The sequence below is a fragment of the Bubalus kerabau genome, chromosome 8 (genome assembly GCF_029407905.1).
Source record: "Bubalus kerabau isolate K-KA32 ecotype Philippines breed swamp buffalo chromosome 8, PCC_UOA_SB_1v2, whole genome shotgun sequence".
In the NCBI taxonomy this organism is placed as follows: domain Eukaryota; kingdom Metazoa; phylum Chordata; class Mammalia; order Artiodactyla; family Bovidae; genus Bubalus; species Bubalus kerabau.
Genome location: NC_073631.1, coordinates 38,727,241 through 38,799,329, shown reverse-complemented (window position 1 = coordinate 38,799,329; position 72,089 = coordinate 38,727,241). Strand labels below are relative to the sequence as shown.

The 72,089-nt window shown below is 35.5% G+C and overlaps 1 long non-coding RNA gene across 1 annotated transcript; it reads left to right on the top strand.

The window, feature by feature from the left end:
- The first annotated feature begins 14,099 nt into the window (after positions 1-14,099).
- On the top strand, positions 14,100-51,494 carry LOC129658528 (uncharacterized). The gene is made up of 4 exons (XR_008717390.1): positions 14,100-14,275; positions 47,543-47,578; positions 49,298-49,389; positions 50,747-51,494. It is a non-coding gene; the product is annotated as an uncharacterized LOC129658528 (long non-coding RNA).
- Positions 51,495-72,089: the final 20,595 nt, after the last annotated feature.

Below are 72,089 nucleotides of genomic sequence, written 5' to 3'. Positions count from 1 at the left end.
ATTTTATTTTCTTAATCAAATTTCACTGGACAAACTCATTGCTTTTTGGTACTAATTGTCAATGATTATGTCTTCCAAGAAAGAGTAAGAAGGTATAAACAATCCATTTGTATTACTTAGCATGATAATATGTTTAAATTGTCAGATTTCATAACATCTTAGCACTTGGGAAATTGTTGAGATATTACTGCACTTAATTGAAAAATGTGACATTATTAATTGTTAAGTTTATTATTTTAGATGTACTACTAAGAAAAAATATATTGCCAATTAAACCATATTAAAAATCTGTAATATTTTAAATGTTAAGATGCATCTTGATTCCTGGACTTGAAATACAGTAATAATAAAATACTATGGCAGAGACTGCTTCTTCCTGGGTTACATTTTCTTGTCTTCCTTGTAATTAGTTATATCATGTGACTAAGTCTAAAAGCAAGCAGCAGTGACATTGTATTTCAGGTCCTAGCTTCAAAAAAGTTGCTGTGAAATCATTCATAGTCTCCCCTCACCTGCCTATAGGATGTGGATACCCAGGCAAGTTGGAAGTCCTGTGTGGAAGACTGGTAAACTGGGACTCAGCATGTTAGTACAAAACACATCGTTTCTCCAGCCAAACAGGAAGACCAGTACAAAGTGATGCTTGAGAACACAATGTTTATTGGATTAAGTCACTGGATTTGAAGGTCTCTCTGTTAAACACCTATCAGACAAAAATATTACAATTATTCCATATATTTATACTGCAAAGCCTTAAAGTACCTTAATCCCATATCACTTGATCTAAAAATGCAAGATTCAATTTAAGAGTCTGAAAAGCAGGAACCATTTAACTTCTCTCAAAGTGCTCATTAACAAATAATAGAATTGGAAAAGTTTCAACAAATATATATTAATGCCTATGGCATGCAAAATATAGAATTGGGTGTTGCAAGAGTACACAACAACATCTATGAAAATGGAAAGCTCAGTCGCAATCATCATGTAGCCTACTTATGAGTGTTAATGAAATGATTAAAATAATAACAATAAACAGACTCTCAAGTATTACAGCCAGAGAGAATAGCTGATAGTGTTACATGAAGATATGGAATAATTTTTATTAAAGTCTATAGATTTGAGGAGAGAAGGGAGGAGAGAAGAGAGAAGAAGTTAAGTTGGGGATTGGGGAGAGGAGGAGAAGAGATATAGTTTTCCACTTGACCCTTTTGGAGATACAGATTTCACACTGAGTCCGTGATGCCATCCAACCATCTCATTCTCTGTCATCCCCTTCTCCTCCTGCCTTCAATCTTTCCCAGCCTCAGGGTCTTTTCAAATTAGTCAGTTCTTTGCATCAGGAGGCCAAAGTAGTGGTGTATCAGCTTCAGCATCAGTCCTTCCAATGAATACTCAAGACTGATTTTCTTTAGGATGGACTGGTTGGATCTCCTTGTTATCCAAGAGACTCTCAAGAGTCTTCTCCAAACCATAGTTCAAAAGCATCAATTATTCAGTGCTCAGCTGTCTTTATGGTCCAAATCTCACATCCATACATGACTACTGGAAAAACCGTAACTTTGACTAGATGGACCTTTGTTGGCAAAGTAATGTCTCTGCTTTTTAATATGCTGTCTAGGTTGGTCATAACTTTTCTTCCAAGGAGCAAGTGTCTTTTAATTTCATGGCTTCAGTCAGCATCTGCAGTGATTTTGGAGTCCAAAAAAATGAAGTCTGTATCAAATGTTTAGCTTTACATATTAAAAACATGTTCCAATTTGCTTATCCAAATTTATATGTTCATGAAACTCTTCAGTGTGGGATATACTATTAATATAAAACATCTATGCTGTACTGACCAGTTTACTGCCATAGAAAAAAATATTAAAATCTTTTTAAACAATAGGGGTAGCATTTGAAATCCATTTTAGCTTTCTCATACTACAAAAGACAGGAGTGGCTTTCCCAAATAATTTGCTAATCAGTTTTGTACAGTTTGATGCGAGAGTGAGTGCCCTTAGCTTATTTTACCATAAGGACTTGTGAACTAATGAACAGGAAGAAAGACATCATTAACAAAGTACTTTAACTTTGAAACTATGAACACTGCAGAAAGAAACTGAGAAGCCCTATAATTAGTCCTTCAAACAATAATCTGAAGTGATCTAGGATATACCTATATAATAAATATATCATACCAGTCAGAATATTCCTAGTTATGCTACAGTAACAAATAACTCTTACATTTCAAAGGTTTAAAACAACAAACATAGATTTCTGGCACACAGTATGTCTCCCTTCTGCTACCCCACTATCACCATCACCCTCAGCAAGAAAAAGTCACTCTTGGAAATAATGGCAGAAAGAGAGTGTAGTAAAATAGAGTGTGGCAAAACAAGTTCTTAAAGGTTCACCTGAAAATGATATATATAATTTTTATTCATATTTCATCAGCTAGGACCACTTACAGCTTTTAAATTCTATTACTTATTAGCTATCTGATCTAGGAAAAGATGCTTAAACCTCCTTGTGGTTAAAGATTATAACAGTACCGGTACCCTCCTTACAGAGCTGTGATGAGGATTAAATAAACTAAGCCACATAAAGTGTTTAGTACAGTATATGGCATAATATAAAATTGTAACGATAACAATGAGAGCAACAAGAATAACTGAATTTTGGAATATGATGTTACCTCTTCAGACCATATATCTTCTTACTTGCAGTTACACCTTGTTGAATATTTCAGTTAGTCTCCAAAAACAATCAAAGTAGGAAGTGTTCAAGGTTGGTGAAAAGCTAGAGAAAACAAGATCTTATGTGCAGATTAGCTTGAAAAGCCCCCTTAGCAATCTAAGTCTTCTTGATCCTAAATGGCATGGCTTTCCTCGACAGCCCTTTTCCTTTTTAAATAAAGAAAGTTTCCCCAGTCTCACTTGCAAATTCAGCACAAAATCACCTTAGAATTGAGCCACTTGGACTTTTTTTTTTTTTTCCATTGTAGACCCTATATCTTCCCAGAATGTATCTATCCCATTCTGCTTATTGTCTAGACTGACTAGTTAATAGTTTGAGTTTCATAAGCTACCCCAGCTCTTCTCAAATTTGTCTTCTTTGCTTCCATTATTACCAGTCTAACGGCACATCCAGAAAATAAGTTATCACAAAGAAAAGTTTGCGGACAAAAGATCAGAAAGAGAAATCAAGGAAACCATCCTATTTGCCATGGCATCAAGAAGATTAAAATACCTAGGAATAAATGCATCTAAGGAGACAAAAGAGCTCTACTCTGAAAACTTAAAGACAATTATGAAAGAAATAAAGATGATTAAAAACTAGAAAGTTAGAATACCATATGATCCTACAATCCCACTCCTGGGCATATAACTGGACAAAGCTAAAATTTGAGAAGATACATGCATCCCTATGTTCACAGCAGCAGCACTATTTACAATAGCCAAGACATAGAAGTAACCTAAATGTCCATCAACAGGTGAATGGATAAAGAAGATGTGGTACATACATACAATGAAATTATCATACTAAGTGAAGTCAGACACTGTCTGACTTCACTTAGTATGATAATTTCATACTAAACCATATGATATCACTTATGTGTGGAGTCTAAAAGAAATGATACAAATGAACTTATGTACAAAAGAGAAACAGACTCACAGATATAGAAAACAAACTAATGGTTACCGGGTTGGGCAGGGTGGCAGAAATGGAGGTAGGGATGAACTGGGAGGTTGGGATTGACATATACACACTACTATATATAAAACAGATGACTAATAAGGATCTACTGTATAGCACAGGGCACTCTATTCAGTATCTATATGGGAAAATAATCTTTAAAAAAGTGGATATATGTGTATGTATAACTGAATCATTTTGCTCTATAGCAGAAATTAACACAGCGTTGTAAATCAACTATACTCCAATAATTTTTTTTTAAAGTCTTGTGGTGTGGTAGTAGAGTATAAACTGGGTGCAAAAGGATATCTGAAATCTCATGTTTTAGCACATAAATTCATTCTTGAGAAGCAAAAACAACAGTGATTCACTTTGGAAGTACCACAGTTTGAGAAAAATAAGGTATTTCTCCACCCCCTTCAGTTACTCATATCCTAAATTCCACTGGTTTCTGCACTCCAAGGAAAGCAAGAGATAAATGCATACTTTGGGTAATATGAAACTCCCTCCTTCCCCCTGCTTCCTGTCATGTCCTCATAATCTCCAACACTTGTTGGCTCACCACAAATTTGAACTTTACTCTGAATAGAGCAATACTTCTGCTCATCAGTCTTTTAATATAACCTTTATTGATTCACTCCCCCACCTCAAGCCACTTTGGAACTTCCTTTTTAAAATGCCGGTTTTCTATGCCCTTATTCTCATCGTCACAGCAGACAACCCTGTCCTGTATTTTTCTGAGACTGTTTCAACTTGTCCATGTAGATCTTACCTAGATGAGAAATGTGTTTTTCAAGCTACAATGTGGTTTACACACATACTTGTTTTTATGAACATTCTCCCTTAATTATGATGACACTTTCATACATTTCAGTTTTATTTTCATTCTTTAAAGAAAACCAGAAATTTAGATATTTCTGTGTCAGAAAACAAAGTATGATCACATGTTCTTTAGAACACAAGGAAAAATATTAAGTAGTCTGCCTATAAACTATGTTTTTTTTAAAAAACATCTTATTAAAGCATCATAGATGTATAGAACAGTCTTATGGACTCTGTGGGAGAGGGAGAGGGTGGGAAGATTTGGGAGAATGGCATTGAAACATGTAAAATATCATGTATGAAATGAGTTGCCAGTCCAGGTCCGATGCATGATACTGGATGCTTGGGGCTGGTGCACTGGGACGACCCAGAGGGATGGAATGGGGAGGGAGGAGGGAGGAGGGTTCAGGATGGGGAACACATGTAAACCTGTGGCGGATTCATTTTGATATTTGGCAAATCTAATACAGTTATGTAAAGTTTAAAAATAAAATAAAATTTAAAAAAAAAAAAAAAAAAAAAAATAAAGATAATTTAAGAATAAAGACAATTTGCATAAAAACTGTTTTGTGTTGTACTTTACACCTTTAAATAGAAACCCCATTTGAATGGCATATCTGTAGAGGAAATATTTTGATTTAACTTCGTATATTTTCTATATTCTCTACATTTGAGCAGTTATACTTAAGAAGGAAAGAATGCAGTTGCATGAGTGTGTCATAGTAGCAATTTGGGATCTTGCAAATTAGACTTGCTCTTACTACTTGTGATAGAGGTGCCTCAATATTTCTTTTAGTAAAACTTTTTTAAAAAGATACTTTCTTATCCTCTGTTTCATGTCTAAATTAAATTAATTAGCAGCTGTCAACCCCCAAGGAAAAATGTCAACACTAATCAAGACAACATCTGAAGGTGTCGGCTTTCCTTCATTTATCTCCTGTCCCCAGAAGGTACAGAGCCATCAAGTGAAAAATTCCAGGTAATGACTGCTTTTGTCATCTGTTAAATGTGATTAGAATGCAGTTGCACAGACATGAATGTTGTTTCAAGCTGCCAAAGACACCTGTCTTTATTTTTTTAAGAATTAAATAATAAATATTACAAGCCTTATGTTCACTGTAGATCTGTACATGACAGTTCACGGAGTTTACCTCTACATACAGCACAGTGATATTTTAAATATTTGATTCATTGAATCTGTCATATTGGGCATGTTCCATTGTTACAGATATCTCTTCTGCAGCCTTTCCAATTCACAAACTAGGGCCTTTAAATAATCAATAATTTTTATTTCTCTTTCTTCATCTTACAATATAAGGAAAGAATGTGTGAAGGCAATAAATACCTTTCTATACAAATGTATTCATCTGTGTAGAATGAGAATTTTGCTCAGCCTTGAAGTTTTATTAGAGAAATGTCTTACTGTTGTAACTGAAGTAACATCTTTAAGAATAGAGAATTCAGGAATTTTTCTAACTGAATTAATCATGTTACTAAAACACCAAGGTGACATTATTATATAGTTATAAGGAGGTTATTAATTTATTCTTCCAAGAAAATTTCAATAGAAAGGAAAATTAATCTAAATCAAAGGAATGGCTTTAAGTATAATTCCCTAGATTAATCTTTTATTTTGAAGCAGAGAATAATACTGTATATATTATATGTAAATGAAATTGGCAATGATATAAAGGCTGAGAGAGGGTTAATACATAATACTTATTAAGATGCACTTAACATTCATTTACTAAGTACCTATAATGTTAACATATTGTCTGAATTTCAGAGCAAGGACAGTATTTGAGATCACATTGTTTATTACCCTCATTTTAGGATTATGCTCAGTCCTAGAAAGGTTAAACCATTTGCTTCAAATTCGTCAACTAATTTTAAGAGACTTACATAATATTCAGCCTTTCTTGCATGTAGGCCAGTATTATTCCCAATTATTTTATTATACTTTTTATTTCTATTATCATTATTTTTAGTAGAAGTAGCTAATGTTTACTGAGTGTAAGCAATATTCCAGACTCCCAATATGCTCAGTTCTTTATGTGGATTAAACTACGAAAAATACCTACTGTTACTCTCATGATCAGATTAGTTAGCAGAGGCATGAATTTATTCAGTAACTTGTACAAAGTCATTTGAATAAGTGGCAGAGTGTTCTTACAAGTTTTGAAATTGATTTCCCATGGTATCTGATTTTATTCTTATAGCAATTTTATTGCAAAAATGGAGCTGGAATGACAATATCAAACTTTACAAATGAGGAAGTCAAGTTTCCAAGAAGCTAACTTACTTATCTAAGGGCACACATCTAGTAAGTGGCAAATATATGAGTTGAACCAAAGTCTCCAGCACTTGATCTCTTGCTCTTTACATTATATAGCATAATAGTGTTTTAGGCATGTAGATATTATAAGAATTACTGTCACGTTCTTATTATTAGAGTGTTAATGCTATGGCATGTCACTAAATTAGGTTTTAGATTTCAATTAATTATTTGTCAAACTAATGTAAGGAGCAATTAAAAGTAAATGTCTATTCAAAATAAAAACGAAGTATAAACAAAAGTTTATATTCCCGAGTATGCTCTAGGTCTGTTTAATACCTATTTATATATCAAAATCCCAGCAGACTTTTCTTCTGGGTATATACTGATCCTAAAATTTATATAGAAATTCACAGGGCCTAGAAAAACCAAAGTCACATTAAAAATGGAAAAAAAAAAGTTGGAGGACTTATACTATCTGATTTCAAAACTTAGTATAAAACTACAAAAATCAAGACAACATGGTAAAGAGATCTTAGTGCTTTGTACATAATAGATACCCATAGATTTTTGTCAAATATGTACATAAAAAAAAAAAAATGAATGTCATTGATTAAATGCTATGTGACTAAATCCAAACATGATCTGCTTGTTCTTGATTACTAAATTGTAAATGAAATTCTCTACAGGAAATCTATGTAATTGGCTAATATTTCTCTTAAATTGTAATAAGAGAATATACAATCCTTTTCTCTCTAAAATCCAGAACACATCTTGCTTTCTTTAAAATAGTTTGTACTTAAAAAAATAAAAAAGGTAATGGGGGTATTGGCCACGGGGTATTTGAATCAATGAAACAGAATTGGGAGTTTAAAAATAAATCCTTACATGTTTGGTTATTTATTTCTGACAAAGGTGCCAAGGCTACACAGTGGGGGAAAAGGTTGTCTCTTATACCAAATGGTGTTTGGACAGTTGGATATCTGCATACAAAAAATGAACTTAGATCTTTGAACAGCACTTGAACAACGCAATGAACAACACTTTTCAAAATGAAGTTAAAATGGATCCTAGACCTAAATTTAAGAGCTAAACTATAAAACTTCTAGAAGAAAAATATATGAAACATTTTCATGACTGTCTGGGTTAGGCAAATAATTCTTAGATACAACAATAAAGGCACAACCTATAGGAGAAAATAACAAGATTTCAACAAAAATTAAAACTTAATGTGTAAAAGACTCCATTAAAAATAGACTAATCACAAATAGAAAATGTTTTCAAATTATGTATTTGATTAAATACTTGCAAACAGGATGTATTCAAAACAAAACAAAATGAAAAGCCTCTTACAGCTAATTGATAAGAAGACAAATAACTAAATCTTTAAAAATTAGTAAAGGACTTGAACAGACATTCCACCAAAGAAGATATATGAATGGCTAATAAGCACATGAAAAGATGTATAAAATCATTAATCATTAGTAAAACGAAAGTTAAAACCACTACATACCAATTTGTGTGGCTATAATTAAAGGCCAAAAATGGCAAGTGTGACGATGTGGTGAAATGGTAGAGCTAACATGGAAGAACGGTTTGGTAGTTTCTTTAAGAGTTAAATATAAATTTATATATGATCCACCAGCTCCACTCCTAGGAATGTACCAAGAAAAATGTGATGTTCCTGGAGGTTGGATATAGGGAAAAGGATTAATAGCAAAAAGGCTTAAAGGAATCTTTGGAGTGATAAAATGTTTTATAATTGCTTATTGTGATTCACAATTCTATATATTATTTGAAAATTACTGAATTGTAAAGTTGTAATGGATAGATTTTATAATACACAAATTATACCTCAAAGAAGTTGTAAAAGAGTCACATAATTTTTAATTACAATAACCTAAAAAAGAACATTATGTAAATAAGAATTTTATTTATTCCAAAGTAGATAATTTATGGCTTTGGGAAGGAGGGGCAGGGACATGATGTATCTATGGGGGACAGCAGAAAGGAATATTTTCAGAAGATACCACTGAGATTGTGGTGAATTACAGAATACTTTTTCATCCTTTCCTTCTTCCAGCTGACCTCCTTTTTCTGTTGCTATCTTTCACACATTCATGTTATACAAGAAGCCAAGAGCAGGTCAAAGGATGTCATTTTATATTTTTAAACAGAGAGGCCCAACAGGTTAACCTTTTCATTGGCATATGAACTTATTCCTGACAAATACATCAATCAAGATGAGAAAGTTATGGGAGCAGATGTGTATCAGCATTAAAAAAAAAAAACTTGTTATGGCATACTGATCAATATTTTTTCAAATGTTACTGACATATAAAGGTTTATGCTTGTTTAACATTTCTGTAACTCTGTAATGACTTACAGAATATTTGAGATAAATGTTATTAACTTCATAAATTAAATAAAAGATGATTTGAAATATCTTAGACACAAGGCTTAAACCTTTAAATATTAGATATCATATTCCATATTAAAAGATAGAAAATAATAGTTGCTTTGTCTCTTAACAGTAATAAAATACTTTCAAGTTTCATTATTAGAAACTAGGAAAGGGAATTTAAAAAGTTGAACATAAAAATTAATGAAATCAAAATAGAATATTAAAGTTTAAAAGCTTATTCTTTAAAAATACCAGTAAGACAAATGCAGGTAATTCTTTTAAAATTCTAATAAAGATAAAGGAGAGAGAAAATATATACAATTAAAAAAATACCTAAACATAAAGAAGTGACTTTTTAAAAAATTGAGATCATTACATGTTACTAGGTAATGAATATGATATACAGGGAAAACACAGGACTTGTACAAAGTAGAAATAGTTCAAAATTTGCCCTAGAAGAAATAAAAAACTTCAATATAGCAAGTATGAAAGAAGAAATGAAGTATAATTAAAAGCACTATCATCAAAGAGAGTCACTTAATCTTCAAAAAACAGATAATTTCCATGTTACTGAAGTTTTCCCAGGTGTACAAAAAGTTCCTCATTTTATTTTATAACATGGGCATGACTTTTATAACAAAAAGCCAAAAGGCATTTACAGAACAATCTTCCTAATGATTATGTATATAAAATTCTGTGACATTTGTTAACCAAGTTTAAGGTTGTGAAGCAACAAAACTCCACATCAAAAGAAGCCTTATGTAAAGACAGAAAGACATAATTTAATCCGTCCTGGGATAAACCCTTCAAAAGACAGGGTATGTATCAGTTCAGTTCAGTTCATTTCAGTCGCTCAATCACGTCTGACTCTGCGACTGCAAGGACCTCAACACATCAGGCCTCCCTGTCCATCACCAGCTCCTGGACTTTACCCAAACCCATGTCCATCGAGTTGGTGGTGCCATCCAACCATCGCATCCTCTGTTGTCCCCTTCTCCTCCTGCCCTCAATCTTTCCCAGCATCAGGGTCTTTTCAAATCAACAGCTCCTTTAATCATGTGGCCAAAGTATTGGAGTTTCAGCTTCAACATCAGTCCTTCCAATGAACATTCAGGACTGATTTCCTTTAGGATGGATTGGTTGGATCTCCTTGCAGTCCAACGGACTCACAAGAGTCTTCTCCAACACCACAGTTCAAAAGCATCAAATTTTGGTGCTCAGCTTTCTTTATATCCAACTCTCACATCCATATATGACTACTGGAAAGACCATAGCCTTGACTAGATGGGCCTTTGTTGGCAAAGTAATGTCTCTTCTTTTTAATATACTGTCTAGTTTGGTCATAACTTTTCTTCCAAGGAATTAGCACCTTTTTATTTCATGGCTGCAGTAGCCATCTACAGTGATTTTGGAGCCCAAATAAATAAAGTCTACCTCTGTTTCCACTGTTTCTCCACCTATTTGCAAGGAAGTGATGGGGCCAGATGACATGATCTTTGTTTTCTGAATGTGGAGCTTAAAGCCAACTTTTTCACTCTCCTCTTTCACTTTCATCAAGAGGCTCTTTAGTTCTTCTTCACTTGTTGCCATGAGGGTGGTGTCATCTGCATATCTGAGGTTATTGATATTTCTCCTGGTAATCTTGATTCCAGCTTGTGCTTCATCCAGCCCACTGTATCTTGTGATGTACTCTGCATATAAGTTAAATAAGCAGGGTGACAATATAAAGCCTTGATGTATTACATTTCCTATTTGGAATCAGTCTGTTGTTCCATACCCAGTTCCAACTGCTGTTTGCTGACCTGCATACAGATTTCTCAAGAGGCAGGTTAGGTGGTCTGCTATTCCCATCTTTTTCAGAATTTTTCACAGTTTATTGCGATCCACACAGTAAAAGGCTTTGGCATAGTCAATAAAGCAGAAATAGATGTTTTTCTGGAACTCTCTTGCTTTTTCCATGATCCAGTGGATGTTGGCAATTTGATCTCTGGTTCCTCTGCCTTTTCTAAAACCAGCTTGAACATCTGGAAGTTCACAGTTCACTTATTGCTGAAGCCTGGCTTGGAGAATTTTGAGCATTACTTTACCAGCGTGTGAGATGAATGCAATTGTGCGGTAGTTTGAGCATTCTTTGGCATTGCCTTTCTTTGGGATCAGAATGAAAATTGACCTTTGCCAGTCCTGTGGCCACTGCTGAGTTTTCCAGATTTGCTGGCATATTGAGTGCAGCACTTTCACAGCATCATCTTTCAGGATTTGAAATAGCTCAACTGGAATTTCATCACCTCCACTAGATTTGCTCATAGTGATGCTTCCTAAGGCCCACTTGACTTCACATTCAAGGAAGTCTGGCTCTAGGTGAATGATCACAGCATCGTGATTATATGGATTGTGAAGATCTTTCTCGTACAGTTCTTCTGTGTATTCTTGCCACCTCTTCTTAATATCTTCTGCTTCTGTTAAGTCCATACCAGGTCTGTCCTTAATTGAGCCCATCTTTGCATGAAATGTTCCCTTGGTATATCTAATTTTCTTGAAGAGATCTCTAGTCTTTCCCATTCAATTGTTTTCCTCTATTTCTTTGCATTGATCACTGAGGAAGGCTTTCTTTTTTTTTTTTTGTCAAATAATTTACTCTCTTTTTTAATTGAAATATAGTTGATTTACAATGTTGTATTAGTTTCAGGTGTACAGCAAAGTGGTTGAGTTTATTTATACACATATGTATATATATAAAACTTTTCAGAGTCTTTTTCATTATAGGTTATTGTATGATATTGAATATATTTCCCTGTGCTGTACAGCAGGTCCGTGTTGGTTATCTACTTTACATACAGTGGTGTGTTCTTTTAATCTCAAACTCCTAATTTATTCCCCTGTCCCCTTTCCCCTTTGGCAACCATAAATTAATTTTCTATGTCTGTGAATCTATGTCTGTTTTGTAAATAACTTCATTTGTATCATCTTTTTTAGATTCCACATATAAGTAATATCAAATGATATTTGTCTTTGCCTGATTTACTTCACTCAGTATGATAGTCTCTTGGTCCATCCATGTTGCTGCAAATGGCATTATTTTATTCTCTTCATAGCTGAGTAATATTCCGTTGTATGTATACACTACATCTTCTTTTTTTTTTTTTTTTTTTTGGGGGGTTTTATTTATTTATTTATTTTTTAATTTTATTTTATTTTTAAACTTTACATAACTGTATTAGATTTGCCAAATATCAAAATGGCTTTCTTATCTCTTCTTGCTATTCTTTGGAACTCTGCATTCAGATGCTTATATCTTTCCTTTTCTCCTTTGCTTTTTGCTTCTCTTCTTTTTACAGCTATTTGTAAGGCCTCCTCAGACAGCCATTTTGCTTTTTTGCATTTCTTTTTCTTGGGGATGGTCTTGCTCACTGTCTCCTGTCCAGTGTCACAAACCTTCATCCATAGTTCATCAGGCACTATCTATCATATCTAGTCCTTTAAATCTATTTGTCACTTCCACTATATAATAGTTAGGAATTTGATTTAGGTCATATGTGAATGGTCTAGTGGTTTTCCCTACTTTCTTCAATTTAAGTCTGAATTTGCCAATAAGGAGTTCATGATCTGAGCCACAGTCAGCTCCTGGTTTTGTTTTTGCTGACTACATAGAGCTTCTCCTTCTTTGGCTGAAAGGAATATAATCAATCTGATTTCAGTGTTGACCATCTGGTGATGCCCATGTGTAGAGTCTTCTCTTGTGTTGTTGGAAGAGGGTGTTTGCTATAACCAGTCCATTCTCTTGGCAGAACTCTATTAGCCTTTGCTCTGCTTCATTCTGTACTCCAAGGCCAAATTTGCCTGTTACTCCAGGTGTTTCTTGACTTTTTACTTTTGCATTCCTGTCCCCTATAATAAAAAGGACATCTTTTTTGGATGTTAATTCTAGGTCTTGTAGGTCTTCATAGAACCTTTCAACTTCACCTTCTTCAGCCTTACTGTTCAGGGCATAGACTTGGATTACTGGGATATTGAATGGTTTGCCTTGGAAACGGACAGAGATCATTCTGTCGTTTTTGAGACTGCATCCAAGTACTGCACTTCGGACTCTTTTGTTGACTATGATGGCTACTCAATTTCTTCTAAGAGATTCTTGCCAGCAGTAGTAGATATAATGGTCATCTAGGTTAAATTCATTCATTCCAGTCCATTTTAGTTTGTTGATTCCTAAAATGTCGACGTTCACTTTTGCTAGCTCCTGTTTGATCACTTCCAATTTGCCTTGGTTCATAGACCTAATATTCCAGGTTCCTATGCAGTATTGCTCTTTACAGCATCGGACCTTCCTTCCATCACCAGTCACATCCGCAACTGAGTGTTGTTTTTGCTTTGACTCTGTCTCTTCATTCTTTTTGGAGTTATTTCTCCACTGATATCCAGTAGCATATTGAGTACCTACCAACCTAGGGAGTTCATCTTTCAGTGTCCTATCTTTTTTCCTTTTCATACTGTTCATGGAGTTCTCACGGCAAGAGTACTGAAGTGGTTTACCATTCCCTTCTCCAGTGGACCACGTTTTGTCAGAGCTCTCCACCATGTCCTGTCTGTCTTGGGTGGCCCTAAATGGCATGGCTCATAGCTTCATTGAGTTAGACAAGGCTGTGGTCCATGTGATTATTTTGGTTAGTTTTCTGTGATTGTGTATTTCAGTCTCTCTGCCATCTGACAGAGAAGGATAAGAGGCTTACGAACATTCCCTGATGGGCTAGACTGAATGAGGGGGAAAATGGGTCTTGTTCTGATAGGTGGGTTCATGCTCAGTAAATCATTAATCCAATTTTCTGTTGATGGGTGGAGCTGTGTTCCCTCCCTGTTATTTACCTGGGCCCAAACTATGGTGGAGGTAATGAAGATAATGGTTACCTCCCTCAAAAGATCCCATGCATGGACTGCTGCAGCCCATGCCTCCAACCCTGTAGCAGGCCATCACCAACCCACATCTTTTTGGAGACTCCCGGACACCCACAGGCAAGTCCGGGACAGTCTCCTGTATGGTCACTGTTCCTTTCTCCTGGGTCCTGGTGCACAAAGTTCTCTTGTGCACTCTTGGAGGGGACAACAGGGTATGTATAAATGTGCATTAATTTGTACTTTAGGGTTTCCAATTAAAGGAAATGAACTGTAACTATGGGATAAATAAGATTACAGAAAATGAGAAAAATATCAGTGGCATTTTAAAATGTAATCCATCTTAGATATCTTTCTCTAGATCTCAGGAACTGTGGTACTAAAAACTACTAAAACATAAGAGGTATCTCTCACCATAGTGAGATTTGTCCTTACTCAGCTAAGAACAAACATGTTAGGCAAAGAATCCCTGAACCACCCTGACTGCTTCTATGTGGAAACACGTTCTTCATTTGAACACTTACAATCTTCTTTAACCTAATCTTTCCTGTCAACCTTTGAACATATAACACTACCAATTTGTTATTCACTGACTATATGTGTAGTAACTAGTACCTGGCATTTAAACAAAGATATTTGCATTTTCATCTTTGTATCTTGAACATCTCTTTAATGGGGTAAAATGAACAACTATATTTATTGTTATAGAAACATGTTCAAATACCAGGAAATGAGTAGGGAGAGATTGTCTGTGGGAAGCTTCTCATTTTTTTTCTTAAAAATCCTCCAAATTACGTGGCATAATTAAGATCAAACTTGTAGTTACAAGTTCTTTAGCTCTTTTTATGTGGTTTAGTGTTTTGTGTATAGGAGAATGGGGGGAAGACAATGAAAATGAAAATTGATTTTAATCTCCCCCTACTTCTCTAAAGAGAAAAAAACTAGCTAAACCTGTTTTGGAATGCAGAGGCTCTTTCTCAATAAAGACTAAGAAAAACTACAGCCTTAACACTGATCTTCAGTGTAACCATTTTCCATGTGAAACAGGCACCGGGAAGACAGGCAACATACTGGCTCTGCAGTGCTGGAATTCACAGTTTAGTGAAGGAAGTATACAGAAGTGGTCGGGGTTTCCAAAGAAGTGTATACTCAAAAATGCAATTAGAACGACCCAGAGGGATGGAATGGGGAGGGAGGAGGGAGGAGGGTTCAGGATGGGGAACACATGTATACCTGTGGCGGATTCATTTTGATATTTGGCAAAACTAATACAGTTATGTAAAGTTTAAAAATAAAATAAAATTAAAAAAAAAAATAAAATATATATTTAAAAAAAAATGCAATTAGAAGACAAAAGAAAGGTGCCACCTTGGGAGGTGTTTCTGGAAAGGAAAGTTTTCCTAGAGGAGAAGATGGTTGAGTTGAACCTTGATGGAAGGAGAGGACTGGAGCCGCTGGAAAGCATGCATTGCAACATGTACAAAGGCCAAGCAGAAGTAAAAAAACATCTAACTATTTACAGACAGACTCTGCCTTTTTCTTCTTTGCCTTGTGTAGCCTACTGTTAAATACATAGAAACCTTCCTTTAGAAGAATGTGGTCCCACATCGTGTGGTTTTAATTCATTAGAATAAAATTCAGGCCAGGATGGGGATAGTGTGTACATGGAGGTGTCTGTTCACGTAAAGATGCCTTCTGCTTTAAAGAGTATGTGCTTTTAAAAGCACTTGGAAATAGTCCAATCTTTTTTTGCTGACTCTGTTGTCTGCATAGCGAATTAGGAAAGACAGTGTTGGTCCTGCTAGATTTTATCTTAATCTTCACATGGATTCTTTTATTACTTAATGTTCTTTAGGAATGGGCCAGAAAGGGATACCAGAGTGTGTTTTTTCCTCTCTTTTCTTTTATTGGACTACGCATATATACAATACACTTACAAACAGCAGGTTTCAATCTATCTCTTTGAAAGAGTGACTGTGCTTTTAAATTAGACGCTCTGCTTGTAAGAGGGACCTAGTATTTATACACATGTGTGTGTGTATGTGTGTGTAATCTCCAAGCTCCTGCAGGTGAAATGCTGCAGGAGAGTTCTATAGGACTAAAGGTTAGGTTTTAAATATTAGTCAAATATGAAGCTGTATTTTAGGGATTTTTTTTTTTTTTAAACTGTGCAGTTGCAAATAACGGTCAATAAATTGTTGCCAGAAACTGAACCACCAAATTTAAATTCATATAGATTTCTGATGATTTCACAAGCAACTTAACTACGTAGAGTAATAATAATATGCTAGCTAACATTTTCCAAAAATGACAGGTAAATGTTTGCACCTGGTTGTCTTTTTCCCCCCAAAGGATCATGTATTCTTACAAAATGTTTCCTGATTTGAAAATGCCTGCACAAATCTAAAGGATAGATTGTGGTCCTTTAGTAACAGAATGAATTCTTTAGGATTTGCTTCATATAATCTCATCTTTTCCCTTTTGTACTCTGCATACTTAACACTCACATGCTAATATTAGCACTAATGCCTTAGGCCTAAATAGCAATAATTACTGGATGACATACTGGCTTCTATTTAAGTTGACAACTCAATAACTTGACATATGCATTACATCTCTATTACACTGGAATCTAAATGGCACTTTATAAAGCATTCCTTTTATATTTAGTTCACTGACTGATCAGACTGGAGCTTATGCTCATCATGTGTCTGTTAAATACTAGTGGCTGTCTCATTGTTTCTAAGACCTTGCCAGTGGTGGATAATGGAATCATGGAAAGCTGTGTTTACAGAGAAATGCTGGGATTTTGATAATATGTGTTTCTTGTAAAGAAAAGTCAAAGACATTTTTACAATTTTTTTAACATTTGTAGAAAATGCCATACCTAAGAAATTCAGTCCGGAATATAAGACATATAATTTTTTTTCCCCCTCACAGTTGTTCAACAAATAAATCTACTTTAGAAAATTATTTTTATGTTTTAGAAAGTTTTGTTTTAGCAACATTTCAATTATCAATATGAAGAGCATAATAATTATAAAATATGTATATCTGTTTTTGTTATCTAAACCTCACACAGCTTGGAATATTTCAATCTATTCTACAATATAAGCGAAGTTTAGCATACGAACATTCTTTCCCTGCTTCACTCTTCTGCCTTTAATCCTCTCTGTACCTTAACCCTTCTCCTTTCTCCTCTTTTGCTTCCAAAAGACATGAGGCTGGGGTAGCAGTGACGGCAGGCACAGGGTTCATGTGGAATGAGTTCGTTAGTGTGGGCAGCTGTGGTCAGGACAGCCCATGCAGGGATTGTGTGTCAGAGGGAAGTAGTAAGGGCAGCCTTCAAGTTTTGGGAGATTAGTCACACACAGGGAAATTATCAAAAAACTAAATACATTGAGGATATTGGAAACTAAGTTTCTCAATGATAGAGAAGGAAGGCACACATATTAGAAGATTTTTGACATTGGAGCACCACATTAATAATGAGCTTATCAACTTCTAAGTACCACCTCTCCACTAAAAAGCACCATAGACTACTAGAGAAACAGGTGATTTTAGTACTGCCAGAAATATCTTGTTGGGACAGTAAGGAACAACTCAAAGAAAAATGGGAGTATAATAAAAGGATTCATAAGTCAGTTTTAAGGGGCTCATATTGGCCAAAGAAAGGTCAGTCTAACCATTTATTTCTATAATGATACTAACAGACAATAAAAAAGAAATCAATGAATACACACTGATATAAATAAGCAAATCTATAAATAAATGGGAAAAAGTACAAGTAGAAGTTAATGACAACTATCATGTTTTGACACTATCCTAGCCACAATTTATTCAAGCAAGAAACATCAATGACTGCTAAAAATAGATGACAGTGGGATGAGGAAATGGATATTTATATAGTTTCAAATTACCTCTACACAGAATTCTTAATTAGAAAGCAAAAAGAGTGGAGAAAGCTAATACAGCTTAATTATGTGAACAAAGTTAACACAACACAAAAATTAAGACAGAAACAATCATGTGCTACATGATAAGATGCATAAAAACGAAAGCATAGTATTGTTTGCCTGATACGTCTCTCAGTTCAGTTCATTTCAGTCACTCAGTCATGTCCGACTCTTTGCGACCCCATGAATTGCAGCACACCAGGCCTCCCTGTCCATCACCAACTCCCGGAGTTCACTCAAACTCGCGTCCATCGAATCAGTGAAGCCATCCAGCCATCTCATCCTCTGTCGTCCCCTTCTCCTCCTGCCCCCAATCCCTCCCAGCATCAGAGTCTTTTCCAATGAGTCAACTCTTCGCATGAGGTGGCCAAAGTACTGGAGTTTCAGCCTTAGCATCAGTCCTTCCAAAGAAATCCCAGGGCTGATCTCCTTCAGAATGGACTGGTTGGATCTCCTTGCAGTCCAAGGGACTCTCAAGAGTCTTCTCCAACACCACACTTCAAAAGCATCAATTCTTTGGGCTCAGCTTTCTTCACAGTCCAACTCTCACATCCATACATGACCACTGGAAAAGCCATAGCCTTGATTTGACGGACCTTTGTTGGCAAAGTAATGTCTCTAAAAAATGTATAATCTGACTCTCTTTATGAGAAAACATCAAGCCAACCTAAATTAAGAATATTTCACAAAATGATAGCCTGAAATCTTGAAAAACATGAAGGCTATGAAATCAAAGGACCATTGAGGAAGGTTCCTGGATGAAGCAGATTAGAAAGATATGACAACTGGGTATATGTATGATCCTGGATTGGATGCTTTCAATATAAAGGGCACAAGTGAAATTTTAAAAGGTTCTGTGAGTAAATGGTATGCAGTTGTTTGCATTCTTCTTGCTACTTTTCAGAAAGTATGCAGTTATTTGAAAATAAAATCAATATTTTGAATATGAAAAAAATATTTTATATTTCTTTCTAAATGCTTTTTTAAAATTAACTTTATAGAAGTAGAACTGATATACAAAAATGCTGCACATATTTATTGTATTCCATTTGGTGAATATGGACATATTACATATACCCCTGAAACTACTATCACAATCAAGGTAGTAAATATATCATCACCTCCAAAAGTTTACTCTTGCCCAATTTTGTGTATATGTGTGTGTAAAAAGAATACTTAATATGAAATACATCCACTTAACAAATATTTAAATGAACATTATAATATTGTTAAGTATAAATGAATTTTTAAGAGACATTTTTCGCTTGCTTCATTTATGCGACATGCAATTTAAGTTTTGCCTAATTTCCAGCAATACACTCACATAGAAACTCCCCATGACATACCAATAGAGATATAAAATCAGCAACTATGGGAGGAGTGCTTTTGAACTTCCCTTTTATTTCCTTTGACCTGGACACCTGCATCCTGGATGGTATCTTTCTAAGTTCGTCATGACAGTGCAATAGGAAATGGCCATCTTATCAAACTTCCTGGAAATCCTTCTTTCCCAAAGAAAACAAGGACAAAACTCACATAAGCAAATGTTCCCTTCACAGTGCTTCTCTCAGCGTCCTCCAATATTGAATTCGTTAACAGATACCCTGAAGGGATGGTAGGTTTGTGGGGAAAGACGACACTATATCCATATTTATTAACAGCCCTTCAAACAGAATAGCCATTTCCCTTGAGATTGTGCCCTTACAAACAACATAATATAGTGTCCAATGCTTCACATAAGACATGTCATTAACTGCAGAACCATCTATCATGTGGTCTGTCTCATGTTTCTTTCTTTCTTTTTTTTTTTTTTTTTTTTTTGCTGATGCCAAATGATCACAAAATTTCCCAGAAGCAAATGAACACCACAAAAAATGAGTACAGAAGACAGTTCATGTACTTCTTAGAAAGGAAGAAGGAAGCAGGATGAGTTCAAGGAGAAAAACAGGACTTAAGGGCAATGGCAACCCACTCCAGTACTCTTGCCTGGAAAATCCCATGGACGGAGGAGCCTGGTAGGCTGCAGCCCATAGGGTCGCGGAGAGTCGGACACGACTAAGCAACTTCACTTTCACTTTTCACTTTCTTGCATTGGAGGAGGAAATGGCAACCCACTCCAGTGATCTTGCCTGGAGAATTCCAGGGACGGGGGAGCCTGGTGGGCTGCCGTCTATGGGGTCACATAGAGTCGGACACGACTGAAGCGACTTAGCAGTAGCAAGGGCACAGAGGGTCAAAATGATGCAGAGAGACTCAAAGGGCCTTTGAAAGTGTTTATGAGTCAATCTTGTAGCTTAGTCAGTAAAGAATCTACCTCCAATGCAGGAGACCCAGGTTCGATTCCTGGGTTGGGAAGATCCCTGGTGAAGGAAATAGCAATGCAGTCCAGCATTCTTGCCTGGAGAATCCCACGGACAGAGGTATCTGGCAGGCAACAGTCCACAGGGTCGCAAGAGTCAGACACAACTTAGTGACTAAACCACCACCAGCATGAAACAATCACCAAAGCAGATCAGGTACTACGGTCGTCTGTTCTGATAGTTTTTACTGAAGAGTGAAGCAGCCAAAGAATATTTTGAAAATTATCAAAATGTATCTAAATGTCAGATGCCAAAAGATCATCCATTTCCCCAAAAATCTCTATGGGAATATTGTTTCATTAATCTAGTTGTGTGTGTGTGTGTGTGTGTGTGCGCGCGTGTGTGCATGCGCTCAGTCGTGTCTGACTCTTTGAGACCCCATGGACTGTAGCCTGCCAGGCTACCACTCTCTAGAGTGGTTGCTATTTCCTTCTCCAGGGGATCCTCTTGACTCAGGGGTTGAACCTGTATCTCTTGCATCTCCTGCATTGGCATATGGATTGTTTACCACCGTGCCATATGGGAAGTCCAATTCATATTAATTCCACATATCCATCTTTGACTGCCTACTATTCCCAAAACACTTTTAGAAATAATGAAGAGTATACAAAGATAAATATGGTATAATCTCATATCTGAAAGCTGAGTCTATGAGATGGCATTACTCTAGTACAAGACAAAAGATGATACATTCCTTTGGGTTTTGGTTGTTGCTCTTTGGAATCAAATGTTTCCTAGAAAATAAAACAGAAAAGACTTGAGCAAATCTGTACATGTTTGCAAAAAAAAAAAAAGAACCAGAGATGGTTACAGATACATTTGCATGGGGACTACAGAGGATCTCCATGGCAGGGTCAAAAATGTTTCTTTGTGTGGCAGACTGGGAAGGATTATAAAGGTCAAGATTCACAAGCAGAAGGTCCCAAGAAGTCTGAAAGCACCTATGGAGTTACGGTTTGTAAGGAGAATGGGAATGGGAGAGAAACAGTACATGGAAAAGAAAGTGGGCAGGATGCAGGGGGAAAACAAATCTGGCCTTCTTCAGTGTTTGCCCAAGGCCAGTCTTGTTATCTCAATTGCTACATCCACACTTAAAGAGTTAATAATGCAGGAAATATAGACTTCCTCCACCCGTCACACTCCTTGCTCACATGCAGCCCTCACACCATTAGTGCCTTAACAAGGCTCTGCTGTTCATGCCAGGATTTCCTTTCCTTTTTTATGTTTTTATTATTGTTATTATTACTTGGATTTATAAGTGTCACTTGCTGTATACTAAACAGTGTAAGTTGGTATTTGGATTTCATGTGTTTTTAGACAGCACTTGCTCAGCACAAAAGAAAGGGGGAAGAAAAGCTGTTACATGTTTTCTGTCAAAAAGCCTCCCTACTCAAAGTTTAGATTCACCTGGAAGGAGATCTGCTGACAAAAAAAATACATGGAATTTCCAATATTATAATTCACACAGTCTGTGTTAAAATAAAAAATAACAACCTAGAGCAGGAAATATATTTTCCTTGATATTTGCAGTGATTGTTTTATGGTTTGCTCTGGGCATTTGGTTTATTAACTATAACTCTGAGAGATCATTTGATCATTTCTTTTCCTCTATTTTTGTCTGTTAAACGCAGAGATCATTTGATCACTTTTTTCCTCTGTTCTTTTCTTATGGAATTATTACTATTTGGATGCTGCACTCTTTTGAATGCTCCTCTTATTCTCTTTTGTTATCTGAATATCCCTTTTAAATACCAATCTATATTTAATTCATATTCCTGTATATCTGTTGGGAAAGGTAATTTTGAGCACTCAGTCTTTTGACCTCCATTTGGCCACATAAGAATGGACTTTGGACGAGTTGCCAGTCCAGGTTCGAAGCACAATACTGGATGCTTGGGGCTGGTGCACTGGGATGACCCAGAGGGATGGAATGGGGAGGGAGGAGGGAGGAGGGTTCAGGATGGGGAACACATGTATACCTGTGGCGGATTCATTTTGATATTTGGCAAAACTAATACAGTTATGTAAAGTTTAAAAATAAAATAAAATTAAAAAAAAAAAATGGACTTTGGGCCTGGAACCCTTCCTTACCAAGTGATATTAATAAGAGATCTTCCCAGTCTAGCTGAGCTTACTGCATGTGTGAACATCATTCCCTGTTTCAGATGTAAGGTATTACCCCTCTTTTTCTGGTTAAGTACAGTCTGAATCTGTGTTTCAGACTTACAGAGGAGAGAATGAAGTCGTTCTACTACAGCACAAAGATTGTATACAGCTCTACAACCACATGGGCTGCAGAGTAGATCTGAGGTCCACAGTGCAAAAAGCTTGAGCCTGTGCCCTTTCCCGTTACCACTCAAGCCTAGTGTGCGTGCAATCTGTTCTCAGCGACCTCAAATCATGCTCTAGTCTCTCCTCTTTGCAGCACTTAACTCCCTTTTAAACTGGAAGGCACACTTTGGACACTCAGTAAAATGAGCTTACAAAGTCTTTCTAAGGATAAATAATGATTTACTTTTTGAAGTTTGCTTTTCCCTATATACTTTTTTCCCCTCTGTTAGATTATTCACTAAATTCCATATTGAAGAATTTTCTTGGATATCTGTTCATCATTAGTTTGCTACTTATATTCAAGAGTAGGGGATTAAAATGCTGTTTGGCAGTTCTGAGCATGTGGGTGTGGGTGGTCAACTGTGGGTTTCATTGAAAAATGATCCGACTGGGCCATTTTCATTGGAAAATCCCTATGTCAGGATCTTAATGTTTTGTCTTTTGGTGTGGTTAGGTTCTGCAGACTCTTTAGTCTTCTGCCTGGAACCAATGTTTTGAGAGCTAAGAGAAAGAAGATGGCTGGGCAGAGGGGATGTCTCAGCCCTTCCTGTAAATATACACACTTATAGTTAATGCTTCACACTCAACTGTACAGAGTATGCAACAGTTCACAGATCTTCTGCTTTATTCTCTCCAGAAAACAAGCCTCCAGTCTCCTGTCAGCATGGGACTATAAATTAGCTACTTATAGTAGGGTAAAAAATTGGAACAATTACATGTTTTATAAACAGGCTTTTAACCAATCTTTCTTCTGTTAACAGACTTTTCTCTCTAGTCAACTGACAAGTGACCTAGGGACACCAATTCCTGAAGTCTGGGGGATGTGCAGTGCAAACTGTTTGGCCTCCTATTTCTCACTGCTGCTTTAAGTTTCAGATTTTTTGAATCTGTTATATCAGATTCTCAATTTTTTCTCTCATATTCATTCTATTCTTATGAATCTAGATCTTTATTGTTATGTTAGTCTGCTTTTGTGAGGGAGTGATATTAATATGTGTTCAATTCACCACTACCTGAAATTTTACAGCTATCCATTTGGTGATCAACATTTTAGAGTCAAATTATATATTCTACAGTATTTTTAATTGAGTATCAAAATCATAATAACATTGACAATACATTTATTAACTTTTGAAAGAATTTTTTGGTCCATCTTTGATTGGAGGTTACTAGCAGATGTGTCCACCCTCTGAATGTACCATCAACACATACATGACACAATGAACTCTATAGAGCTGCTGCTGCTGCTGCTAAGTCTCTTCAGTCGTGTCCGACTCTGTGCGACCCCATGGACTGCAGCCCACCAGGCTCCCCCATCCCTGGGATTCTCCAGGCAAGAACACTGGAGTGGGTTGCCATTTCCTTCTCCAATGCAGGAAAGTGAAAAGTGAAAGTGAAGTCGCTCAGTCGTGTCCGACTCTTCATGACCCCATGGACTGCAGCCCACCAGGCTCCTCCATCCATGGGATTTTCCAGGTAAGAGTGCTGGTTTGGGGTGCCATTGCCTTCTCTGACTCTGTAGAGGGAGTGGCCTAAAATAGGGCAGAAGCATGAATCTATTTGAAAATAGAGTAGTAATGCCAGTGGGCTTTACATTAATTTGGATTCAGTCAAGAAAACATTGCTACCTTTAAGATCTGGAGAACAAAGGATATAACATAGGAATTAGGGCTCCAAGAAATGTTAGAAGAATTGGAGAGCAAAATTTAAGGAACAGCAGCTGGAACATCAGTGAAGAAGCTACTGAAGATCTGAGCTTGAGGCACAAAACTGGGTAGCTCTTAAAAGTATAAAGAATAACTACTGCAATTCTCAAGAAAAACTGTAAAGCACCTATGAATTCTCTCTTGTGCCATAGTGAGGTGGGTGACTCTCAAATATAGCCGGAGAACCTTCTGTGGATATGCAGTCACTTCCAAAATACAGCTGTCCACTATATTTCTTCTATTCTGCCTTTCAAATTGCACTGTGTTTTCACTGGCCAACTACAGAGAACCACAGACAGAAGGGATTCTTGTCCGAGTGCAAAGGGAAACTTGTAAGGGCTGTTAGTAAAGCTGAATTAGCAAAGATAATCCACCTACAACATAAAAAAAACATTGCATCTATTCAGTCAAGTCCTGTGGCTATGGACTAATTTGCAGTGGTACTGACAGGAATGCAAAATGACTGAGAAAAGCTGAGTGAAGGTGAAGATATAAACTAAAATATTTCTCTCTTGTATCAGGTTCCATGTAACAAATAAAGTATACCTACTTTTAAATGTCAGTTTTGAGAGTGTAGTAAAACAAAACCAACTACTACCAGTAATTTGAAGAGAAGTGCAAAAAAATGTCAAACTACTAAGAAAAGAGAATAAGGAAAAAAAAAGAAAATCAGCCATTTTACCTTCAGATCCTGGACTAATGCTTTCCACTAAGCCATGTAGTTCTCCCATTGACCAAAAACAATCTCACAGAATACCAGCCTCAAACAAGATTACTTTGAGTCCAAGACAAAGTGAAACAAAACAAGGCCAGGCCACTTATTGTGCCAAAGTCCAGGCTAAAACAAGTCACCACAAAATAACAGACATTTGCCTTGCCTCTTTTGGCTAAAATGAGTAACTTTCCACTCTTTATCAATCATGGGTTTATCCTCATCCTAGCCTTTTCTTCCTACAAATAAGATGTATTGAAATACCAATCATAAAATTGTCCCACTTTCTCTGAGCATCCAGTTTACAGCACCAGGCTGACCGCTGTGGCCTCCTTAAACCTTCCCCCAAATTGTCCACAAAAGCCCTCCAATTTCTGTAACAGATTCTAATAGTCTCTTCTTGTGACACTACATGGTTACTCATGGTGACAGGTAACGTTAACTTGTTAACTTGGCTTTGTGTCCAGTTGTTTGGCCACGTACCATCTACAGGTATTACTCTGAAGATATTTAAAATATTACTGACATTTAACAGGTAGACTTTGAGTAAGCAGATTACCTTCTATAATGTGTGTGGGCCTTGTTCCATGACGTTCCCTCTACTGTATTAAACTCAATGTGTTTAGTTATAAAGATGTATTCCTGGTAGTATTTCTCTGAAGGGTGTTGACCTCGTCCTGTCCTGCATTATTTCTCTCACAGAGCCAAAAGAAAAAAGGGAAGCATCTCTATATAAGGAAATAAACTGGAAAATCAGGGAGATTTTTTTTTCTCTTAGTTTTTTTTTTTTTTTTAATTTTCTTTTTCATAAAAGGAGCTGGCTATTTGAAGACTATACCCAATCTGTATGTTTTACACAATCAGTGAAGACTTTTGAATACATTTCAAGTATTAAATCTATTTAAATATATCATTTTAAAGAAGGTCGTGGCAAATAGTTAGTTTCACTTAATAAAATGGTTGGTTTTACTTAATAGAATGCACACTAGTTCTCTGCATCTTTTCAAGGCTAATGAAAATATTGCTAAATGGATAAACAGTGATGCTAAAGTACCATCCACAGAATTACAGATTTCTCTGCAAAGAACAGATTTTTATTTTCTCTGAAAAGAAAAGAAAAATCTGTGTTTCTTTCTCTCAAAATATCAGCATTACAGAAATAGCACCGCTTACCAAATTCTGTTTAATATATTTCCTATGACCAGAACATCATTTGTTTTCCTTTACCAGAATTTGGTCAGTTTCCACTCTTTCACAGAACATAAAAAAAAAAAAAAAAATTATGAGGATCTTGAGTGTTAAAGCTTGTGACAAAAATCAATCCTAATGGGAAATTGGTGAGTTCATTTACAACCAGGAAACCATTAAGGAAATTCTGTTTCAAGAAATCCTAATTGGTCATATGTTAGTGACCAGTCCAGTGATTAAATCATCCTTTACGTAATTATTAGGGAAAAAAACAAACAAACATACTTTTATATATTCATGGCCCAGAGCCACTACACCCCAGCTTGATCTTATCAGCCTTTGCAAACAGATCAAGGAGAGATATGATCTACATTTGGATGGAAACATTCCAAGAAAAACCCAGGTGCTACAGGAAGTAATATGGGTGATACAGTAGGTGGTGATCTTTCCTCTGAGTCAGTTCTGCACCAATTACCCAGCATGGGGCAAGGGAGCAGCAGTGTTGGGTGATGATCTGTCACAAAAGTTCTCTGTGGTGTACAGTTTCTCATAGGTGAATGAAACTTTTTTTAAATGCCAATTTATTTTGTCTCCCAGGCAAAATTTTAGGTAAATTATATCTTATGCCTTTGCTTATTCTCTCCATAACTAATAAAAATTTTAAAACTTGTCAATTTAAAGAATTTTAGCTCTGAGTACTACTGAAGATCTCAAAGGATTATAGGGATCATTTGACCCAAACCTAAATTTTATAATTAAAAATAGATTATTTACATGAGTTGCAGAATTGGGATTTGGACCAAGTTCTCTGATACCTAATTTTACTAATCTTACTCTCAATGTTTCTCTCTTTTTTTACACTCTCTCCAGTGATCTTAACAATATGTTTTTAGTGCATAACAAATGTTTTATAGTCAATGAATAAAGAAAAATACATTGCTAACGTTAAGAACTGCTAGATATTGATTTTTTTTCTTTTTGTTCCTTTTTTTAAAATGTAATACACACATAGCAACTATATCCTAAGATTTTTGTGAACTTCAGATTGTAATAGTGTCACCAATGATTTCTAAACATTTATTGAATTCATAAAAAAACTGTTTTCATGTACTTTGGTAACCATATTTATGAAACATTAGTTTTATTCTTTTAAGGAAAACCTACAGCAAGTAAATTTTAACACTGAGATTTCTACTAAGGAATAATAAAGATGTCTAAGAAGAGATAACTAATCATGTGTTGGCCTTATATACAAAATTGTGGCATTGTAATAAATATTAGGACAAGTTGGAAAAGAATGCCAATATTTAGTTGCTATTGGTTGGACAAAAAAATTGCAAGAAAAGAAAGTACTTCATCATTTAAGCTATGGATTGATGCTACATTCAATTAAACTTAAAAATCAATCCTGTCATTGTGTATACAATTATCAGAAAAGAGGACAAAGTGATGAAATTTCCTATTATTAAAAAGTGAAGACTTGCTTTTATTTCAATATGATGGAAGTAAGTGAATGGTACACTGACTAGAGATAAAAGTATTTTTAATCTATTCCAAACTTTGAGACAGTCTGACACACCCGTATACCTTATCTACTAAAGCGAACAATCAAATGGATCACTTGTAATAATTTTTTTATAAATTACCTAGTTTCTTTATAAGTCACTCTTACTTCTTGGTGTTTATGTCATTTCCTAGTTTGTTCCAACTCAAATCAGAGTTTCTGCATATTTACAAGTACCCAACTCAGCAACCTATAGCGCTGGGTCCTTGATTTCATCTCTGACCAATGCTGTACTGTTGCTATCTTTGAATCATGCTAGGTGCAGGGAGGGCTTCTCAGGTGGTGCTAGTGGTAAAGAACCCACTTGGCAATGCAGGTAGACATAAGAGACACAAGTTTGATCCCTGGGTTGGGAAGATCCCCTGGAGGAGGGCATGGCAACCCACTCCAGTATTTTTGCCTGGAGAATCCCATGGACAGAGGAGCCTGGCAGCCTTCAGTCAATAGGATCACAGAGAATCGGACACAGGCACATGTTCAGTGATCTCTGGTTTGATTTTAGGCTCCCAGAAAATATCCGTTACTATACTCTGGCCTTGCCAACCTCAATCCCTCAGCCAAGTCAACCAGTTAGTACACAGCCCACCTCAAAATGTGCCTGAACTTGGCTTTGTGTATTTGGCCTCTTGATAACCACTCTGCAAAACTGGTCTTATTTCTACAGGGCAAACAGCAATATGGCAGAAAAGTAGATGCACGGGATTTTTAAAAGTACTTTAAAATAAGTGACTTAGTTAATGATAACTACTAGATAATAAGAAAAAGAATCCAGAGATTTGGATTTGGGATTGATACCTATGTTAGGTACCATCTTACCTTGAAACGGTATTTCACACTATGCCAGAAAAACCTTAAGTTAGGTGGCTAAATTCTACTTAATAAGCCTACTTTTGAGGATAGTTTTCTTGAGATATTATTTGATTTTAATCAAAGTAACTTGAACATTTCCTTACCATTGTGGAGTGTCCATAAGAATTTCATATTAGAAAAGAATTAGAAGCAATTTATACTTAATATATTCATTTAAGATCTGGATTAAACAATGTATGAGGAATGCTAGAAAAACCATGTTGAACAGACAAGTTGATAATACTGAAACCTGTAAAGAAGGTAGGTGTTTGCAAAAGTAATGAGAGATGGTAAAAGGGAACAAGTGTGAGCCTTAAAAAGGCACAATTCTGAGGCTCTCCATTGTCTTATCTTACAAATAGTGAGAGGTAGGATTACATGGTAGTTACATTCATGTTCTCTAGACTTGGGACGGTAAGTTCTCATATGTTAGCTCTCTTAAATGTTAATGGGAAAGTAGTACTGATGTCACGGAGATCTTATGAGAATAAAAAATAAATACAGAATAAGAACTCAGTAAGCATTAATAATCATGACAATGATTACTGTCAGTAGTTAGCATCCATTACAATAACATTATGTATAACAGCATGTTTTGACACTGATGATCTTGCCATACTTTTTGTGGCCATATTTCTATAAGGCTTCAGACCAGAACAAGTTAATCAGTACTGTTGGAGGCATTTAGATTTAGAGAATGAATCTATGGACACAGTGGGGGAAGGAAAGAGTGGGGTGAACTGAGAAAGCAGCATCATGCTATATTAACAGATAGCTGGTGAGACGTTGCTGTATAGCACACGAAGTCCAGCCTTTGTGCTCTGTGACGTCCTGGAGGCGTGGAAGGGGTTGCATGCGAGGCTCACGGAGAGGTGAGATATGTACAGTGATGGCTGATTTGCATTGTCAAACAGCTGAAACCAACATAACATTGTAAAGCAATTTTCCTCCAATTAAAAAATAAAAAAAAAAACAGAACAAGTAATAGGTTCTCATTATAAAAAGAAATAAACCTTACAGTCTATAGATCTAAGCACACTAATTTCATTACTCATGAATCTTATGAACTTACGACACAAACTAGCATTAACATTTCAAAATGCCCCAATTATTATTACTTGTAAGAATTAAGTATACTTAATTATAATGAAAAACAAAGGTGTATTTATAGTTTCTCTAACTACTCCTACTTTCACATCTCCAGAGTCATATTCCTTCTTTACACAGTAATTATAAAGGGATCAAATTTTAAATATTTTATATTTACTATATATTCTATGAAAATGGAGAAATAATACAAAAAAATTAGGTGATTAAGTTGCCAGTGAATATTTAGTCCTGATTACATATAAGTAGGATTTTTTGCCATGACCCACTGGAGTTTGGAATACTTTTTTATAACTGCATCTGTACCAAATCATGAATAAATAATACAGAGACATTTGCTCTCTTGATGAACAGTCATAACTCCCATTTAAAGGAATGGAAAATGAATCTGCAAATCCATCCTCTTTAGCAGATCTCAGTGCCAAAGAACTAGATGTGTTCTGGTGATAAAGTTCCACATGGAAGAAAAAGTAAGATTCATATCTGGAAATTGATTACAAAAAAGTATCTTGCTTTATATTTTTATAAATATACAAATGTTGAGACTACATTTAAAAAATCTTTTTAAGTACCTTAAGATATATGTTCCTATGAAACGGGTTTACTGTAGCTATTTTTCCCTAATAATTCTAAATAAAGTCATAGTTTCAGAAGAAGCAGGCTTTCTCAAGAAAGTGAAATGGTGAAATGTTAATCTTAGATCTCGTCTATATTTAAAAAATTTCCTCTAGGAATATTTTATATATCATTAAGTGGTTGTATTACTTACTATATTTTTCATCTGAGCTTAGAGGATTATATTGGTCTTGAATGTATACATAATTACTTGTTATATATATAATTATGGCATATTACCTTATGCAGAAGGGACTTTATACATATGAGGCTACTGTGATTCAGAAAGTTTAAGTGACAGAAAGTTTATCTGGCCAAAGTGACAGAATCAAGAAAGGATCCAAATTTTTCTGTTTATTTGTAAATATAAAAAAACTATTAAAAACCAACTCTGAATAGCAGAGCATCTTCTTATGTTTTAATATGCAGTGAAATAAGTTTGAGTAATATTTCCTATAGCAAGTTCCAGAAGTGGCAATGAAGTTCAGCTCAGTTCAGTTCAGTCGCTCAGTCGTGTCCAACTCTTTGCGATGCCATGAATCACAGCACACCAGGCCTCCCTGTCCATCACCAACTCCCGGACTTCACTCAAACTCATGTCCATCGAGTCAGTGATGCCATCCAGCCATCTCATCCTCTGTCGTCCCCTTCTCCTCCGACCCCCAACCCCTCCCAGCATCAGGGTCTTTTCCAATGAGTCAACTCTTCGCATGAGGTGGCCAAAGTATTGGAGTTTCAGCTTCAGCATCAGTCCTTCCAATGAACACCCAGGACTGATCTCCTTTAGGATGGACTGGTTGGATCTCCTTGCAGTCCAAGGGACTCTCTTCATAGCTCAACTCTCACATCGATACATGACCACTGGAAAAACCATAGCCTTGACTACACGGACCTTTGTTGGCAAAGTAATATCTCTGCTTTTTAATATGTTATTTAGGTTGGTCCTAACTTTCCTTCCAAGGAGTAAGGGTCTTTTAATTTCATGGCTTCAGTCACCATCTGCAGTGATTTTGGAGCCCCCCAAAATAAAGTCTGACACTGTTTCCATTGTTTCCCCATCTATTTCCCATGAAGTGATGGGACCAGAGGCCATGATCTTAGTTTTCTGAATGTTGAGCTTTAAGCCAACTTTTCCACTCTCTCTTTCACTTTCAACAAGAGGCTTTTTAGTTTCTCTTCACTTTCGGCCATAAGGGTGGTGTCATCTGCATATCTGAGGTATTTGATATTTATGCCAGCAATCTTGATTCCAGCTTGTGCTTCTTCCAGCCCAGCGTTTCTCATGATGTACTCTGCATAGAAGTTAAATAAGCAGGGTGACAATATACAGCCTTGACGTACTCCTTTTCCCATTTGGAACCAGTCAGTTGTTCCATGTCCATTTCTAACTGTTGCTTCCTGACCTGCATACAGGTTATCAAGAGTCAGGTCAGGTGGTCTGGTATTCCCATCTCTTTCAGAATTTTCCACAGTTTATTGTGATCCACACAGTCAAAGGCTTTGGCATAGTCAATAAAGCAGAAGTAGGTGTTTTTCTGGAATTCTCTTGCTTTTTCCATGATTCAGTGAATGTTGGCAATTTGGTCTCTGGTTCCTCTGCCTTTTCTAAAACCAGCTTGAACATCTGGAAGTTCATGGTTCACGTACTGCTGAAGCCTGGCTTGGAGAATTTTGACAATTACTTTACTAATGTGTGAGATGAGTGCAATTGTGTGGTAGTTTGAGCATTCTTTGGCATTGCTTTCTTTGGGTTTGGAATGAAAACTGACCTTTTCCAGTCCTGTGGCCACTGCTGAGTTTTCCAGATTTGCTGGCAATTGAGTGCAGCACTTTCACAGCATCATCTTTCAGGATTTGAGATAGTTCAACTGAAATTCCATCACCTCCACTAGCATTTTCATAGTGATGCTGTCTAAGGCCCACTTGACTTCACATTCCAGGATATCTGGCTCTAGCTGAATGATCACGCCAGCATGGTTATCTGGGTCATGAAGTTCTTTTTTGTATAGTTCTCCTGTTTATTCTTGCCACCTCTTAGTATCTTCTGCTTCTGTTAGGTCCATACCATTTCTGTCCTTTATTGAGCCCATTTTTGCATGAAATGTTCCCTTGGTATCTCTAATTTTCTTGAAGAGATCTCTAGTCTTTTCCATTCTGTTGTTTTCCTCTATTTCTTTGCATTGATTGCTGAGGAAGGCTTTCTTATCTCTCCTTGCCATTCTTTAGAACTCTGCATTCAGATGCTTATATTTTTCCTTTTCTCCTTTGCTTTTCGCTTCTCTTCCTTTCATAGCTATTTGTAAGGCTTCCTCAGACAGCCATTTAGTTTTTTTACATTTCTTTTCCATGGGGATGGTCTTGATCCCTGTCTCCTGTACAGTGTCATGAACCTCATTCCATAGTTCATCAGGCACTCTGTCAGATCTAGTCTCTTAAATCTATTTCTCACTTCCACTGTATAATCGTTAGGGATTTGATTTAGGTCATATTTGAATGGTCTAGTGGTTTTACCTACTTTCTTCAATTTAAGTCTGATTTTGGCAATAAGGAGTTCATGATCTGAGCCACAATCAGCTCCCAGTCTTGTTTTTGCTGACTGTATAGAGCTTCTCCATCTTTGGCTGCAAAGAATATAATCAATCTGATTTCAGTGTTGACCATCTGGTGATGTCCATGGGTAGAGTCTTCTCTTGTGTTGTTGGAAGAGGGTGTTTGCTATGACCAGTGAGTTCTCTGGGCAAAACTGTATTAGCCTTTGCCCTGCTTCATTCTGTACTCCAAGGCCAAATTTGCTGTTACTCCAGGTGTTTTTGACTTTCTACTTTTGCATTCCAGTCCCCTATAATGAAAAGGACATCTTTTTTGGGTGTTCGTTCTAAAAGGTCTTGTAGGCAATGAAGTAGGGAATCTCAATTGGGTCCTCAATGCTGACCTGCCATATTTCTGTTTCATTAATCAATCCAGATTAAAAACTGACAAAAGTTAAAAAAAAAAAAACTTTTTCAGCTTTATATTCTCCCTCAGTCATTGTCTTGTTTCTTGCCTCCTTTTCACAACCACCTTTTGTCTCTATTGTCTTGCCTTCCACTCACTTGTTATCTTCAAAACCAAAATTTTCCCTGGCCCCATCACTTGAGTCAATGTTTTTTTTTTTAACAAGATTGATATTGCTATACCAATTGAACTTCTAACAACATTCTGATTTTACTTGAGCACACAGCATCATTTGACATGTTTGATCATCTCCTAACTCACTTACTTGACATCTGTTATAGCACACTACTGATTTTCCTTTAGTTATTCAGGTTTCTCTTTCACCTGTCTTTCTTTTGAAGGTTGGTACACATCAGTGTGCTCCCTTGCACTGTGTTCACTGAACAGTCTCATGCATTGTACAATTGCTATTTTCACCTATATTCAAAACAATGTTAAAAGCCCAGTATGTCCCCAAATCCAAAATACTCTTAGATATTCCATAAGTCAGCATCTCCAAATATGAACATTGTCCTTAGTCAGAAAACTACCCTTCCTTTTATTTGATTATTCTGTGATTCTCTCCATCTATCCAATTGTTAAGCCAAGCTCTTCATCCTTTATGAATTCGTAAATACATGTGAATCTCCTACTAGTCTCTTCAGTCCTTAGCTCCACCCAAATGCCAGTAACCTATTTCATGTATTCTCACACCAAGATTATTTCTAAATTCCTCAGTTTTTAATTTTTTTCCTTCACAGTATTTGTACACAACAATAGGAATTATTTTTCAAAAACTCAAACTTAATTATACCATTCTTCTTCATTGGATACTCCATTGGCTTCCCATTATTCAAAACATAAAATCCAAATTATGCAATAATAGGTGATACCCAACACTGGATGATCTTGCTCCCATGATCTATCCAGCTCCATCTTCTTCACTATCCTGCAAACTGGCCTCCTACTTTAACTTTTATACAATTAAATAACTATCCTTAATCCAGAGACTAGGTTTTTGTTCACCTTTGCACATATTTTCTTATCCTAGAATGTTTTTTTCCATTGTCACTGGCCTCCTCTCCCAGTCATTCCTCATATGACTAACTCCTACTCATTTTAACCATTCTCTTTCTGGTTTCAGCTTACATATTCCTTTTTCTGAAAAGCTCCTCTAATCAAGCCCCAAATCCAGAAGTCTAAATTTAAAAGTCCTCTCATGTGTCCCCATAGCACCCTCTGACTCAGCTTCCCAAAATTGTACCTCAACATAGAATATATAATAATTTCTTAATTATTTGTCTTTATTCCTCACTAGAGCATAAGCTCCAAGAAAGTAGACATTTTCTGTTCCTTTCACTGTTGTATCTCCAATGTGCTGCAAAGAGCCAAGGGCAAAGAAGCCATCAATAAATGTTCATTTTATGAACACATGAAACTGACAAAGCATATAACCATGCTTCACTAATTATAAATCAGTTCCTATCTACCGTAATCTTGGTAGATAAAAGACTGAATAATTTATTCTATTTAAACATTATTTTATGTCTATAAATTAAAAATGTATAATTGTGGAAGAAGAAATGGATTATAATTAAAAAAAAAGAAAAGTATGGTGACATCCCCTTTATTTAAAAAATATGATCTAAAAAGTGAAGTCACTTGAGAATCTAAGCATAAATTCAGTTACCAATCAGGAAGTAAAAGCATAATTTGTAAATAATTCTGCAGTGCTTGTAAACATCTTTCATTGCTGATTCGTTAAGTAATTTTATAGTTTAAATATGGCAAGTTTTTGGAAACTATTTGGATTCTCTGCTCTAACTTATTAGACCATGCACCTGTACTTAATAACTTCATCATCTTGATTCTGGAAAGAGGGATTTGGGGCTACTGCAACAGTTGATACATTATCAAATATTGAATTTACAATTTGTTTTGCATATAATTTAATATGTTCTCAAGTAACTCAATCCAAAATAAATAGTAAGCATGCAAATTTTAAAGATGTAAGATTTTTGTTACTAAAAATAAGACCCAGTGTCAGGAAGAGATTTTGCCATGAGGCATTACATCATTTATTATATGTTATTTATATTGTATTGAGTAATATAAAAGAAAATGAACTTCATTCCACAGTTACCAGTAGAATCAAAGAAATTTTCAATGTAGCAATGAAGATGAGCTTACAAAGAATGAAATACTGAAGATTCAAAGGAAGAACAAATAATGTGATGTTCTTATTTTACCAAAATAGATGATCAGAATTCATACCTTAACATGTTATTAGTTATTGGCAGTGATTATTGAAATTTTCATCCAGAGAATTATACTATCATAATAATCTGAAATATTAATCTTTGGAATGTCAATTACATCATTTGTAAGACCTAAAATGATTAAAATTACATTCTAATAAAATCTGTGGCAAGGTCAGTCCAAGTGCTTTCTCTGTAGTTTAAATCAATTTAGATTGTTATGGCAATTGTGCTAAAAAAATTCAAAATGTGTTTTTTTTTTAATTTAATTTTATTTTTAAACTTTACATAATTGTATTAGTTTTGCCAAATATAATGTGTTTAAAATTATAAGAAGGAAATGAAGTATTAGCTGAGGAGTAAAAATAACAGTATATTCTTACATTTTATTCACTCATTCCACAGGTGCTTATTTAGCACCTACAAATCAAAGTATGTTTCTCAGAGTAGAAAAGACTAAGACAAATAAAAGAGAGCACTTGACTTTAAGAAACTCAAAGCCTATTTGGAGGGGGAAGATATCAGGTAGGTAAGAAGACAAACTGATGTATATATGCCTTCATTTTTTGTTTGTAGAACTGATATATCTAAAATGTGAACAGGTTTGTGCAAAATTCCTCAAAAATTGACATTTTAAGTCATTTTTCTTCAAAGGGAAATAACTTCACATGATCCTATATGATTTAGTTCAATAAAAGCTATTAACATATTTTTTTTAATTCAGTCACCTCAATTTTAAATGTGGTGCAATTAGAAAGCCAGAGCAGGATTATTAATTCTATGATAGCTCCTGTCAAATTTCCTCCTATAATATTTTGTCATCATTAAAGTTAGATGAAAAACAGTTTAGGAAATAAACCCTATTCAAACTGGTTGTATAGGCTTAAAATTAATTTGATCTGGTGTTTGAGTTTGGAAAACTTTTAGGGATTCATTGGGTCTAGCTAAGAAAGCTTTCCCTTCATGTGATTCTCTTACATGTGGATTGGAAGAGAAGCATTATTCTTAACTGTCTTCATGTCAAACTCTCTGTGTAAGTGGAAATGGTGATAGAATAGGGAGAACTATTTATCCAAACTCAGAAATATGGATTATTGATTTGAGAGAGTGACAGATGTTACTGTATGAAAAGTTTCAATCTAAATAAAGTAAAAATTATAAGAGCCTGTGTCTGTAACCGGAGAAGGCAATGGCATCTTACTCCAGTACTCTTGCTTGGAAAATCCCATGGATGGAGGAGCCTGGTAGGCTGTAGTCCATGGGGTCGCTAAGAGTCGGACACGACTGAACGACTTCACTTTCACTTTTCACTTTCCTGCATTGGAGAAGGAAATGGCAACCCACTCCAGTGTTCTTGCCTAGAGAATCCCAGGGACAGGGGAGCCTGGTGGGCTTCCATCTATGGGGTCGCACAGAGTTGGACACGACTGAAGCGACTCAGCAGCAGCAGCAGTGTCTGTAACACTTGAACTTATATGTCTTACTTAATTATTCTGTGATATCTTTAATTATTTCCCTAAGGTAGAGATCCACAATTTTGTTTCCTTTATTTTACAGGTGGAGGAACAGACCCAGAGTTTAAGTAATTTGATCAAGGTCATAATGAATGTTTGTATTAAACTTATTAATTCAGGTGCAGAGTTTTCCTTAGAAAATTTCCGTGTCTCAATTCAACCTTCACATTCAATTAATGAATGACCTTATAGATTGAATTTACCTCTTCTTTTCATTAATTGTGTTAAATATTCAGTGAGAACTCTTCAATTTAACTCTTGGCATTCAGCAGTAGGAACTTTTCCCTTAACTTTCTCTCCAGCCTCTCTCTTCTCTTTATAATGTCACGTTCCTAGAATAACCAGACACTTCTCTTTATCATTTTTAAATGATATCTGTTAAATTTCCTTACTGATTTTTCCACTTTTTCTCTCTTTCTTCATTGCAATTTTTAAATTTCCAAAGACTCACTTTTGTTCTCTGGATAATCCATACTATACTGTTCTTGCTTCATGTCTTTCTGAGGGTATTCCTTCTCTGTAACCTTTTTTTTTTGTTTGTTTTCTACAGTTTCCTTGTTTGCCTTTTAGTTTATTATCCTTTATCTCTTATTTTCACCTTCAGTTCAGTTCAGTCTCTCAGTTGTGTTGACTCTTTGGCCCCATAGACTGCAGCACACCAGGCTTCCCTGTCTATCACCAACACCCAGAGCTTGCTCAAACTCATGTCCATCAAGTCAGTGATGCCATCCAACAATCTCATCCTCTGCCGTCCCTTCTCTTCCTGCCTTCAATCTTTCCCAGCATCAGGGTCTTTTCCAATGAGTCAGTTCTTTGCATCAAGTGGCCAAAGTTTTGGAGCTTCAACTTCAGCATCAGTTATCCCAGTGAATATCCAAGACTGATTTCCTTCGGGATTGACTGGTTTGAGCTTCTTGCAGTCCAAGGGACTCTCAAGAGTCTTCTCCAACACCACAGTTCAAACGCATCAGTTCTTTGGAGCTCAGCCTTCTTTGTGGTCCAACTCTCACATCCATACATGACTACTGGAAAAAACATAGCTTTGACTATATGGACCTTTGTCAATAAAATAATGTCTATGCTTTTTAATATGCTGTCTAGATTGGTCATAGCTTTTCTTCCAAGGAGCAAGTGTCTTTTAATTTCATGGCTGCATTCACCATCTGCAGTGATGTTGGAGCCCCCCAAAATAAAGTCTGTCACTGTTTCCATTGTTTCTCCATCTATATGCCATGAAGTGATGGGACCAGATGCCATGATCTTAGCCTTCTGAATGTTGAGTTTTAAGCCAGCTTTTTCACTCTCCTCTTTCACTTTTATCAAGAGGCTCTTTAGTTCCTCTTTGATTTCTGCCATTAGGATGGTGTCATTTGCATATCTGAGGTTATTGATATTTCTCCTAGAAATCTTGATTCCAGCTTCTGCTTCATCCAGTCTGGTTTTTGCATGATGTACTCTACATATAAGTTAAATAAGCAGGATGACAATATACAACCTTGATGTACTCCTTTTCTAATTTGAGCCAATCTGTTATTCCATGTCCGGTTCTAACTATTGCTTCTTGACTTCCATACAGATTTCTCAGGAGACAGGTAAGGTGGTATGGTATTCCCATCTCTTTAAGAATTTTCCACATTTTTGTTGTGATCCACACAGTCAATGGCTTTAGCACAGTTAATGAAGCAAAAGTAGGTGTTTTCTGGAATTCTCTTGCTTTTTATATGATCCCATAAATGTTGGCAATTTGATCTCTGGTTCCTCTGCCTTTTCTAAATCCAGCTTGAACATGTCTAAGTTCTCGGTTGACCTTAGATTTTCACCTTAGCTGCATCTATAAAATTTCCTGTGACCCATCATTGTCTTTAGTGAAGCAGCACAAATCGAGTTGGCCAAATTTTATTTGCCCTATAGAGCTTGTTACCAGACAGTTGTTAAGCTGACCAAGGTAGCAGATGAGACTTGAGTATCCATCTAAATCCTCATTATATAAATTTTCAACCAATATACCCTTCTTAGATTTATGGCAATCCATCTTCAAAAAACCTCTGTTTTCAATGCCTAAGCCAGGCAGAGTTTTGAAGCAAAATCAGAGAGCTTTTGATTACTAATCTCTCCCTCTGTTAACTGAAGGAGGATTTGGTAGTTTCATCAAAACATTACGGTTAATATATAAGAGAGATAAGCCTGAAAGCAAGGCTTCTAAAACCTAGCAGGTACTTTACCCACCCCTATGTCAAGACAGCCAGCTTCTTCAGTAGGATTTGTCTAACAAATAGACCAATTCTAAACCACTCAACACTAGATTTGGGTTATCATGAGTTATTCTCTGTCAACTAAGTGCTTTTTCTCTGGAGTGCCACCTTTCAGAAAAACGTAAAACCTGTATCATTACCAGTATTACTTACTAAACATTCAGTTACTGACTGTGACAAGTGGAAAGCATGTGAAACATACAGATACAAAGCAAATTAAGTATCTGCCTTAATTTGGTTTCTGCTTTCCAGAAACTAAACCTAAAATATACCGAACCCTATCATATACACACTTTCTAAAGCCCCAGAAAAGTAAAGTAAAAATCTATGTTTAAAAAACTATAGACATTTTTGTAGTGGGTACTGAGTAGTTGGAGGAAAGTTAGCATTTAAATCCTAATAGTAATTGGTTGGTTTCCCAAGTGGCTCAGGTGGTAAAGCATCTGTCTTCAATGCAGAAGACCTAGTTTGATCCCTGGGTCAGGAAGATCCCCTGGAGAAGGAAATGGCAACCCACTCCAATATTCTTGCCTGGAGAATCCCATGGACAGAGGAGCATGGTGGGCTACAGTCCATGGTGTCACAAAGAGTTGGACACGACTGAGTGATGGCTGGATGGCATTACCGACTCGATGGACCTGAGTTTGAGTGAACTCCAGGAGTTGGTGATGGACAGGGAGGCCTGGCATGCTGCAATTAATGGGGTTGCATAGAGTAGGACACTACTGAGTGACTGAACTGAACTGAACTGAGTGACTAACACTTTCAATAATTGTTTGAGTCAGCATCATATAACATGTTTCAGCTTTGGAATCTAACAGATCATAGTCAAAATTGAAATTATGCCACTCTTTTTTGAAACTGTAAAATGAAGTTGATAGGGACATCCATAGTTGTGAGAATTATGAAAACAAATGTGCTGTGCCTAATGTTTTCTGGTATATAGCAGGTGTTTTGTTAATGCAAGGTGGTATTATTTAATTCATTCAACAAATAGCCTTTCTGCAACTGTTATTTTTCAGGCTATGTGTTATACGCTAGGGGAAAGCAGCTAGGATCTATGTTTAATCAGATTTCTAGCAGAAGATTGACTATCACTGATCATTAATTCATCATTTTATTTTGTGCTCTTTGCTGGCAATATGGTGCCGGATAAGAGAAACTGGTTTTCCCCCCCTACTGGAGATGTATCAAACATGAAATTATAGAACTATGATAGGAAATTCAAATATAAACCCAGTGTTTAAAAGTTGGATTTGGTATTAGAATCTAGGAAAGAATTCATTACGAAATGACATTTATACTGGGTAATATGAAAAAGATAATAGGCATTAGGTAACTGAAGACAATGGCAATGCAGTTCTAGAGGAATACAGACAACTCAAATAAAGTTGTACTGAGAGAAGATGCATTATGCTTCAAAGAAAGCACTGGCATTTCTGGAGTCACGGGATTATAGAGGGGGTGTGGCTTGAGACAGAGAGGCAGCAAGAGCCAGATCAGGAAGAAAAATGTATACCAAGTTAAGCACTTTGGATTGTGTTCTAAAAATAATGCATAGTCCTTGAAACATGTTCCAAGAGGACTGACATGATTTGATTTGCACTTTAGATTATTCTGTCTGCTGAGGGGCAAAAAATAGAAGAAACAAAACAAAGATGCAGGAAGACATGTGGAGAGGTAACTTCAATGTCTCAGACAAAGTAGGTATCCTGGATGGGTAATGGCACTTATAAGTTCTATGAGTTTGCAAACGAACTGTATGTTGGCACAAAGGAAAGTTATTTTACAGTGACTTAAAACAATGAAGACTTCTGACTGAATTTGGGTTTGAAAGGATTATTTCTAACAGTGGGTTCTATCTAGGTTCTACTTAATATCATGTGGTACAGATTAGTTTGAATGTCATACTCCTTTTCCTTTTAAGACCACCCCTTCAATATTCTTTGGGGAAATTGTCTCACTCTAATTTTGTGAAATCATTGGATTTCAGGCAACATGCTGTGCCTTTGCTGACCAAGGTTAGGAGAACTGGACTATTTCCTTGGATTCTGACTCATTTTAGAATACTTAACAAAAGTAGAGAAAGTTCAGCTACTTATTTTTCTCAGTGGTAACTGCCTGATAAGACTACAAGTTAGCTTCCTCCACTTGTAGCCTTAAGATTGCCCTGGTTCCAGCTCTTTCTAAATTTGATTCCTCATTATTACTTCAAGTTTTCAGAGCTATTTTGTGCATTTACATTAAGTTCTCATTTTGCTAAAGCCAGCCTGAAGCTCTCTCTGTTGACTGCAATCGAAGTGACTCAGCAGATATGTACTGATGAATAAATATCTTGTAGACTAAACTCAAGGACTTGCAGATAGAAATGTTGAAGATCTTGCTATAGTGCAAGTGACTCTTAACTTTCTGCAGATGTAAATGGCCATGATCTTCTTCCTATAAGAATTCATTTATGCACAAACACATGATATTTTGCATAAAATTTCAGGGAGTTCATGAACCTCCTGAATCCCTTCCCTGGAACCCCTAGGTGTCAATGGAGTCCAAATTAAGAACACCTGTCCAAATATACAATTTTCTCCTCAAAGTAGTAAAAGACTAAGATATGTTTCACATTTATTTAATTTTGAATCCGCTTTCACAAAGTAGGTGATGTAGAATGTGAATGAAACCATAAAACAGCAATTGACCTAAAGCACAATAGTTTTAGGAGCAATTTTCATTTCAAAGGAGAATTTTTAAAAAAATTATTAGTAACATCTTTCTCCTTCTCGAAGTACTTGAATTTATTTTACATGATGTGCATATAACTTCACCTGAAAGAGAAATTATTCACACTGCCTAGTATTATATCAAGGTCTTAACAGCAAAATGTTGAATACACTTAGAAACCACATGTAAAAGAGTGAATGTGTAGAAACCTCTGTAAACATTATCTTCCAAATTGCGAATTTTAAGTATAACTGTATTTTTAGCACCTCTATATAAAAGAAGAGAAAATTTCAATTCTAATTTTCCTGTGCAGTTTAGGAGTTTTGCTAATCTCAAAATTGGCACTTAGAAATCTATTAGTCATCAACAGAGAAATTTCTGACATTGTGGTGTAGTAGCATTATTATCATTGCTATAATCTTTGAGACATCACATACTGCATTAAAATATTTAAAAGATGGGCATTTATGAATTTGATAAATGACATTAATTTGGAGACTTGGAGGAAAATGGGGGGAGACTTTTCAGTTTTACGAAAAACTGGAGAAAACTTTGTAGCAAAATATAGGTGGAAATTATTGTGTTCCTGATTTAATTTAGAGAAAGCTTTTTCAACCAATCTGTCTGTCATAGACAAATCCCAATTGATAATTAACTGTGATCCCACCTGCAGAATTTCAGTGACACTTCACTGTCATATTCACAAAATTGCTGTGAACAAGATGAAATAAAAATCCAAGTATCTCAAAACTATACTTGTTGTTAAATATCAAAAACATTTGATATTTATATAAATGTATAGATTTACAAATAAAATCTATGTAATTACATGTTCATATTTACAGAATTAAATACATTAGATTTAAGCATTTCTATCACAAAGAGAGGCATCGCCATATGTTTAAAATGCATCCCATTTTTTGAAGATCATGAAAGTTGTCAGTGTTGTAATTCTATCACATACTTAAAATAAATATGTGAAATGCATTTCATTAGACATGCAACATATGCAGCCAATGGAAAATAAAGATTGTTTCCGTATGGGACTTCATATTCTGACTGCCTTCAAACAGATAACTCAAATGAAATAGATTAGGATCATTTTACAGCCTGGATGGTAGCATTTGGATTTGAAACAGAAAAAAAATTGCATATTGAAATGACTACATTACTGCCACTGTAGTTTGCACAAGAGATCTGAATGCTTTGATGCTTCAGATTCTATACCTATTGCTTGAAAAACTGAAAATCAGGTTAATTATCTCCCTGACTGCGTAGTTCAGAAGCATTTGGTTTTTCCACAAGAAAAAAATGCACTTATCAGGATGATGATTTACAGGTTATCAGAAAACATCTAAGATTCATTTTCTTTTTCTAGTTAAACTAAACTGTTACTCCAGAAATTTGAGATCTTGCAAATTAGCCCCTCCATAGTCTGGGAAAAGCTTATAAATTTTTTTTTAATTTTTTTCTCTTCACCTCTTTGAATTGAGAATGAGAAGCAAGTGTGAAAGTGCTTTAATATTTCAAATGTGAAAATCAGGACTTTGATCAAAAAGAAAATCTAATCAAGATACACAGAACCGAAACATGGTTAAAGGTAGAACATTTTATTTGCAGCAAGTCTTGGACTAAAAATAAAGTCTTACATACAATCTAAGAACATGAAAAACTATGAAAAGTAAGATATTTAATCTCTAGGCAAGCAGGCATTCTTAAATTTAATAGTTCTCTAAGAATTCTTTATTCTGTTGTTCTAAGGAAAAAGCCCTATCGTTTTTGCAATAGATACATTCCGTATTTCATGAATATGTTTCCATTGTGCTGTCTTTAATCATGGGCCTGGTCTGGGCTTTAGTCTGGGATTTCAGGAAATTGCACAAGTAATTGTCCTCACAGACACAGCTTAATTTCTAGTGTAGTGATGACACAACAATTTGCCCAAAGGCCAAACTGAAACAGAAAAGTCCTTATAAAGTGATGGGTGGTTTGTTCTACAGCTTGATGGTTCACTATAATAAGATTAGAGAATGTAAAAAATGGAAATTTAAGTTTATGTTGAGCTTCAAAATCTTAATGAAATTGATTGCTTGAGAATGATTCAACACTATTATGATAAAATAAACCTATATTCCACCCTTCCTTACACATATGAACTTAATTTTTTGAAAAAAGTAGATAGAGGCAAAAATAAAGGAGAAAAGAATACAGAAAAACAAGGCAATGAAAATTCAAATCTAGGGACTTACAATTTTATTCACATTTGGAAGTCAGAAGCACTTGTTTCAAGTACTGCTTTGCCACCATTTAGCTGTAAACTATTGATAAATTTATGAACTTCGTGTTCTCAATATCAATCTCACAAGGTTCTCGTTATTAAAAATGAGATTCAAGGGAAAAAGAGGTTTGTAAGATATTTAGTATAATACCAGTCACCTATAAAGGACACAGTAAATGACAGTTATTAAATGTTTATCAGAAAGTGCTTCAAGTAGGTTTTTGAGCTATACTTAGCAGAATTTAGAGCCCTGAGACCATTAAAATTGGAAGTGATCCAAAATCAACTTTTCAGGAAAAAATACTTAATTTTATACATAATCAAAAATCTAATATATTTTAAGGGTCATGACAGGAGGTGAGATGAGGAGACTAAGTGTAAATGTATGTGTACATATAAATCTACTGCTACAGGAAAAGTTTTAGGAAGGAAGGAAGGAAAAGGAGAAGATACTTAATAAAGATAATAGAAAGGAACCTTGGAAGGGATGTGGTCCCAAGGGGACCTGGAAAAATGGCATATGACAAAAGCAGCAATATTTCCTCCATGATTTAATATTAGCAGCTGAGAATGAGAGAGGTAGATGGATCACCTTAGAAATTGGAAGATAGAAGTAGCTAGAAAAATGTTAATTAAGATGTCTTCTAAGTGATGAGGAACTTGTTACAATTATGTATTCTGATGGCTAACCAGTTTTCCCCAGCTGTTTTCTGATGGCATGTAGATAGGAAATGTTTTGATTTAAAATTTTACGAATTAGGATTTAATCATGCTAGGTTTGGTTATTTGTATACAGTGAATCCCAGCTTGAAATCGAAGATGATGTAGCAAAAGCACAATGGATAGGGAGAAACTGAACAGGTCAAGGGAACATAAGTATCAGTGAGATGAAATATCATTAACAGTGAAAGATGATCACTGTTAATAATGAACAGTGAAAGTTTATGGTCAGAGAGTGTATTTATATGTACACATACATTTACATAATTGGGATACAGCTTAATATACGGCTTGTACCTTGTCACTAAAAATTCTTTGAACATATTTTAATGGCTGAAATATCTACCATGTTGATATATTTAACCATTTCCCCTTTGTGGTTTTCCCCATTTTTGAAATTCTAAGTAATGCTGTGGTGAAAATTCTTGTACATAAGTTTAAGAGCCATTAAAGCAAAAAGACAATTGTTTTTGTTCTCAGTAACTCAATGCTTTGCTTTTCAGTATCCAAAACCCCAGGAAAAGGAAAGTAAGGAAAATGCAATAGAATCAACATCAAACTCTAGTAGATCTTCATCTTAAATATTAATTTTTGTAATGCTGACATTTTTAGTGTGGTAGTGAATAAAATTTACATATAGATTATTCCTAATTACATAATATTTGGTAGTGAATAAGATTAACATGTAGATTATTCTTGATTACATAATATGTTTGGTCTGATCACTACCTTTTGCCTGATTATGTATGTGCATGCAGCAAGAACATTGCTTCTCTAGTGACTCAGACAGTAAGGAATCTGCCTGCAATGCAGGAGACCTGCGTTCCATCCCTGAGTCGGGACGATCCCTTGGAGAGAAAATGGCAACCTACCCCAGTATTCTTGCCTGGAGAATTCCATGGACAGAGGAGCCTGGCAGACTATAGCCCATTGGGTCACAAAGAGTTGGACATGACTGAGAGACTAACACTTTAACTTTCAGCAAGAACATTAATTTATGATACAGTTCTGCAGTTTATTTCACAAATCTAGAGTTATACAATACTTAAAATTGCTTAGGTCACAGGATGAATGCTGTCTTGATAATTCATAATAAAAAAAATCAGATTAGACTTTTAAAAGTCTCTAAATTACTATGCAAAGTCTAGGAAAACAAAATCCACAAATTTTCTCCAACTTGCTTTCACCTGTTCTACTCATATATTAAGGCAAATCCTTCTCTCCACAAGGCTCCCCAAATTTAGTAGGTTCCTGGAATACCAGCCAGTGACCTTTGCTACTACCTATAAAGATGAGACCCAACAAAGCCTGATAACAGACCAGATTTCCTGGTAGGACTTTGTAAGCATTGACTTCATAACTAAAAACACCTTTGTTCCATAAAAAGTGGTTTGTCAAACCTTTTTAAATGAGCATTGTTCTCAAATGGACACTCCCACAAATTTGCTTGAAAACATCCTGGTTAAAAGGAAGACGGATTCTTATTAACCTATGTAAATAACTATTTTGCCCTGAAAGTGACTTAGTAAGAGTTTTTGAACTCTGAGGAAATCAGTGAGTATCTGATAGTTTTGTTTTATATCACAAAAGCAGAGCTTATGAATTAGTAAGAAAAGTAGAAGAAAAGAAGCCTTTTTCATAGAAGCAAAAGATATAACATTAAGACAATGTTAAAACTATTTAAAAAAATCAATAAATTTCACTATCAATTAACTATCATATAATAATTCTTGTGCATTTTGGTTCAACAGTATTTTTTTGTGAAGCTGTTTGATTCTAGATAAAAATGGTACTGGAAATCCTACCTCAATCGATTGGTAGAAGTCTGAAAGCTGTCTAAGAGACACATGTTCAGAAACCTATACCCATGGAGTCTCATGGAAGCCTGTATCCAAGAGTCTGTTATTTGAAGTGTTAATCATTTAGAGCTCCTTTCACAGTTCTTTTCCACAAGACTCAGAGACTACCTTTATTTCTGTGGAAGACACAAATTCCGTCATGTTGCACATGTAGCATGTGACAGAGCTTTCAGATAAGTATAAGAGTAGAACTAATTCTACAGTCTCTACTGTCTGTAGATGACAAAGATGTAATGGCTACTGTAATTTACTACTGGTAAATTTTCAATATGAATGGTCTGATGAGGAATTATGATAAGAATAATGCAATAAGACATTTTTATTAGAATAACAACAGAGATTAGGGATTGTATATAAGAATTAAAATGGTTAGCTCTGAAAATTGTTGGGTAAATGGAAAATTATTGTTGTAATTATTGATATGAACTAATTCAATAAAATGACTATTTTGCATAGCTATTGATAGTTTTTATTTATATATGAATATATTTATTTATTAAATAATTGTTTATTTTTTATGTTTAGGTAAAAGAACAGAAGCAATCCAAGTCATGATTTCTGGTATTGTATCATTTGGTTTATCTCCTTCTGAGGTTGCCACCTCCATAAAGTCTTAGCTATTACCTTAATGAACACCATCACATATATGACAATGTTCTAAGAGATATGCTAAAATTCTACTTATTTTAAAGATTCAATTCATTAAAGAGGGGAAAAAAAAGATGTAATTTCAACTAATCTTCCTTAAACCAGCCCAACACAGTGACTTATATTACAGTCACTAAGTCTGACATTGTTAAAATCAATGAACAGAAAAGATAAAGAAGATTTTGAACTTCATTTTCATTCAGTTAAGTTTAGTTCAGTTGCTCAGTCGTGTCCAACTCTTTGTGGCCCCATGGAGTGCAGCACGCCAGGCCTCCCTGTCCATTTCCCAGAGTTTACTCAAACTCATGTCCGTTAAGTAGGTGATGCCATCCAACCATCTCATCTTCTGTTGTCCCCTTCTCCTTCTACCTTCAGTCTTTCCTAGCATCAGGGTCTTTTCCAACGAGTCAGTTCTTTGCATCAGGTGGCCAAAGGATTGGAGTTTCAACTTCAGCATCAGTCCTTCCAATGAATATTCAGGACTCATTCATTAGTTAACTTCTAATTAGCGCAACGTAACACTTGATTTTTTTAAATTATTGATTAAATTAAATACATTATTAAGACTTCATTTTCTAAGAGCAGTTTTAGGTTCACAGCAAAATTGAGGGGAGGATACAGAGGATACTCTTATATTTCCTTCTCCTACATGTGCATCGCCTGCCCCATCATCAACCTTACTCAACAGAATAGTACACTTTTCACCAAGGATGAACCTACACTGACACAGCAAATCACCCAAAGTCCATAGATTATGTTATAGTTCACTCTTGATGTTGCACAGTCTATGAATATGGATAAACATATAAAGACATATATCTATCATTATAATTTGTACAGAGAATTTTTACTGTCCTAAAATGTCTCTGTTCTCTTTTTATTCTTCACTTTCTCCCTCAACCCTCTGCTTAATAGCATAAAGTCATGTGTATTCATTATTTCCAAATTATCATTATTCATTTATTCTCTACTATTGAAATAGCAATGTTTACCTTCAGTCTTATTGATATTTTCTATATTCAATTGTAATAGCATTTTTATATAAAATTCATTGATTAGAAAGGCAAGTATTTCAAATAATCAAGAGAAAGTAATATAACTTCTTTCCCAATGGTTATTATACACATTTATGATTAAATATTGGTGAGCATTTGAAACTTTAGCTTTATAGGAAAATAGAACTAAGAATTTCCATTAATGGGGTTCACTAAATTCCACAGATATTTTCACCACATTCAAAGTAATGGTGGAGAGATAAACCAACCCTCTTCATTGCTGGTAGATAATTCAAGTAATTGTCAACTGATTGTTGTGTGGCAAGCCCACAATATGTTTGGCCAACTGTTTAGTTTCCTCCTCTATTTATGGCTATAAATAGTATGAGAAAATTTAATCTGTATGTTTCTGATTCATTTACACTTGACTTATGTTGTTTTAAAGAAACATACAAATTCAAGTAGGCCTTTTAAGTCTTTTTTTAAGTTTATTTTTGAGAACTATAAATCAGTCTATCTGTATTCTCTCAGCTATAAATTAAGAAAAATGTAAATATTTTAGACTTGACATAAGACATTTTCTATCCTTGGAAGTCCCAATAATTAGATAGTTCGCTTTTTCTTCTGTTCCTGAAAGCCAACCTACTGAGTTCTCTCTGAAGACTGAGCTTGTGCTGCTGCTCCATAAACAGACATATATCTGCAAGGATTCCAGACTATCTAAAGCAGGTAGAAATTTTAAAGTGAAAGTATTAAGTTTTATGAGCAAAATGAGAAAATGCTACTCTTTTTTTACAAATTTAAATAATTTATTTTTATCTACATAGAAAGTATGTTTTATCAGTGTGAATAAGTAATCGAATTCACAGTCCTTACATCATAACTTACCTGGCCTTTTCATCCTACATCTTCTGATGCCAAAGGAGAGGAATTATGAAGACTATTCTGTAAAAAGAGGTTAAAGAAAGAACTCTAAGTAGCAAACACAGCTTAAAAATATCTACAGGTGATACTCACCCTGTAAACACTTGAATTAACTAATTATAAAGAGTGAATTATAAAATGGAAAACTCAGTAGAGATGAGCATTTAAAAGTCTCACATATATGTGGACAAAGTAGTCTAGTTATTACTGTGTTGTGATATGTGACATTTTTTAAAAACTGACAATCATAAACCCTAATTCATTTTTTCATGTGTTCTTTAAATGCACACTTTAAAATGCCAATTAAATTAAAACATATATTCACTAAAAAATGAGTATTATACTATTCTTGTCTGTAAGGAAAACATGCACTGGCAGTAATAAAAACAAAAAATCCAATTTTTTAATACTTTTGCTGCTAAGTCACTTCAGTTGTGTCCGACTCTGTGCGACCCCATAGACGGAAGCCCACCAGGCTCCCCCATCCCTGGGATTCTCCAGGCAAGAACACTGGAGTGGGTTGCCATTTCCTTCTCCAATGCATGAAAGTGAAAAGCGAAAGGGAAGTTGCTCAGTCGTGTCCAACTCTTAGCAACCCCATGGACTGCAGCCTACCAGGCTCCTCCGTCCATGGGATTTTCCAGGCAAGAGTACTGGAGTGGGGTGCCATTGTCTTCTCTGTAATACTTTTGAGTATATAATAAAAATAGTAATAGTAAAATAACCCTTGTTGCTAAAATGAATAATTTTCTCTCAAATAATTAATTTTAATTTCAATATTTCTCTGCTGAACTTGCCAAAAAATGATGCCAATTGGTATTTTATATATGAATAGAAGTTTAGGTGTAAGCATTTATCTGGTAGGAAATAATCAGTTTCACTTGACTTTCTAAGTAGTCTTCAGTGACCTCTAGGTATCCAGATGGAATTGAGTGCCAAGATGCTTTTCTATTTCATGGGATAATGAGCAGTTAGTTAAATGAGCTGTAAAGTACATAGTAATTGTGCCAGAACAAGTTTTATTCTTTAATGACTTTTGATATAGCAAAATTATTCATCATTTCTCCTCTTATCCCACTCAATTTAAGACTTTGTTAGTTCAAGAGATTTAACACTGATGTGAAAAAAAGATTAATTGTTTTTCTTTTTTTTTTTTTTTCAGTTTGTCAACATTATTGCAATGAACCCTTCAAGAAACAGAAAAGTACCGTATTTCACAGTAATGTCCCTGTAACTTTATGCAAAGTTGAGAGACCTGCAGTATCCAGCATGGCAACCACTAACCATACATGGTTTAGGATCAGAGTTTTCAAATTTCCTGTGTTGCTGCTTCCACCTAAAAACATATTCAAATTTTTAATCCTATGACTCACTTTGGTTGAATTAGTCTCCCCCAAAAGAAATGTTAAAGTCTTCAACTCCAGTACTTCTTAATGTGATCTTATTCGGAAATAACATTCTTTGCAGGTATAATCAGTTAAGCTGAGGTCTTCGTCAGTTGAAGTAGGCCCTACGTCAACCCTATGCTTGATATCCTTTTAAAAGAAGGGTACTCTGGACACAAACAGATGTGTTTCAAGCAGAAACACAGAGTGAAGATGGCTGTGTGAAACAAAGGCTGAGATGTGGATTTTCTGCCACCAGCCAAGGAATTTCAACAGTTGCTGGCCATCAACAGAATCTAGAAGTAACATGGAAGGATTCTTCCTTAGAGCCTTCTTGGTTTTCAATTTCTACCTTCCAGAACTATGAGAGAATAAATGTCTGTTCCTGTAAGCAATGGATGTGTGGTAATTTATAATGGCAGCCCTATGAAACTAACAGAGAACTCTGATAGTTTATAAAGACTGATTCATTGAGAATCAACTCTGAAAGTCACAAGGTTTTCCCCCATAAAGGCTTACTGTTGATAGAACATCCTTAACTGAAGAATTTTCCTCACCAGCCCTAGAAGCTCTTCTGCCCTTAGAAATGATGTAAGGTGGGTAAAGCATGACTTTATTTCTACTCATGGTCATCAATGTAATAAATCCAGTGAATATTAAAAATCTTAATTAAATTAACTTAATCTGATACTACTTTAATGTCTTTATTATTTCCATTTCTATAGTGTTTCACAGATTTGGAAGCACTTTAATATACATGTTCATTTGATCTTCACAAGAACCATATGAAGCAGACCAGACAGAACTCATTAAAAAATAATAAATATTCATTCCTTAAGGACAGTGCTTTATATTTCTCTGTTTCCAGTGAAAGGCATTAAAAGTACTAAGAAAATGTTTTCTTTTGCTTTGAATGAGTCTCCATTTCTGAAATAGAGAACTAGGCATTGAGAAGCTAAGTCTATAATGGTAGACATGAAATTCGGACTCTGTCTATCTGACTCTATTTTATTTGTTTGTTTATTTTTATCTTCCTGGACTGCATCTGGGAGTAAAAGTGGTAATCTCTCATTAGGATTAGGCCATTTCTGCCATGAATTCATGGGTATCAAAAACACCTTAGCTTCTTCCTCAGTTCTTTCCAAAACTTCTTTTAAATTTATTGATGCAATATAAGGTTAAAGGTTCACTAATTTTAATAAATCAAGAATGCTTTTCAAGCACAATATCTCCAACTCTCCTTTATTTATAAAAGACTAGATTTTAACTTTGGTTTACTTTTATAAAGCTCTAGAATAGAGATTACTAATTCTGGTGTTGGGACCTAAGGAATTTCAAAACTAAGCAAAAAAAAAGTTTCCTTAAATGTTTAAGACAATCCCATGCAGTATTGTTTAGGTAACAAAAAGGATTATTTGTAAGTACAACAAAGAATTTATTCAATAAGGACAATAATTATTTTCTAGGCATCTCTGCAATCTAGTGTTCACCAGGATACGATCAAATAAACCATATTTTGTTTATTTGCCTGAGAGAGCTTTCCTACCCTAACAGCAATCATATAAAGGGCCTAAAGTGCATATACTGTGCAATATAATTTCACACAAAACTAAAGCCCAGCGGTCTTATTGCAGCAGTGCATGGCAAATGGTAGGCTTTCTCTAGACATAAAGTAAATAGAAGTCGAGATAGATGAGAAACAGCTGCAGTTCAGCATTATATGGAGTCTATATTTCCATGCACCTTTAGGTGTGATGTTATTTTGAGTAGATCTTAGTATCCTCCAGGAACTTTCAGGTGCTTTGGCAAATAAGTAGCTACAGAACCATCATAAAACAATGCACCAAGAAAGAAAATGCTCAGACCCAAAACTAAGTGCCCCAAATTCAAACAGTTTATTATGCCAGAATGACTAACAAATAAAACATAAGTTTAATTTTATAAGGCAACATAAAAGATGTTACTTAAGAGGCAAACTCATCTAGAAAGCTTTATTGCCCCCATAATTTATTATGGAATTAATCCATTGCGTGTTTGCATCGGGTCTGTTCACGGAAGGGAATCTGCATGTTATCCAAATCAGATTGAGAGGTATAAATCGAGACTCCCAAATGGAGTACTAAGCACACTTCAAAAAGCCAACTGTATGGACTGTGTTTCTGAATGTTTTTACTTGAGTCATAACATTAGCCAAAGGGGGAAAAATCAACCAGGGCTATTTTCTGACTAGTCTGTGCATAATCTAGAAAGAAAAGATTGTTTTTGTTAAAATACAAAAATAAGTGCTTTTGTTTCAAAATAAAGAACTCTTCAGGAAGAGCTCTTGCTCTCTTTCTCTTGCTGTTCCTTATAAAATATGTTTGGATAAAAATGTCAGAGAAAACATGCTAAGGTATTGATTCTTAGATATCTGGAAAGCTTTGTTTATTCTTGAGATATTACAGATCTGTTGATCAATTCTTACTGACTGCAAACCTAAGAATGTATTATCTATATGATTGAAAATGTAAAAGCTACTTTTTTGGACACATAAGTTCTCATTATAAAGAGGAAAAGATTAGGTTAAATAGTCAGAAAAACTGAATTTGGATACTTTCTCTATCTTTTGTTAGTCATTTAAATAACCAAAAAATTCATCATCATCAACTCTGAATTAGGGAATATGATGACCATAAGCAAAGTGAAGGTTAAATATTATTGAAAGAATCAAATGAGATGATGTTTGTGAAAAATATTTACATATCTAAATTGCATTAATATTAGAAATTTGTATTAATAGATATATTTAATTATAAATTATTTATGCAGAAATGTTAAATAGCAATTTCACCTTTCTGAGAAAATATAGATTTCTAGTTAACAGTGGTATCTTGTGATTCAATAATATCTCAGTATATCATGAATATGTTAATAATACATAACAATAATTGTATTATCATTATTCTAATTAATATCATGCAACAAATTGATACAATATCTAATTTAGGTGATTGAAATATTTAAATGTACACTTTACATACATGACATTAATACACATCATTAATACATAATCAATATTTTCCCATTCATGTATACATATATATAGATTCACATATTCATATCTACAAATAAACACATTTCCATGTATACATGTTCATTTTAATTAAGAGACCCAAGTAGGATCAAGAGGTCACATCTTTATGATAAAAATTCCATTTTTATAAGAAATTTATGTAGATGATAAACAGATCTTCCCTATAAAATTTCATCCTAAAAGTGAGTGTCAAATAATGTATTCCCTCTTAATACATTTATCTGAAATGTATAATTTTCTTTTGAATAACTTGAACATATCATGAATGAGAAAACAGGATGATAAATTTAAATTAATATCCTCCATGGTATTAAGATAAAGAGGGGGATGTGTTTCTCTCTTCTCTCAAGTCCACATCCTGCTTTATCTTTCATGTGCCTTTTATACCAACCTCTCTGTTATTTATCTTCTTTTGCGATTATTTTATTGACAAGAAATTTTGGGAGTTTTAACTTCCCTTTAACAATATTTCTTACTTATGTTAACTTATAGAGCATAGTTTTCAATCACACCATGAAGTATATCTATGTGCACTTGAAAGTCCAGTAATTTATTTTTCTCTGTCTGCTATGTGCTACTGCAACCTGGAATTTGACCCATAACTTCAACTCAAGACCCCACTCACCTATCGCTTTTCGAAATGTTTAACCAAACACTCTTAACTATTCACAAGTCAGATATAGGAGAGCCTCCTACTGGGCATCCTCAGTGCTGTGTGGCTCATTGACAGCTGGCGAGAAGGCCTCTAGTTCAGCATATCTGATTTGCCCTGGTTTATGTCTCCTCTGTTTTACTGGAAAAGCCGTCAGCAGGTCACTGGCTGTGCCTTCACAGCTGAGCACTAAAGATACGAAGTGCAAACGATGATTAAGTGCCTGCACAATTCTCAGATTTCCAGAGTTCTAGCCTCACAGGTGTTCATATTGCAGCTGGAAATAAGGTCTTATTTGTATCAAAAGTTAGGTGTCTATTTTAATTGTGGAAAGGAGAAGGTATTGATTGAAGTACACTGCTTTTGCTGACTGGTGCTCATGTAAAGAAAGCTAGTACATTTATCGAAATATGTTATAGACCATCTTCTGGACCCAGGTGAAATGTAAAGAAAAAAGCAGATTGTCTTACAGATTAATAGCACTGATTTACCTAAGTCATGCTGTAGCATGCTGAGCAGTGTAAAGAATGGTGAGGGGTATGAACACTTTGTTCAATGACTTAGACAACTGAAGATGCTTCATGTAGAATAGACATTTGATGGTCATTTTCATCTTTGAAGAGCTGTGTGTGGAACAGATAGATTTTTTCTTGTGTAATTCCAGAGGGCAGTGTCTTAGGTAGAGAGAGAAGGTTACAGGGCAGCAGATTTCAACTCAAAGTAACAAATTTCCTAGCCACTGGAATATACAAAAATTTAAATTAGAGTTGATAAAGTCTTCCTTCCTGGAAATGTTCAAGGAGCAGTGAACATTTTTTATAGTGGTTGCAATAGTGATTCCCACATAGAATACAATTTTGGATTAAATGAGATGTATGAGATTTCTGATGCTTTGATTTAATGATTTTAGCATCAAATGAGGTTTGGTCATACCAAAGGAATGCATCTTAAGCCAAATGTCACTGTCTTTGGTTTGATTAACTAGAAAGAGTGCAGGTTTTGAAGTCCAAAAATCAGGACTTAAATTCTAGTTATCTATTTACAGGTTATTAGCAAATCATTGGAGAAGGAAATGGCAACCCACTCCAGTGTTCTTGCCCGGAGAATCCCAGGGACAGAGGAGCCTAGTGGGCTGCCGTCTATGGGGTCGCACAGAGTCGGACACGACTGAAGCGACTTAGCAGCAGCAGCAGCAGCAAATCATTTAAGTGCCCTTACAGCTTCCTCATCTCTAAAAAGGATTATGCAAAGTTATTGTCGGGATTGAATTATTGGAAAGTCCCAAAGTCAGTGTCTGGCATTTACAAATATATTCAACATATATTTGATGCTAACTACCATTATTACTAGCATCACTTCAGTTTAGACATTTGATATGACTTTCAATGCATCACTACACACGAAATGCATCTTAAGCAGCTGGTATGCCCATGTGTGTGTGTGTGTGTGCGTGTGTAATATTCACTGTTTCTGCCTATCTTTCTCTTACCTCCACCATTAAATCCAAGCTCTATCTAGGCTATGCTGGCAATATTGTAACAGTTTAATTTTCTAGACTCTTCATTTTCCCTCCAAGCTTGTTTTTAATCTTTCAGCCAAAGTGCCATAATTTCTTTTTCAAATCTTCACAGTTCATTCATATTTTGAACATAGAAAAACTACTACGACATTGATAATAGATAACTGTATTACTTGAAGATTAAATCCAACTGCTTAAACACACACATGGATCCTTGTTGTGGTTATCCTTAACAAGGAATCTCTTCTGCAGCTACACTTGCTGTCCCCCCCCTCTCCAATTACAGTGAGTATGCATGTTTGCTTTCCCTTCATTAGTCCTCTGTTTGCAGTCCTGAAGTTTTTGTTACACTATTCAGTTACCATGAGGACTACCTTCTTTTATTCACTCAGCCAAATCCTCTTATTCCATCAATACTTTCTTTCTCCAAAGAAAATATTTTCCAAGGAGACTTTCTAGATGAATACCAAACCTCAGGACCACCTTGCTCATGAGTTGATGTATATCTTGTTTTATTGAATTTATTTCTATTGCTTGATATCTGCATAATTTTCCCTAGAAATTTAATTTATGCTCTATATTCCAAGTAATTCCTTTGAAATTATTGGAGTATGCATGCAATAAACACTGAACACATACATGAACCCAAGTCTTTTAAATTTAATAAATTTTTGTTTGTGAGAAACTAGTTTTACAATTCACTAAATGATTAGAAAATTTGAATCTATTTTAAAAAGCAATTATGGATAAATGAAGTTGCTAGTGAAAATTTATTAACTGGGAATATAACAAAATATGAATTTACAAATGTATGTATGTATATGTGTATCTAAAAAAAAGAGTGATCCTTCATATTGTATAGAAAGAACATATATGCCCCATAAACATTAGCTTTTAGGTCTTTCTTAGATAAAAGGCAAAGTTTATATATAACAGATGATATTTGATGATAAAATGAAAACTCCTGACTAGAGAAAACAAATAGATATCTTTCTTATCTTACACTAAATTTGGCACCCAGTTAACTGGAAGTTTAGGAAAATTAATTGTTTAGATACATTTTAAGTCAGAAAACTTTGATACGAGTATATGACATTGCCCATAGAATTACAATAACTAGTAAAAAGTATTTGTACAAGAAGAACAACTGTATTAGGCAGGCAGCTACTCTGAAGATGTCTATAACCTAATCTTATGAACCTGTACATATGTTAGTTTATATTAAAGGGGTACTTTGCAGCACATACGCCCGCCGCAGTGGGCAGCGGGCAGGAGGAGCTACCCCACGCCCCCACACCTGAGGCCAGGGGCGGTGGCCAGGAGGACCAACCCCACGCCGTGGCTGCACGGGCACAGGAGGGCCTAGAGGAGCTATCCCACGTTGAAGGTCAGGAAGGGCAGCAGTGAGGAGATACCCCTCATCCAAGGTAAGGAGCATTGGCTGCGCTTTGTTGGAGCAGCCATGAAGAGATACCCCACGCCCAAGGTAAGAGAAACCCAAGTAAGATGGTAGGTGTTGCAAGAGGGCATCAGAGGGCAGACACACTGAAACCATACTCATAGAAAACTAGTCAATCTAATCACACTAGGACCACAGCCTTATCTAACTCAATGAAACTAAGCCATGCCTGTGGGTCAACCCAAGATGGACGGGTCATGGTGGAGAGATCTGACAGAATGTGGTCCACTGCAGAAGGGAATGGCAAACCACTTCAGTATTCTTGCCTTGAGAACCCTATGAACAGTATGAAAAGGCAAAATGATAGGATACTGAAAGAGAAACTCCGCAGGTCAGTAGGTGCCCAATATGCTACTGGAGATCAGTGGAGAAATAACTCCAGAAAGAATGAAAGGATGGAGCCAAAGTAAAAAAGAATACCCAGCTGTGGATGTGACTGGTGATAGAAGCAAGGTCCGATGCTGTAAAGAGCAATATTGCATAGGAACCTGGAATGTCAGGTCCATGAATCAAGGCAAATTTGAACTGGTCAAACAAGAGATGGCAAGAGTGAATGTTGACATTCTAGGAATCAGCGAACTGAAATGGACTGGAATGGGTGAATTTAACTCAGATGACAATTATATCTACTGCTGCGGGCAGGAATCCCTCAGAAGAAATGGAGTAGCCATCATGGTTAACAAAAGAGTCCGAAATGCAGTACTTGGATGCAATGTCAAAAACGACAGAATGATCTCTGTTCGTTTCCAAGGCAAACCATTCAATATCACAGTAATCCAAGTCTATGCCCCAACCAGTAATGCTGAAGAAGCTGAAGTTGAACGGTTCTATGAAGACCTACAAGACCTTCTAGAACTAACACCCAAAAAAGATGTCCTTTTCATTATAGGGGACTGGAATGCAAAAGTAGGAAGTCAAGAAACACCTGAAGTAACAGGCAAATTTGGCCTTGGAATACGGAATGAAGCAGGGCAAAGACTAATAGAGTTTTGCCAAGAATGTGCACTGGTCATAACAAACACCCTCTTCCAACAACACAAGAGAAGACTCTATACATGGACATCACCAGATGGTCAACACCGAAATCAGATTGATTATATTCTTTGCAGCCAAAGATGGAGAAGCTCTATACAGTCAGCAAAAACAAGACCAGGAGCTGACTATGGCTCAGACCATGAACTCCTTATTGCCAAATTCAGACTTAAATTGAAGAAAGCAGGGAAAACCACTAGACCATTCAGGTATGACCTAAATCAAATCCCTTATGATTATACAGTGGAAGTAAGAAACAGATTTAAGGGCCTAGATCTGATAGATAAGAGTGCCTGATGAGCTATGGAATGAGGTTCATGATATTGTACAGGAGACAGGACCATCCCCATGGAAAAGAAATGCAAAAAAGCAAAATGGCTGTCTGGGGAGGCCTTACAAATAGCTGTGAAAAGAAGAGAAGTGAAAAGCAAAGGAGAAAAGGAAAGATATAAACATCTGAATGCAGAGTTCCAAAGAAGAGCAAGAAGAGATAAGAAAGCCTTCTTCAGCGATCAATGCAAAGAAATAGAGGAATACAACAGAATGGGAAAGACTACAGATCTCTTCAAGAAAATCAGAGATACCAAAGGAATATTTCATGCAAAGATGGGCTCAATAAAGGACAGAAATGGTATGGACCTAACAGAAGCAGATGATATTAAGAAGAGATGGCAAGAATACACAGAAGAACTGTACAAAAAAGATCTTCATAACCCAGATAATCACGATGGTGTGATCACTGACCTTGAGCCAGACATCCTGAAATGTGAAGTCAAGTGGGCCTTACAAAGTATCACTACGAACAAAGCTAGTGGAGGTGGTGGAATTCCAGTTGAGCTATTCCAAATCCTGAAAGACAGTGCTGTGAAAGTGCTGCACTCAATATGCCAGCATATCTGGAAAACTCAGCAGTGGCCACAGGACTGGAAAAGGTCAGTTTTCATTCCAATCCCAAAGAAAGGCAATGCCAAAGAATGCTCAAACTACCACACAATTGCACTCATCTCACACGCTAGTAAAGTCATGCTCAAAATTCTCCAAGCCAGGCTTCAGCAATATGTGAACCATGAACTTCCTGATATTCAAGCTGGTTTTAGAAAAGGCAGAGGAACCAGAGATCAAATTGCCAACATCTGCTGGATCATGGAAAAAGCAAGAGAGCTCCAGAAAAGCATCTATTTCTGCCTTTTTGACTATGCCAAGCCTTTAACTATGTGTATCACAATAAACTATGGAAATTCTGAAAGAGATGGGAATACCAGACCACCTGACCTGCCTCTTGAGAAATCTGTATGCAGGTCAGGAAGCAACAGTTAGAACTGGACATGGCACAACAGACTGGTGCCAAATAGGAAAAGGAGTATGTCAAGGCTGTATATTGTCACCCTGCTTATTTAACTTATATGCAGAGTACATCATGAGAAATGCTGGACTGGAAGAAACACAAGCTGGAATCAAGATTGCCGGGAGAAATATCAATCACCTCAGATATGCAGATGACACCACTCTTATGGCAGAAAGTGAAGAGGAACTCAAAAGCCTCTTGATGAAGGTGAAAGTGGAGAGTGAAAAAGTTGGCTTAAAGCTCAACATTCAGAAAATGAAGATCATGGCATCCAGTCCCATCACTTCATGGGAAACAGATGGGGAAACAGTGGAAACAGTGTCAGACTTTATATTTCTGGGCTCCAAAATCACTGCAGATGGTGACTGCAGTCATGAAATTAAAAGACGCTTACTCCTTGGAAGGAAAGTTATGACCAACCTAGATAGCATATTCAAAAGCAGAGACATTACTTTGCCAACAAAGGTTTGTCTAGTCAAGGCTAGGGTTTTCCTGTGGTCATGTATGGATGTGAGAGTTGGACTGGAAGAAGGCTGAGTGCCGAAGAATTGATGCTTTTGAACTGTGGTGTTGGATAAGACTCTGGAGAGTCCCTTGGACTGCAAGGAGATCCAACCAGTCAATTCTGAAGTAGATCAGCCCTGGGATTTCTTTGGAAGGAATGATGCTAAAGCTGAAACTCCAGTACTTTGACCACCTCATGCGAAGAGTTGACTCATTGGAAAAGACTCTGATGCTGGGAGGGATTGGGGGCAGAAGGAGAAGGGGACGACAGAGGATGAGATGGCTGGATGGCATCACTGACTCAATGGATGCGAGTCTCAGTGAACTCCGGGAGTTTGTGATGGACAGGGAGGCCTGGCGTGCTGCGATTCATGGGGTCGCAAAGAGTCGGACACGACTGAGCGACTGATCTGATCTGGTCTGATCTTGCACATATGACCTTAAAATGGGTAAAGTAGCCTGTATTATCCAGGTGGTCCAAAGTAAACTACAAAGTTCTTAAAAGAGTAGGATATGTGATGATGAAAACAGACTGCCAGAGTAGTGATGCTAGGCTATTGACTCTAAAGATGGGGAAAGGACTCATGAGGGAGCGGCTGGGAGCTAGAAAAGGCAAAGAAAGAGGTTCTTCCCTAGAGCTCTATTGACACGTTGATTCCCAGTTAAACCTGTTTCATATTTGTGATCTATAGAATAGTAAGATAACAAATTCATGTTATCTTAAGTCACTGTTTGCGGTACAGTTCTGTTTCTGTGAAGAGATTTGCCCATGTAGAAGTTGTCAGAAATTTAGAAGAAAAAGATGAAGCCGGAAATGTGTGCACCTCCTTTTGACAGCTGTACCAAGGTATGGCTTCATAAGCATGTGACCTGCAGCATCGTACAGGACCCCATGTTTAGAAAGACCCCATGCTTGTTTTAATACTCTGCTGTCACATCTCAAAATCTTTAACAAATTTTTAATAAAATTTTCATTTTGCACTGAGCCCTACAAATTATATTATGTAGCCTTACTGCTTAGAGTTATTTTAATACTCTATTCACTCAGAAAGACAAGAGTGACAACAAATAAATAAAATGAGGAGGAGGAGAAAAAAGAGGAGGGTATGAAGAGGTGACCGAGGCATCGCGGTGAAGAAGAAAAGTAAAGCTATGCTATATCCCTCCTAAATTTTCTGCATATGTAATCCTCCCTTCTCTTCCAAATCTTTATATCAGAGTTTATATAATTCATGAATCATGGTTACTTTCTATTTACTGGAGTTAAGAAGGTGAAATGTATTTAATATTCTCCCCCTTCAATACCATATGTTTATTAGACTACGGAATTATGTGAGACAGTCAAAAAGCTCCAAAAAGAACCTTGAGAACTATTGGGTAGCAAGTAGAATTATACATTTACAGTTACAAACTGCCATCCTAGGGAAATAATTAGAAAATTGGAATCACTGGGATGACCCAGAGGGATGGTATGGGGAGGGAGGGGGGAGGAGGGTTCAGGATGGGGAACACATGTATACCTGTGGCGGATTCATTTTGATGTTTGGCAAAACTAATACAATTATGTAAAGTTTAAAAATAAAATAAAATTAAAAAAAAAGAAAATTTGAATTAAAGAAAAAATCTATAAAAATGAATTAATACAATTATATAAAATCAATAGAAAAAAATTAAACTTGATATCTCTATAACTATACATTACAAAACCAAATATCATCATCATCATCAAAAACTTTCATAGCCAACTCCACCCTGTTATTTCATAAAACATTCTTGATTTCTAAAATCGTAAGCCATATTGATCCTTTCTATTAGCAAAGTCTAAATCTCATTAGTCTTTTGATGGAATCCATAATTCAAATGGAATTAATATTCCATTGTTGCCTTTAATAAGTCAGCAATGACTTTAATAAGTCAACTAGTCAAGAAATAAGTTCTACAAAAGTTGAATATATGTGTATATATTAAAAAATCATGCATGTATCTATTAAGAGACATTTATTATATTTGCTATTTGTTTAATTTTAAATTTGTCAATAAAGAAAACATTCATTTAGAATATGAATATGACCTTCTCAAAGGTCATGTAATCGCTGCTTTATTTTAGAGAAGAAGGTGTGCAATAGAAACCACAAAATTACAGGCCGCTAATATTTGTAATTAGCTTCACTGATATTACTTATAGGCCAGTTTTTAAATCAAACAATAATTAAAGGAAAATATTGTATTTGGCTTGCTATTGTTCAGTGGCCCAGTTGGGTCCAACTCTGCGAGCCCATGGATGTGGCTTAGCCTCATACAAAGCTGATATTTCAAAGTTGCCTTTGAAAACATGCTATAACTGAAAAATCATTTAATTTAGGTAAAAAAAAAAAGATCTGGGTTTGACAGTCAGATTTTTTTCCTGTGTGGCTTTGGGCAAGTTACTTTATATTTCTGGCTCTTAATCTGTTTTCATCCAAACAAAAAGCCGGGATCAAATCATTTCCAAGGTGGGTGCCTCCCAACTCATTTCAGTGTTGCTTCTAAAGGAATTTTCCAGAGAGGAAGTTGTTGCTACCAATTGGTTTAAGATTAAATATTAATTTATTAATAATATTAATACATTTATGTGTTGTTGTTAAATTGCCAAGTCGTGTCAGACTCTTTGTGACCCCATGAACTGTAGCCCAGCAGTCTCCTCTGTCCATGGGATTTCATGGGCAAGAACATTGGAGTGGGTTACCATTTCCTTCTCCAAAATTTCCGTGGTTCTGTGGTAAAGAATCTGCCTGCCAGTGCAGAAGCCGCTGAAGATGTGGGTTTGATCCTCAGGCCAGAGAGATCCCTGGGAGAAGGAAATGGCAACCCACTCCAGTATTCTTGCTCGAAGAATCCCATGGACAAAACAACCTGGAAGGCTACAGTCCATGGGGTTGCAAAGGATTGGACACGACTGAGTAACTTGCACACCCATGCAATTACTCATGAAACTGAGATCTTTGGTGGTTTTTGAATTCTATTACCTTTAGAATGTAAATAAATGTTAACATTTCTCAAGTTCTGAAATTATCTAAAGGAAATGCTCTAAAATTTAAGATCCATAGAGACACTTGTGATGACTCAAATTTGCACAAATCAAATTATCTTTTAAATGCACTAATAAGTAAAAAGTTGCTATTCTATTAAAAATAATTCCCCATTAAACTCTGAGAATAGTTAAGTCATTTGCCTTTTCATATTAATACAGCCTTATTCTAAATATCATCATCACTATGTTGTCAGAAAACTAGTGTCAAATTGACTGTCATTTATTTTTCTAATCACAGGCAGGAAGGATATTTCTAAATGAATTATATACAACCTCATCTTAAATAAAAAGTCTTTTTTTATGACTATTTAAAACAATTCTTACAAAAATGTTTATTTGACTTTAAGAGGTAGTTTACAATCTCCCACTAAATAAAGTGCATCCACTTTAACCTATCACTCAAGAGACTACACAACCTGGCGCCAATCTAATCTTTTTTTCTTTCAACCTAATCTTTAGAGCTTTATCTCCTCTGACCTAGTTTGACACATCCCAAACTGCTAAGCTCTTTCTTTTCCTAAATATATTTTGTATTTTTCTGCTTACCTATCTTTGCTCAAGCTCTTCATTCTGCTTTGAATGCCTTCCAAGTTGTCTTTGTATTTCCAAAGACTATCCTACCTCAAGGCTCAAATCCAGTATGGGTTCATTAATAGAAACACTCATATCCTTGTCTCTCCTATATCCCCATCTTGCCTTGCCACATCAGTGTCCAATTAGCTCACTTCCTTCTGCAATTCTTAAACCAACTCTTTTTTTTATAGTCCTTAGAGTATTAAGCATATCCAAATATATACTGAGAAAATTTGTATACATTTAGTTCCTTTATAAGATTGAAAGACTCTTGAGACCAGAAATCATCTTGTTTAGCTGTTTGTAATCTCCACATCATCAAGCATGTCATAGTCTGAGAATGTGCACACATGCAAAATAATACCTGAAGGAGTATATAATTAATAAAAAGGCAAGGGAGGGTGTCCTATTATTTTAATTATAACAGTATTATAGGCTAACATGGACAGTCTTTTAACATCATGGATCAATTATAATTATTTATACAGTCTTAAATTATCCAATAACTGTTTTTAGGCTGTCCTGAGAAGATTTTATATAATTGTAAGAAACCATCAGTTAAAAAACTCCACTCTTTGAAATCTTTACAATCCTAGAGGACAAGTCGTCACTCTTTAACTCCTGCCTCCTCTGACTTATCCCAAGGCTGTAATAATGTTTTATTATTAATATAGAGATTTATATTTTCAAAGCACTTCACAGCCATTAATTTGTTAGGCCAAACAATATACAGTAGAACAAGGTGAGTGTGATTAAATGCATGTGACAGATAAGAAAACAGCAATAACATGAAGCTAGTCTTTTCCCAGCCAGTGGCAGCCTGGAGTTTCTTTCAGTGCTAGAACTGTAACTTTCTGATGATGAAAAGCAACCAAACAATGGACCTATCATTATTTACTTCATTTTCAATTACTCTTCATTTCTAGAGCCAAATAGTGTTAAAAGCAAATCTTATGTTAATGATCTTTAGCTCAAATATATGACTAATTGTAAAATGAAGTTTTAAAATTTCACTGTTTCAATTATTGAGGGAAAAGTACTATTGTCTCTGTTTAGCTTAAATCTGGACATATTTATCAATGATCAAGCATAATAATTCCTTAAATACCACTGAGAAGTAATAGTACCTGGATAAATAAAATGAGATCTACCATTTTATGATGTTTTTCATTTGTAATGGGTTGAAAACAATCTTTCCAAAAGATTTCAGGTTTCCTTTTGTTAACTCTAAAATTATGAGAAAATCATATACATGTATGATAAAAATACTACCTCTACAATATAAATGCATTTGTCTTCAGAGATATAAATCTTACCACAGATAACTTTTCCCACCAAAGTTTTAGTTCCCTAAGTGTCAATGCAAAATTGATTTGAAAGTAGATTTTCTCCTTTTATGCTCAAGGTTATGATTTGGGGATATATGATAATAAATTATTTGAAGTTATTTTCTCTCTGCTCCTGGACCAAGCAAATCTCCAAAGAAATTGTCTGTCTCCAGTCAGTATTTCAGGAATGTAATGTTATTTTATCCCAGTGGGGATGAGGGCTTTTCACCTTTATTTATGGCTGGCATTTTTATGCCTTTGACTCACGCAACCACTTTCTCACTGTGGAGCCATTCGTATTTCATGAGAAAGGTTAAGATAATTTACTATTGTTGAATATATTTTTCGCTCACACTGATGCAAGGAATTAAACACATGACTCCTGTTTGGGTCATTCCTAGTGATCTATATGCAAAAATCAGGACTTTGTATAAAAAAATAAAATAAAATAAAATGTATCAACTTGCTTTGATTCAAAACCTTAAAAGTGTTTGCATATGCCCATATACTCAGGCATACATGCCTACAAGTGGAAATTCAGACCTTGGGCAGAAGAGAGAACCAATTATGTAATTTCAATGCCAAGTGCTCACCTAGATGAATGACGGATCTTGATTAGCTGTTGAGCCCACATATTTGAAACCTTCTGTTAAATCTTACTTTCACTTTATTATGTAGGCCTAACAAAAACACTGAGGGTTTAAAATAAATTAGCAATTAGAATATATAGATTTGATCATTTAAACCAATTTCTGTTTTGCATTTCTTTTCATCATTTTCCTGTTAGCATAAGTTCAGTCATTTTTACATAGTCATAAAAGAAGTTACCAACACTTGGAACACTACCACTGACCTCAAGTGTCTAAGAGAACAACTTCTCTGAATTGACTAATACAGGCACCTCTGGGTTAAAAAAAAAAAAAAAAAAAAAAAAAAAGCTCATCCTCGAGAGCAACCAACACAGGTTAAACTTTTAAATGTCTTCAATTCACTCTCCTTTCAAGTATCTGGAGGGAAGTTAGGAGTGCAAGGGTCAAACCTACATCTGAGTTTAATTACAAGACACTGTATTGGAATACCATTTGAGACCTTTTTCCTTCGAGTTACAGCATATGTTGTGCTCAAAGGTGGAAAGGCTATTTTCTACCTTCACATCACTGAAAATCCAGGCCTCTCGCCTCATTTAGGCACTTTGATGTTTTCACTGGGCTTGGGGCTACTAGAGGAATTGATTTAAGAGAGCCTTCTGTTTTAACATCATGATTTCTTTAAATGGAAAAATAATTGACAAATGGCTGGCTTAAATGAAGTTTTTTAAAAGAGGCTTAAAACAATGCCAATTTTTTCAATCATTAAAAAGAGTGCAATTCTTCATAATTATGTGTTTTAAATGTTTACAGAAAGTAAAGTTAAATTAATGGACACATATACAAATCCACTCTGTTTACATATAACATAAGTAAACATATGCATACATGTGTGTATGCATGTATATATACATTGTACATTTATGTGTATAAATGCTAAATAAATACAAAGTACATAAACTGGGCAAGTCTCCTGAAACTGCTTATACTTCTTCATGACTTTAGTGTTCAACAGCTGCTTTCATTACATAGTAAAATCCATGAGGCACTAATCACTAAAGATTACCTCTAGGTAAAGTAATAATAACGCTCTGACCTATGTAGTTAGCCTTTCCACTCACTTGTACCGTACAGTGATTGTTTTTTTAATGCAAGGTGAAAATGAAACTCAGCATCTGGGGAGCATGCCTGCCCCACCCTAATCAGACTTTCCTTCCACTCTTTATGCAGCAAAGCACATTGAATTGAGGTTTAAATGTACCAGCATCCCTTGTTCTTCACTATCTATAGTGGGGAAGTAAAGGTCACTGATTCCTTGCCAAATAAATTCTCAACTGTATAAGAATTGACTTCAAACAAAATAAGCTACTAAAAAAAGACACTCTTTCCTATCCACTCCCTGCAATGGGTAAAGAGGTTCACTTAATCTCAGAGAAGCAGTCACAAACATAATCAAGTGTATATACCTGGAATTTAATTTAATGTACTAGATTTTTTGTTTCTTTTATTTTTAATAAATATTTTATTTTAGAATATATTTAGATCTACAGAAAAATTTACAAAGATGATAGAATTCTTATATATTCCACAGGTACTTTATCCAGTTACATCTTAAATTGGCATAGAATATACATTACAATTAATGACCCAATACTGATACACTATTATTAACTAAAGTTCACACTCTATCCAGATATCTTAGTTTTTTTTAAAACCTAAACGCTTGTTTTCTATTTCAGGATCTTGTCTATAATATCATATTGGGTTTAGTTATTGCGTCTTTTTAAGCTTTTTTGGCTGTAACCTTTTCTCAAACTATGATATTTTCAAGGAGTATGGCTTAGATGTTTTATGGAATATACCTCAGGTGGGATTTGGGATTGAAGATCAGAGGGGTCACTATTCTCATCAAATCATATTAAAGGTATATACTATCAACATGATTTATCACTGGCTTTGACTTTGATCACCTGAGAGAGGGAGCTTTTGTTAAGTTTCTGTTGTGTAAAGTTACTCTTTTTCCCCTTTCCACATCGTACTCTTTAGAGATAGTCACTATTGACTATGTACAGTCCACATGTAAGGAGTAGGAAGTTATGCTCCACCTCCCTGAGGACAGAGTATCTACATAAGTTTTTTGAAATTTTTCTGCATGAAATATGTTATACTCTCTAATTTATTTATTCAATCATTCATTTATACTGTATGAACATATGTATGTTAATTCTGTATTTTGGATTATAAGCTGGTACAACTTTATTTTGTTGCTAAAATTCTTCTAGCTTTAACGATTTAAAATTCTTTTAGATAGCTTCTGTGACCTTTTGACATATATACATATATATATATATGTGTAATGTATATATGTATACATATGTAATATGTATGTATATGTATATATCTATGCAAATTAGCATGCTCTTATGACCATTTTAATCTTTAATCATGATTTTTGTCTTCCTTTCTTATCATCATGGAAATGAAACTACTTAATGGAACCTCCTGATTTATGTGTGGGGAAGCAAAAATTAATTTTTTGAATGCTGCATGAGTGATGATTCTAAATTGAAAATACTTTGAAATTCTCAATAATCAGGCAACCATTAAGGAACTGCAAATCATTTTAGAGTATGTTATAAACAACTTAAAGTTGCCATTTTCATATCTATATTTTTAAAGAGATAAATTACCACCACCAGCACCATGATTATCAATTCTACAGAGAAACTGAATTACTTTTAAAACATTCTGTTTACTCTTGAACACAGCAGGAAGGCAGGGAAAGAATAATAAACAAAGAAGAACTTATCTTTTTCAACAAAGTCTTCTCCACTGGCAACCTGTTTCCTATCCTCATCCCAGTTCTTTCCTAACCTCTTTTTCAAATCCCTCTTTCACATAGAAATGCAAGTGGTACACCAACATAATACTGCCTAGAGTTGATGTAATGTGTGATTTGCACTCAAGTAGAAACAGTGTCAGACTTTATTTTGGGGGGCTCCAAAATCACTGCAGATGGTGACTGCAGCCATGAAATTAAAAGACGCTTACTCCTTGGAAGAAAAGTTATGACCAACCTAGATAGCATATTCAAAAGCAGAGACATTACTTTGCCAACAAAGTTCCGCCTAGTCAAGGCTATGGTTTTTCCAGTGGTCATGTATGCATGTGAGAGTTGGACTGTGAAGAAAGCTGAGCGCCGAAGAATTGATGCTTTTGAACTGTGGTGTTGGAGAAGACTCTTGAGAGTCCCTTGGACTGCAAGGAGATCCAACCAGTCCATTCTGAAGGAGATCAGCCCTGGGATTTCTTCAGAAGGAATGATGCTAAAGCTGAAACCCCAGTACTTTGGCCACCTCATGCAAAGAGTTGACTCATTGGAAAAGATTCTGATGCTGGGAGGGATTGGGGGCAGGAGGAGAAGGGGACGACAGAGGATGAGATGGCTGGATGGCATCACCGACTCAATGGACGTGAGTCTCAGTGAACTCCGGGAGTTGGTGATGGACAGGGAGGCCTGGTGTGCTGTGATTCATGTGGTCGCAAAGAGTTGGACACGACTGAACGACAGAACTGAACTGGGAAAACCTTCTAAGTGACATAACATTTTTTTCTCCAGCCCTAATTTTGTTACTGTTGAGTTGGGAAACATTTCAGAATAACTCAAAAATATATATTTTATTTGAACCTTTTCTATTAGTCTTATTATTTAATCTTAGAATCTTTGAGATTATTTAATTTTTTATAGAGGTCCTTTGTCCATATGAAGAAACGAAAGATCAGAGCTACAGAGTAATTTCTTTAGAACTTTAAATAGTATTAATGATGATTTTAGGTGTGTTCTCTTCTAGGGTGAGAGGGAAATGATGACATATAAAGAACAGGAAATATTGCAATTCTTGGGCATGAGAAAGAAGGAGGAACTTCCTCTGCTCTTAGAGTTGATCCAAGAAAAAGGAAGAGGTGGCTAAATCTGGGACAGCTGAAATCTGAGACTGGAAAATAATCAAGATTTACCCAGACAAGTTGGGGAAGAGAGCTACTAGTGTAAGTGGAGATACATGCAGAAGATGGAATACTGTGGAGAAAATGGAGTGTACATGGTAAACCAAAAAGTTTTCCCATACTCAATTTGCTTTGAAATTGGAAATCTAGGGCGTTGATGTGTCAACTATAAGTTGACACTTGTCATCTACCTCTACAAGGATTAAATGATGTGCTACTGCAGCTGCTAACCTTCAACACCCACTGGAAGGAGTTAAGGGTGGAGAGGAGCAATGAGGCACTCTATGCTCAGGGAAAAAGTGGCAGGAAAGGTCTTCAGATAGTCAGGATATTTTCAGGAGCCAATTTTATGAGCCCAATTCTTACATCTCCCATTTCTAGAAAAACACTAAAATCCTTCATAGTGATGACTGTTACTTGTGACTAGGAAAAGGTTCAAGAGACTAGTAGAAACCTGAAAAAATATATGCTTGATTGTGTGTGTTCCTCCATCAAGATCACATATACACTGACCTTTACCCCCCTGCTTCTTTGGAGCAGTTTCTCACAGCTATCTGAGGTGCTGTCTCCCAGGCTGCAGTCCTCATTTTGCCCCAAATAAAACTTAACTTGCAACTCTCGTGCTGTGCATTTTTTAAGTCAACAGATGAATGAAGTATTAGCCTTACATATTCTTTCCTCCACGTGAAAAACCACAACCTAATCACTGACTACAGTGATACACTAGTTCACCAAAACGTTTTTATTCTATGAACAGGGCCCCTGAAGCACCAGATCACCAGCCATTAGTGATGGCTCATGTTTTGATCCACATTATCCAACATGTGACAAGAATCATACAGGCAAAACTATATCACCTATATTACAATATATATATGTACTATATATACAGATAACACAAATTTTCATTTGTTTAAAGAATGCCTGTGCAACCAAATTAATATGTCAATTTACATCTCAGAAGTACTATAAAGTTTCCTGTTAGGCATATATATTATGGTTAAACTTTATCCTTCAGGTTAATATTAATTAAAAGAGAAATAAAGCAGATACTGGTAAGTAAAAACTTCATATATCTAGAATAGACCATAGTCTGTATAGACAGAGAGAAACAGATTTGTTAATTCAGTCTGAGGTTTATAGTCTAATTGCCCCACTAAAAACACATATATTCTACACTATATCACAATTTTAATTTTAGCAACAGCTATACCTTCCCCGGTGAATGAATTTCAGTTTAATCAAGTTTTTCAGATTCACATAAGTATTCTAATGTCCTTGCTACCATTATTATTCTTTCTATCAAAATAATAACATTAGTATTAGTTCAACACTTGAAAAAGTCATTTTAACTGTTTTATTAGAGAAGAAAATGATTAGTTTTTCTTCTCATTAATCAACATATGAAAAGTGAAATGTTGGAGATGATATAAAGAAAAGGGGACACTCGTTGTCGTGAACGTAAATTAGTGTTCATTGCAGCATTATTTACAATAGCCAAAATGTGAAACAACTTAAGGCTCCATAGACGGATGAATGGATAAGGAAGATATGCACACACACACACACACACACACACACAGACTACTACTCAGCCATACAAAAGAATGAAATCTTGCCATTTGCAACAACCTGGATGGACCTTCAGGCTATTATGCTAAGTGAAATAAGCCAGATAGAAAAGAACAAATACTATATGATTTCACTTATATGTGGAATCTAAAACAAACAAACAAAATAAAACAAAAATACATACGGAGAGCAAACCAGTGGTTATCAGAGGGGAGGAGGCTTGGTAGCAAAATTGGTGAAGAGGGTTAAATATACAGTGAAGGATGGCAACTAGGCTTGTAGTGGTGATCACTCTGTAGTGTATAGAGATGCTGAGATCTAATATTGTACAACTGAAGCATAATAAAAAATATATGAAAGCTTATTTTTTTCCTGTTGTAACAGTGTAATTTTTATTGGCA